This window comes from Aquarana catesbeiana, linkage group LG06 (assembly GCF_042186555.1).
Source record: "Aquarana catesbeiana isolate 2022-GZ linkage group LG06, ASM4218655v1, whole genome shotgun sequence".
In the NCBI taxonomy this organism is placed as follows: Eukaryota; Metazoa; Chordata; class Amphibia; order Anura; family Ranidae; genus Aquarana; species Aquarana catesbeiana.
The window spans coordinates 132,510,586-132,582,674 of record NC_133329.1 but is presented as its reverse complement, the minus strand read 5'-3'; the positions used below and the strand labels follow the sequence as shown (position 1 = coordinate 132,582,674).

At 43.6% G+C, this 72,089-nt stretch overlaps 1 protein-coding gene and 1 long non-coding RNA gene across 2 annotated transcripts; one reads left to right on the top strand and one right to left on the bottom strand.

The window, feature by feature from the left end:
• Positions 1-14,506: 14,506 nt before the first annotated feature.
• Positions 14,507-36,495, bottom strand: COX19 (cytochrome c oxidase assembly factor COX19). The gene is made up of 3 exons (XM_073636835.1): positions 36,319-36,495; positions 32,113-32,224; positions 14,507-15,090 (listed from the first exon to the last, which is right to left on the bottom strand). Exons 1-3 carry the CDS (start codon positions 36,398-36,400, stop codon positions 15,003-15,005), a joined length of 282 nt encoding a protein of 93 aa, XP_073492936.1. The 5' UTR covers positions 36,401-36,495; the 3' UTR covers positions 14,507-15,002.
• Positions 36,496-45,041: 8,546 nt separating this feature from the next.
• On the top strand, positions 45,042-51,259 carry LOC141147681 (uncharacterized). Its single transcript, XR_012245100.1, has 4 exons — positions 45,042-45,265; positions 45,661-45,747; positions 47,631-47,677; positions 50,113-51,259. It is a non-coding gene; the product is annotated as an uncharacterized lncRNA (long non-coding RNA).
• The last annotated feature ends 20,830 nt before the right edge of the window (positions 51,260-72,089 follow it).

Here is a 72,089-nt window from a genome sequence, read left to right as displayed (position 1 = left end):
ATCTATTTGTGGGGAAAAAATGATAAAAATTTCATTAGGGTGCAGTGTAACATGACCGTGCAATTGTCATTCAAAGTGCTACAGCGCTGAAAACTGAAAAATGGCCTGGGCAGGAAGGGGGTGAAAGTGCCCTGTATTGAGGTGGTTAATGAAAATGACTCAGAAGAAATCTCCCCACTCATTCTATGGGAAACACATAAATGCGTTATGCGAGGTATATTGATTAAAAAGGCGACGGAAATAAGTAAAAAAAAACAGAGTGTTTCAGGGTCAATTAAAATTGGTAGCAGAGTTAGAGACTAAACATAAAAAAATCACTTTCACAAACCGTAGCAGTAGATCTCAGGATACAGCGGGAAAAACTCTTCTTTGATGAAACAGGAGGTCAGCATACAGACAGCGAGAGCTAGAAATGTACACTATGTCCCACATATAGACTCTGACGGAGGGAATTGTTTCTTCTAATCTAATAAAATCGCAGAGGTTTTTCGAAAATATTACCAGTCATTATATAACTTACAGACGAATACCCCGTCAGACCAAACGGCACAAAAGCAACAATTAATTAGAGAGTACCTTGCCTCCTCAGGTTTACCATCAATCTCCGACGACGACTCGGAGGCACTAAATGCGCCGATATCAATTGACAAATATATGAAAGCAATCAGTATGTTAAAGCCACATAAAGCTCCCGGCCCAGATGGGTATACAGTAGTCTATTACAAGGTATTTGCTCCCATTTTAGGTCCAAGATTTACAAAAGAATTTAATTCCCTCCTAGAAGATCAACCCTTACCGACTGACACTCTTAGGGCACATATTGCAGTCATTCCTAAGGAGGGCAAAGACCTCACCCAATGTAAGAACTATAAATCGATCTCATTATTAAATGTCGATTTGAAAATTTTCAAAAGGATATTAGCTACAAGATTACAACCTCTCCTTCAGACTGTCATCCACCCTGATCAGGTAGGCTTTATGCCTACCAAAGAGGCTAAAGATAATACCACTAGGGCTTTAGATGTTATTCATCTGGCTCATTCTCGTAAAATACCACTATGTCTACTATCGTCTGACGCTGAGAAAGCCTTTGACAGGGTGGACTGGACATTTCTGAAGGAGACATTGACCCATATTGGAGTTGGGAAAGCATTTGGTAAATGGATAGAGGCTATATACTCTGTTCCATCTGCGGCGATAAGAATTAATGAGGTAACCTCCTCATACTTTAACATGAGCAACGGTACTAGACAGGGATGCCCTTTGTCCCCAATGATATTCATATTAACCCTCGAACCATTTCTGCGACATGTTTGACAAAATATCGATATACAGGGTTGCTCAATCGACAAAACTGAGCACAAAACTGTGGCGTATGCAGACGACATATTGTTTTTCATCACCTCACCAGAAACCATGTTACCAAACCTTGTAAATGAGTTTGATTGCTATAGCTTAAACTCTAATTTTAAAATTAATACTCAAAAATCAGAGATATTAAACATTACGTTGCCAACATCACGAGCACAGGCTCTTCAATCGTCGTTTTCCTTCCCCTGGGTAGCTTCATCTCTGACATATGTAGGAGTCAAATTGACTTCCTCAATAGACAAAGTCTTCCAAGCAAATTTTCCACCGTTAATATGGGAATTTTCATCTGATTTGGAAAGATGGAATAAAGGCCCCTATACATGGATGGGTAGGAATGCCATTCTTAAAATGAATATTCTTCCAAGGTTACTATACCTCCTTCAGACTCTGCCAATAGCTATCCCAGAGTCCTTTCTGAAATCAATACATAGTATATTTATTACATTTATTTGGGCAAAAAAGCATCCGCGTCTATCTTTCAATTTACTGGCTATGCCAAAGGCTAGAGGAGGTATGGCTTTTCCCGACCCGATAAGATACTACAAAGCAGTACACCTTGCTAGGGTACTTGCTTGGTGCAGAGACGAGGGACACAAAACCTGGATAGCGACTGAACAATCGTGTACGGAGATTCCTCTTCGATGTCTGCCATGGCTACAACTTAAAACTCTTAGAACTTTAAGACATCACCCCTTGATAGGGGCAACTTTAAAAGTAATCCAACAGAGCCACTTTTTCTCAAGATTTGACAGGGAAATCACTCGGCTCCATCCTGTGTTGGGAAATCCACTATTTCCCTCTGGCTACACAGACAGCCGTTTTAAGCAAATTATGCGCCATGGCAGATTTCGATTAGGGGATTTTCTTGAAGCATCAAGGTTAAAGACAAGGTCGGAAATGCAATCGCTGTTCTGTCTGCCACTGGATCCATGGCGGATGCAACAGCTTACACATTTCCTAACCTCCCTTAATAGGGTGGAAAGATCAGACCGCTTAAATACACCATTAGAAAATCTATGCCTTTTGGAAGAGCCTTCTGCACATGGAGTATCGGAGGTATATAAAATATTAATAGATCCCCCTGAAGACTTTGTCCCAAGATTTCTTTAGAAATGGGAAAGAGATCTAGACATTACACTCTCCAAAGAGCAAAGGAGCTATATTTTACACTTTGCTCATTACTCCTCAACTGCCAGCAAATACCAAGAGTTATGCTCCAAAATTCTTACAAGGTGGTATAAAGTTCCATCATTACTACAAAAAATGTATCCAGAGCGGACAAATAAATGCTGGCGATGTGGAGAATCAGGGGGTAATATGCTCCACATCTTTTGGTCATGTTGAAAGTTAGTAGATTTCTGGTCTAAAGTACGAGATACTGTAAGACAATTAACAGAGTATGACCCGGGGTCCAACCCAGCAAGATATCTTCTTCATCTTTCGGACCTCTCAAAGTGTACATATCGGAATTCTCTGGTGGCTCATCTTTTGAATGCGGCAAAGGCCTGTATCCCGTTTAATATCCCTAAATAATGCCATCGGGAAATTTTTGTATTTGGGGTTTTTGTTTTGTTTTTTCTCTTTCTTTTTCTGTCTTGTTTGATAAGTCATATGTGTCTACTAAAAACTGAATCACAATGTGCTAAGTTATACCCTGCAAATTGGAAGCAGCAATAAAGATATTTGTTTATATATATATGAAAAAGTATTTTTTTCTTTTTCTGTGTGCGAAAAAAAAAAAAAAAAAAAAAAAAGATCTTCCCGAAAGCCTCGTATAGACGATTGGATTGTTGGCAGAGCATCAGACTTTTGTCCGAGGGGCGTGTGCCTGGATTTTGTCTTGCATACTAACGGGACACAATTGTCGGCCAACAAACACGAACATAGTGACATACTAGACGTACTACGTGGAATTTCAGCTCTTGAACGCCACCCTTTGGGCACCTTCTGCTAATGTCATATTTGGTGAGCATTAATTCTGAGCATGCGTGTTTGTACTTTCAACTTTTGTGTGACGGACTTGTGTACACGATACGAAAATCTGACAACAGACCTCTGTCTCCCGTTTGTTGGTGGAAAGTTGGACAATTGTCTAAAGGAGCGTACTAACGGTCGGATTTTAGGCAGTCTTTCATCACACAATTCCCTGCCGAAAATCCGATCGTGTGTACGAGGCTTTACTTTCTGTCCAGGTGATGGAGGTTTTATCAGAAAGTGGTGAAAATTTTGCAGCAGTGACAGAGAAAGCAACAAAAAAATGATGGAGGCTCTAGCATAACCTTAGACCCCATACACACTATATAACTTTTGTTGTCAGATTTCCTTTAGATTTACCAAAACCATGTATTGCAAGGGCCTGCTTGATTGCATACAAATTGAAACTCTTAAGGTTTGACCTCATATTATATGGTTTTGGTAAATCTGAAGGAAAAAAATGTACAGAAAAATGTATAGTGTAAAGTGTTTTCTTAACTTTACTTCTTCTTTAGTACTAGAAATAATACACTAATAAAATACTTCAGTAAGGGGTATCATATAGTAGAATAAACAAGATGTCACATGACATGTACACAATACATAGTTTGGTATGTAAAGAGTATCAAGCCATTGTACAATTGTTAATCTGGGTCTAATGGTGGAAATAGTAGCACCAGCAGAAAAATTTGTACCCCCTAAAAAGTGTGTTTTATTTCTGTATGTGTTGCTGTTAAAGGGTTCTCTTCATTTCCTGTCTTATAAAATGATGTCAGCAGGACAGGAAGTCAAAGGATATCTCCCTAATGTGCACTGGATAGCAGTAAAAAAAAAAAAAAAAACAGGTGTGCAAACCCTTCCCTACTCCATGCAAAGCTAAGAAAAAAAGTTACACTTTAACTACTTCACCTCTCTGGACATACTACATCTATACATAGTCCCCCCCCCCATGTACATACAAATGCAATTGCGAGCATTGGGTACACACATGTACAAAAACTGCTATTAAAGTATGACCTATGTAGAATTTTGGGTATTGTGGGGTTTTTTTTACGGGTATGCTTAGTTTTGAGGCTTGACATATTTAGAATCTATTTACTCAACACAACCTCTTTTATATTTCACCAAAAAATGTGTATTATATTGTGTCTGTGTGCACTAAAATAATTTGAGTGCATTTTTACTGAAAATACAGATTTGATGAACAGTGGTGCAAATATCACATAAATGCCAAATGCCACTTTGTTTTACAGGGTCTCTGCTTTCAGAAAATATATAATGCTTTGGAGGTTATATGGAAATATCAGACCTAAAATGTGAATTTTAACATGCAGGGGAAAAAAAAGTTTCGGCAGCAAAAGGGTTCAATGCAAAGATTGTAAACAAATCATTTTTATTATCAAAAACTATCTTCACACTCAGCAAATTCTATGCTGAAACACCTACCTTCTGTGATAAGATCATGGCAGCTTCCAGTATGTAAAAACTGAGGTTGCAAAAGAAATGTGACCGAGAATAAAACCACTAATCATATTAAATTATACAAAAAGGAATCTTAGACGCAAGTTTTAAATACAAACTTTATTTTGTTCTAATAAGTCCAGACTGAATTATTATTTTTTTTAAATGCGATATTAACTAGTTACTTATTTCTTTTTAATGCCCTTTTAAATTGAAACTGTCCTTTACGTCGGCCATACATGGATTGAAATTTGGCAGGTTATACTTCATATACATATATCAGCAAGGTCTCTCCCAGGCAAAGTTTTTAAAGCAGACTGGGGTTTCAAAATGTGCTGTTCAAGTTCTTTTGAAGAAGCTCAAAGAAACGGGCAATGTTGAGGACCGTAGCCAAAAGCCAAAAAGCCATACCTCCAAAGTGGAAACAAGACTAAGCGACTCAACTATGCACAAAAACATAGGAAGAGGGTGCAGCCTGATGAGTCAACATTTTAAATATTTGGCTGTAGTGGGAGGCAGTTTGGTTTCTAAAGGGCTGGAAAAAGGTACAATAATGAGTGTCTGCAGGCAACACTGAAGCATGGTGGAGCTTCCTTGCAAGTTTCATTTCTGCAAAAGGAGTTGGAGTTTTGGTCAAGATCAATGGTGTCCTACGTGTCATTATTAAAGCTAGCAGACCCAACTTTGGGCCACCCTGACTGACCTTAACAATAGCTAATTATAACCCCCTTAGACAGAAGCACAGACTGCGAGCATTGCATACTCACGTTTTGAAGAAAGATACGACTACCTGGCGGCTGATGGTCCGGTGCGGGCCATGAAAGACCCTCATAAGCTCAAGGTGAGATCCTGACCTCTCCCCTCTACCCCACTCTCTCTGTCCCCCCATCTCCCCTCTACGATCACTCTCTACCCCCCTCCCTTTCTTTCTCCCCTTTACCCCTTCAATAGTTATATACCGCTAAAGGGTTATACCGTTAGAAGGCCCGATAACAGGCGCCCTAAGAATACCAAGATAGTTTTGCACAGCAAAGGTTTACTGCTTGCATAAAAGTCACCTAATGGAAAATGATAATGTTGTGCCTCCCCGCTGGGGGTCCGGGAGGGCCCGGGTTTGGGCAAAGCACTGGAAGAGGTTAGCAGGCCTTGGTTGCCCCCCTCTTTTGGTGCGGAGCTTGGACTGGGGCGCCCCCAGGCCAACTAGGGGTTATTTCCCCCCCCCCCCCAGGCGGCCAGGGTCGACACAGAGCAAGCAGCTGGCCTGCAGAAGGACAGCATGCCCAGTCGGCCGCTGTATAAAAGTTGGTGGCCGAAACCTTGAACCTGCCACAGTTAGACAGATGAGAGGAGCACTGGGTCATGCACCCTATATATATATAATAACCTTCTTAATGTCATAACTACCTGTTTTCACATGCTCCTTTTTTCTATTGTTACAAATGAAAAGATAAAATGTTTGTCACTGTTAAAAAAAAAAGATCAATGGTGTCCTCAATTCTGAGAAATACAGGCAAATACTTATCCATCATGCCATTCCATCAGAGAGGCATGTGATTGGCCCCAAATATTTTTTGCAGCAGGACAACGGCCCCAAACATAAAGCCAATGTCATTAAGAACTATCTTCAATGTAAAGAAGAACACAGAATCCTGAAAGTGATGGTCTGGCCCCCACAGAACCCTGATCTCAACATCAAGTCTGTCTGGGATTACATGAAGAGACAGAAGCATTTGAGGCAGCCTACATCCACAGATGATCTGGGATTAGTTCTCCAGGATGTTTGGAACAACGTACCTGCCAAGTTCCTTCAAAAATTGTGTGCAAGTGTAACTAGAAGAATTTATGCTGATTTGAAGGCTAAGGGCGGTCACACCAAATATTGATTTGATATGGATTTCTTTTTTGTTCATTTACTTTCCATTTTGTTCATTGATAAAAAAAAAATCAACTTTTATTTCTGAAAGCATTCTTAATTTACAACATTGTTTTACACCTCCCTAAAACTTCTGCACTGTAATGCCCTGTACACACGGTCGGATTTTCCAATGGAAAATGTGTGATAGGACCTTGTTGTCGGAAATTCTGACCGTGTGTGGGCTCCATCACACATTTTCCATAGGAATTTCCGACACACAAAGTTTGACAGCAGGCTATAAAATTTTCCATCAACAAAATCCGTTGTCGGAAATTCCGATCGTGTGTACACAAATCCGCCGCACTAAGTGCCACGCATGCTCAGAATAAATTAAGAAACGAAAGCTATTGGCTACTGCCCCGTTTATAGTCCCGACGTACGGGTTTTACATCACCGCGTTCAGAACGATCGGATTTCCGACAACTTTGTGTGACCGTGTGTATGCAAGTTTGAGCCAACATCCGTCGGAAAAAATCCATGGATTTTGTTGTCGGAATGTCCGATCAATGTCCGACCGTGTGTACAGGGCATAAGATTATACATGCTATTACTGCTAGAAGGGTTGCACCGATATCGGCGCAGAGTACTCATGAAAATTCTCCGATACCCGAAACCAATACCTCTGCTATGCAATTTGAGCTTATATAAAATAAATAAGTTGGTTCAAATCACACTGCAAAAAGAAAAAAAAAAAAAAAAAAAAAATCGCACCGCTCCTGTGTGAACCCAGGCTTGTCATAGTTGTTCCAGCCTAGGTTTACACAGGAGCGGTGCGGGAAATCACATGCAATACGGGCAGGAATCGCACCACATTCCTTTTCCAATCGAATGTGATTCTTTGCAGTGCGATTTGAGGCCAATCATTGTACAGTGATTTTTTCATCTTTCCATCGATTAAATTTTCTGCCCTTGTTCTTTCAACTTTGGATAGTAAAACATATTTTTTCTCCCACTAAATACCTAATACCTGGCCATTAGCCTAGGCTTATGACCTCATGCACAGTTCTCTAACTCTCGTGAGAGTTTGCCAGGAAGGGGGGGGTGGTGAGTCGAGTCATAAGAGGGCCAGTGAAAGCTGGAGAGCTGGAGGTGTCTCTCTGTGTAAATCCAGTAAGTGAACAGGCAGCAGCTTCAGCTGCCCACAGTAAAAATGGTTGCAACCAGACTCAGTGGAGGGAAATTTCTGCAGCATATTTGGCAAGTACAGAATCACAGTATATATAAAATAATATGCAAAGTGGTTGGCGGAAAGCTTCAGAATGGCAAAGATGTTTTTATTACAAATTATGTGAGCAGACTGCAGTTCCTTTTTAAACAAAAATATCTGTACTCGTACTCTGTAAAAAACTGGTATCAGGGGGAGCAAGTTGGGAAGGCTCTGTCTCTAATAATCAAGGCAAATGGCCCCCTAGGCACAATAGCAGCAATCAAGGGGGGGGGGACGGAGTAATGAAAAAAACCACTCCCGATATACTGTGTGAATTTAGGGCATACTTTGAGAAGCTGTACAGCTCTCATAGAGTAAACGTGGAGGCCGAAATGCAGGTTTTTTTTTGAGGGGTTAAGGATAACCCCATTAACAAGTGAAGATAGGGAAATGCTGGATGCTCCACTGACCCTTGCAGAATTGCAGAGGGCAGTGGGAGATATGGCAGGCCAGAAGTCACCGGGTCCCGACGGCCTGCCCATAGAAATATTTAAAAAAATATGGGGAGGTATTATTGCCCCTACTCTTGGAGGTGTTTAACGGAGCCAGGGAGGACGGGGTCTTGCCTCCGTCCATGTCAGAAGCTATAATAATAACCCTATTGAAAGAAGGGAAGAACCCAATTGATATGACCTCATATAGGCCTATCTCGCTCTTATGTTCGGACGTGAAGATTCTGGCAAAAGTAATGGCCGCGAGGCTGAATAAGATAATTTCCAAAATAATACATATGGATCAGACTGGGTTTATCCCGAATAGATCTACGAGTACGAACATAAGACGAGTGTACCTGAATATGCAAATACCGGTGGAAAATAGTGGGGGGAGAGCGGCTCTTTCATTGGACGCGGCCAGAGCCTTCGATTCCCTGGAATGGCACTACCTGTGGAGGGTACTAGCGGAATACCAGTTTGGCCCTGGGTTTGTCCAATGGTTAAGGCTGTTATACAGTGGCCCGAGGGCCAGGGTTAAGATCAATGGCCAGTGCTCAGAGGGGTTCCAGCTGAGCAGGGGTACGAGACAGGGGTCCCCTCTGTCCCCCCTGCTCTTTGCCCTGGCAGTTGAACCTTTGGCGATAGCCCTGAGGGCGGCGCAAGGGGTGCAGGGATTCAAAAGAAGGAAGGGGACGGACAAGGTAGCTATGTATGCAGATGACATTCTGCTGTTCTTGGCAGATACGCAGAATTAATTAAAAACAGCCATAGGGATAGTTGAGGAATTTGGCGTTTTCTCTGGGTTGTTGATTAACTGGGAGAAATCAGTAATCCTACCCATAGATCCGCTGAATGAACCCCTTCCTGGTCAAGTATCCCAGGTTAAAATAGTCAGCCAAATGAAATATCTAGGCATTAATATAACCAATGATCCAGGACAGTATATATCCGGTAACTTAGTCCCACTTATGAAAAAAATGAAACAGAAGTGTCAGGTGTGGGGTCGCTTGCCCCTCTCGGTCGTCGGACGCTGCAACCTGATCAAGATGGTCTGGCTGCCCCAACTTTTATATGTTTTGCAGAACTCCCCTGTGTGGATTCCTAAACACTGGTTTAAAAAAATAGACAGTGTGTTTAGAGAACTTATTTGGAAAGGTGGGATGGCCAGGATCAGTTTGCGGACATTGCGACAGCCAGAGGCGAAGGGCGGCCTGGCAGTACCGGATCCGTATGGATACTTTCTGGCCTCCCAACTGCAGCAAATGGGAGGCAGTAATAGACCATGGGAGGAAGGAGTGGGCGGTAGCGTCTTGTGGAACGACATCGGCCATGACACCATCGCAGAGGCATTAGAGGCAGACTCATTTAGTACTAAATGCCCCACTACCCAACTGATGGTTAAGGCTTGGGTACAAGCTAAAAGAACTCTGGGATATACTGGCTTTGCGGATTTTTCCTCACTCTGGGATAATAATAATCTCAATGAGCTTAAAAAAATGGGACACTTTGTGGAATGGGACCGCCAGGGTATCCATTGCCTGGCACAGGTACATAGAGAGGGGAGGTTAAAATCTTTCAAGGAGTTGGTAGAAGAGTATGCAATTTCTAATAGATCTTGTTACAGGTATTTGCAACTCAGGCATGCCCTAGAGGCACAATTTGGGAAGGATGCGCCAGTGTGGTGCGAAATGACCTCTTTGAGAAAGCTTATTGATGTACATACTACGAAGGGGTTGATTTCTGAAATGTATGGATGCCTGAAGGCTTCAGCCCAGGGGGGTATGGTGGAAAACAAAAGTAGGATCAAATGGGAGGGAGATGTGGGGGCACTGTCCGATGATCAATGGAAGCAGGTTCTGTCGCTGGGGCCCAGGGTCACTCTCTCTCCTTCACAGGTGATGTCCCATTTTTATCTTTCCTATAGGGCATATTACACACCATTGAAATTATTTAAGTGGGGTAAGAGGCCCGACCCAAAGTGCCAAAGGTGTGGGGGAGGGTATGGAGACCTGATCCACATGTTTTGGCGATGCCCCAAACTATATATATATTGGAAAGGGGTCGTGGAAAGGATAAATCTGGTGTTTGGGACATCATTGAGAGTAAAGGCGAGGGAGTGCCTGTTGGGATTAATGGGGGATAAGGTGGCCTCAAGGGATATACAGACAGCAAGGATTAGATGCCTGTTTCAGGGTAAAAAGCTTATCGCACAGTATTGGCAGAGAAAGGAAGCACCGACGGTTTCAGAATGGGTGAATGCAGTTAGAGAGGTGATCTGCAGAGAGAAATATATATATACACAAGAAGAGGGGTAACTTTAAGAAATTCGAAAAAATATGGAAACCATGGCTCGATCTGGAAAGAGTTGGCTTAATAGGAGGGGTGGGTTGTGGATGACTTGGGGAGGGGGGGGTTGATTGAATGAACAATAAAATGTATGGCAAAGTGTATGATGGGAAGTGGATGGGGGGGGGGGGAAGGAAGAAAACTATTCTCGAAGCCTATAGCATAAGGGCGGTTTGAACTGACGCACATTAGAATGATAATATAGGGATAGGTATTTATGTGTTTTTATTTATGATAACATTCCTTGTTCCCTTATTATATGTTTGTTGTAATGGAAAATCTTTTTTTTTTCAAATAAGGAGAATTTAAGGAAAAAGAAAAAAAAAAAACTGGTATCGATGTCACCCTAATTGCTAGCAGTTATAGCCGCTAGAAATACACAGTGTTCTCCCAGTGGGGATGGTTCCCCCCATAATTGCAGGAAAGAAAATCGCTCCATTTAGGGCTGGCTTAAGACAATGTCCTAATCCAATTTACTGATAGTACATAGTACAAATAGGGTTATGGCAAACAAAGCCCCTTCATAAACTAAGTAGGGTCTTTCAATGCTGCAATTATCAGAAAAGAGCATGGTAAGCAGTAATCTTTAAATATTTTTTATGCTACATGAATGAAAAATTGTAACAAACGTAAAGTAGGCGTTATCCCAGTTTGGCCGCAAAAAAAGGCAAAATCCACTATAACCACTTGACGACCAGCCGCCGTCATACTGCGGCAGGTCGGCTCATTCCCGCAGTTCACCATAGCTATATGTTGGCCCTTTGAACAGCTATAGCAGGCCCGCGCTTGCTGCACAGCGGGGGCAATGATGCGCGTGGCTAGGGGCTGCGATGTCTGCCGGTGACGCGTGATCGCTCCACAGAGATCCCCGTTCTCTCAGAGGATTAAAGAGAGCTCGTCTGTTCCTAGTGATTAGGAACAGCGATCTCTCTCCTCCTCCAGTCTGTACACTCCCCCCACAGTTAGAAACACCTCCCAGGGAACACATGAAATACCTCCCAGGGAGCACATCAAACCCCTTCTCTGCCAGTGACATTTATACAGTAATCAGTGCATTTTTATAGCACTGATTGTTGTATGTCAATGGTCCCCAAAAAAAGTGTCAAAAGTGTCCAATCTGTCTGCCACAATGTTGCAGTCCATCTAAAAATTAAAAAAAAACAAGGTGGAGCACAGACTCCAATTATGAGACCTCTCAATCAAAGCTATTGCCCATGGAACTTTTGAGAATCTGTACTAAACACTAATGAATAAACAATTACGTGAAAATCAAATTTTCAATCACATACAAAAATTCCATGAAACATAACAGGGCATAGTAGATGAATATACCATGTATAGATATCCAGTTGATATCCTAGCACTCGACGCGTTTCGTGAAAGGTTTACTTCTTTAGGAGATGATGTTTCATAGGATATCCAGCAAAAAAACAACTCTATGAAAGTCAAAATCTCTGTCCAGTGATGTCCACAAGTGTCTCAGCCATCCGAGACTCTTCCTCCTGATTGGCTGAGACACAGCAGCACCGCCATTGGCTCGCGCTGCTGTCAAAGTCTGTCAGCCAATCAGGAGAGAGGGGGTGGGGCCATGTATATTTCAATGACAGGTCACCGGAGCCCGCAGCTATCGATGGTTATCTGCACAGCCAGGGATTACCTGCGGCGATCAGTGCTGGATGTACACAAAATGTGCATTGAAGTGTACAAGGCTCAGCAGCCTCAGCTAGCCACTCATAGGTGGAAAAAAGCTGCCATTCACATGGGGCAAGTCGTCGATGTGAATGTAGCTTTAACTACATGACCTCCAGAAGTTTTACCCCCCTTAAATGACAAGCCCATTTTTTGGGATACGGCACTGCATTAATTTAACTGACAATTGTGCGGTCGTGCGACACTGTACTCAAATAAATGTTTTTTTTTTTTTTACACACAAATATGCTTTTTTTGTGGTATTTTATCATCACTGCATTTATTTTTTGCGCTATAAACAAGAAAACAAAACACCGACAATTTTGAGAAAAAAATAAATAATATTTTTTACTTTCTGCTATAAAACCTATCCAATAAAATTGTTTTTAAAAAAATTGAATTTCTTGATAAACGGATTCTGCTACATGTCTTTGGTAAATAAAAAAAAAATCACAATCAGTGTATATTGATTGGTTTGCGCAAAAGTTATAACATCTACAATCTATGGGATATATACAGGAATTTTTATTTCTTTTTTATACTGGTAATGGCAGTGATCAGTGACAATCGGACACTTTGTGGAAACCAGTGACACTAATACAGAGATCAGTGCTAAAAATATGCACTGTCACTGTACTAACGACACTGGCTGGGAAGGTATTAAACATCTAGGGCAATCAAAGGGTTAAATGTGTGCCTAGCCAGTGTTTGTGTGTACTTTCAGTAGGGGTAGTAATATTTTATTCCCTGCTTTGCGGGCAAAGAAAATCTATTACTTCCCAGATGACAGGCAGAGCCCTGTCCTGTGTAAATTCATGATGATTGCTGGCTGTCGGTGGTAATCTATTGATCGGCACCAGGTGACCGACATCTGCTGTATTCAATCACAGCACGGCCGGGTCACATACTAGGTACATGATGTGGTGCAGCTGAGCCACCTTATATCTAGGATATACGGTCGGCAAGTGGGTACAAGGCTACTCTATCCAAAATCCATAAACAGATTTATGTAAAAGGTTTTAAAAATCAGGTGAGATAGAGGGATGATTTAATTCCACAGAAGAAAACCCACGAGCTCTCATTGTGATGCCTTCATCGGCAGCGTACACAAAGCAATAGATGGCATCAAAGTGACATTAATGTCCGATATCTCTGAACAGGTTGTAAAGCGCTTATGGCGAATAGAATAAGTCTGGCCAAACATTATAGAATTTTCTTATTCAATTTCCTTTAGATTTACCTTCAACTATGTAGTACAAGGGCCTGACTGATTGCATACAAATGATAAGCATTTCGGTTTTACCTCATATTATATGGTTTTGGTAAATATAAAAAGGAACATTGTACAAGAAAACTATAATGTATTGCTGGCTTTGGTACCAAAACTGGACCAGCTGCACATGGTGATCAATCAGCTTCTAGCCTCAGCTCGTTCAGCTAAGCTAGAAGCTGACTGGTTGCCATGCACAGCCACTCCAGATGCTGTCTTGCTCCAGTCTTCTCTCCAACGTGTAATAAGTCCACTTTAGGGGAACAATGCAAAGAGGAAAGTGCAATTAAACCACCTGTATTGTCTGGCATCAGTAAAGAGAATTTTATTTGGCTGGTAGGGAATACTCAACTTTTCGTTCTTTAGTTGAGTTAGGCTAATAATGTAATCTTGTGTTTTGCTTTGGAGAGAAATGGTTCAGGAACCACACCCGATTTTAGTTACCAGGGACAATGCCACCAGCCAAAACGATCAACATTCTTTTAGGTGGATGATGTTGATCTAAAGCTTTTGTCACCATAGCGTTGAGAAGATATCAATTACCAGAAACAATGCCACCAGACAAAATAGTCAACATTCTTTTAGGTGGAAATGTTGATGTGGTATAGAAGTTATTTCCGCAATACCGATTAGAAGAACACTGTGGAGTTGGCTTCTCATTATTCCTCGAATCCTCAATATAAAGGAATGAACTACAGAAATTACTGGACCAAAGTGTAATTTTGCTGAGAAACAAATCAAATTCCTTGAATAATTGTAAAGATGCCATTCAATTGGGTGCAGCCCATAGGTCAACCCTTAAAATCAGTTATGTATACCTTTAGTACTTTACAACTGTATATCATATTAGATTTTAAATTTATTTCTGCTTGGTCCATATGCACAACCAAGTTGCTGACATTACATGTAGGAAACAAATTATTCTGCGATTTAATAGATACAAATTGTGATTTGTAAAGTACTTTAGATCACATTTGTAGACCTCGTTTATTAAACAAAAAATGTCTAAAGAACAATCCGTGTTGCCTCCTAGTAATGGTTCAAACCTGCACTGCAAAATGAATGACTTAAAGAGGAAAACTATGGAAAGGCTGATTGGTTGCTCTGGAGGAACAAAGAAAGTTCTTAGTAGACACACACTAATAAATAAGACTCAGTAGATCTTGAGTAGGGAAGACATAGCTCCAAGACTTTCAGACAAAACATATACAGAAAAGGGAATCTGTCTGAAGCATATGTCACACGCAGTAAATCAGTCCTGTACAGAAAAAAGTTCCAGTGCCTCCAAGTATAGGAATTATTTCCCTTCAAGTTCTTATGTACAGTGCACTGATCTTACAACTTGTTTTGCTCTTGTGTCGTTTCTTCATCAACTAGGTCCTTAAATCCAAGCTTTTCCAGGGGTTCCTTGGCCATTAGTTGTCTGCAAAAAAAAAAAAAAAAAGCATAGTGTGAAACTCATGGAATATATATACTATATGACTAAAGGTATTGAGACAACTGCCTTTACGCACAAATAATGGCACCCTAGTCTTAGTCTTTAGGGTACAACATTGAGTTGGCCCACTCTTTGCAGCTATAGCAGCTTCAACGCTTTTGGGAAGGCTGCACACAAGGTTTAGAAGTGTGTCTATGGGAATGTTTGACCATCCTTCCAGAAGCGTATTTGTGAGGTCAGGCACTGATGTGGACGACAAAAAACAGAAAAGAGAGGGCGCACCGGCCTAGTGCATTATCTTTAAAAAGGTTTATTAAAACAGAAAACGTAAAAGTACTACTCACAAGGGTAGATAAAAATCACGCATAATAGTCAAATGATGGTAGCAGTCTCCAGACCTATGGACAAGATCTACTCTTGTGAGTAGTACTTTTACGTTTTCTGTTTTAATAAACCTTTTTAAAGATAATGCACTAGGCCGGTGCGCCCTCTCTTTTCTGTTTTTTGTCTGTATGTTAGGATTTCCCTATCCTTGAGTGCAGCAAGGCTGAAAGCTACCATCCATCGAGAACTTTGAACTGTCGGGCTTATACATTTATGCGCAAGAGTTTTTGTTTTGTACTGATGTGAACGAGAAGGCCTGGCTCGCAGTCTCCTCTCTAATTTATCCCAAAGGTGTTCTATCGTTCTATCTATCGTTCTATCTAGCTCTCTTGATGAGAGCCTATGACAGCTCCTTAGTCGTATGTAGCACCCTCTATCTAGTGTAGGTGCTAGTGAGATTTTTTTTGTAGTGCAGGTAAATTTAAGCAGGCCTAGGTAGAAGCTAGGCCTGTTTGTTTTGATATGTGGGCTGGGAGCGGCTTAGAGTAGGCTGGTGACTCATAGCTAGCTTCATCTCTTGGTTACCTCCAATCTGCTTCTAAGGAGCCCTAACCAATCAACAACCTGGATTGGCAGGCCTCCTTAGGGACAGGGGCTCGGAGCTGGACAGGAACCTCACACAACCCCACACAACCCAAGGGGTGTCCTGAACAGGAGTGGACAGTGGGGAATACTGCCGGGCAAGTCTCCAGGAGGGATCCATCAGGTCTCGGAGAGTGGCAGGTACAGTCAGGAGAGCTGGGAGCGGCATGCCGGAGAGGACCAGAAGTGTGAGTCAGAGATGGATGTAGAGCCAGCGGGAGAGACTGTGATGTTACTGGCAGTCAGGAGGGCTGTCAGAGCCTGCAAAGGGCTGACTGGGATCTGTAGTTCAGCAAAGAGGGCAGCTAGCACCAGGACTGTTTTTTTTTTTGCTACACTATAGGGGCCCGCGGTCCGTGGCCTGTAATAAGGAACTTTGCTAAGAGCTGGCTAAAACCAGAGTTAGGCCTAAACCATGTGCTAGCTGCGCCTGAAGAATTGTGCTGGAGGGAGAGATAGTCTGCAGAAAGTGTTGCGTAGGAGGAGAGTATCTAACTTATCCCAAACCATGCAAGAATTTCTTTCCTGGGCATCCCATGAATCCCTTAACCCCATCCAAGTTCTAATCCCACAATAAAATACAAAAACAAAACTGATGGACTTGTTCATTGTTTTTGACTGTCTGGAAGTGAATGCAGGGCTGGGCAGGGTGATAGGTGGGCCACAATCACTCATCAGTCTCTACGGGGCTACCACTACACATATTAAGCCCTTCTGCGCTGGATGATTACTGGGGCAGAGGTTGAGGGGCCAGGAGGGAGGAGAGTTTCTACTAACAGAAAATAAATCACTATAAGGGATGTGTCCTAATGACTATTAGGCATGTCCCTTGTGCTGGCTTTTCTGTTTTTTACGTTAGCCATTGCCTGAGTGTGCTGATCGGGGTGTTCTAGCGGGGGGCCGCCACCTATCAGAACACAATAGTTCAGTGGGGGGGGGATTGTTTCGCACATCGTCTCCGACCAGAGCCGACAGTTTTTTTTCGTTCAACCCAAAAAAACTAATAGTGTGTACCAAACTGCAGACAACTTTCAGGTCTCTAAAGCCCATACAAGACAAGGAATTGGTCGCACACTGGAACTCCAAATTATCTCGATGTCATCTTTATTGTCAAAAAAGGGTCAGACAGATCTAAAGCCCATAACCTGGACTCACATCTCTGCGTTTCTGCCTGATGCAGTTTCATTGAAATCAATGGAAATGCATAAGCACATATGTCAAAGCATGCATGAAATCGCGCATCGACATGCAATGCATTGATACATGTTGACATCCATTTTGATGTGTTTCTATTGGTTTAAACGATAAACGCATCAAGATTAAAAATGCAGAGGTGGGAATAGGCATTAAGACAAGGCAGTGAGAGCAAGAGGAAACAAGCAAGTGTACTTTCCCCATGTAATAGAGTACAGCAGCTCAGGAATATAATTTTTTCACAAGGGATGCAAATAATATCTTGATTAGGCAGTTAAACAAGAAATTCTTGTATGTTTGCTATATGAAAGAGCATCTATTGTTAAAGCCCAACCCTGGGAAATTTGAAAATGATCCCTTGCAGTGGAGCCGGGCCTGCACTGAAAGGGTTAATTGCTCATTTAGGTCTAGATGACATAGAACAGAATATTTACATATCCAATCTGTACTGCTAGACCGATCCCTGCTGCGCCTTTTCCCCCCACCCTAAAAGGTGCTGATTTCATCAAGGCCTATGCTAGATCCATAGCCGTGCAATGGATCTGATGCCAAGGGACAGTCCACTAACGGAGCACCGTCCGGTGGGGGAGAGGAGGAATTAGTCAAAATTAGACAAAATGAGCAGTTAAAGTAGAATTCCATGGTACATCTAATAACTATTAAAAATGCTAATCCCTCCTCCTAACGCCTATTCCGACTAACCTGTGTAAGAAAGATCAGTATACTTGCCTATTTTCAGGCTGCTCCGGTCACGTGAACTCCAGTGCCAACCAGTGCTGACTGCGGGGGAAAGGAGACAGCACTCAACAATGGCTAGTAATGCCTGCTAGCAGTGATGTCAAGCATAGGCTTACCATATTTATTGGCATATAACATGCACTTTTTTCCCCTTAAAATCAGGGGAAAATCGTGAGTGTGTGTTATACGCCGATCCCCCACTGATTGTGAGCGGAGCGAACGCCGGCCGCCGATATGCATACATAGCCGAGTGTACTCGGCTAGGCCCGGCTAGCTCCGCTCACAGTCACGCCCAGGCCTGCCCTATGATGGACATAACACAGGGAACTGGGCGTGACTGCGAGTGGAGCTAGCCGAGTACACTCGGCTATGTATGTATATCAGCTCTTCTCGGCTCCGCTCACAGTCACACCCAGTCCCGCGAGCGGAGCCGAGATACACAGGACCGGCTCTATGTATCTCGGCGGTGGCGGCATATTTAAACTGCAAATGATCTGCAAATGATCTGACAAGGCTGCAGATGGACAATGGCAGAGCTGCAGATGGACACTGACAAAGCTGCATTGATGGGCATTTAAACGTAAGTTTTTTTCCTTAAAATTCCTTCCTAAACTTGGGATGTGTGTTATACGCCGATAAATACGGTACTTTGTGGCATCCATTGTTGGTGCTCCCTCCTCTCCCCTGCAGCGGCCGCTGGATCACATGACTGGATAGGAGCAACCTTAAAATAAAAGTCTGAAAATCTCTCCTACACAGGATAGTCAGAATACTTGTTGGGGGAGGGGGGACATTTTAAATAGCAGCTAGGTTTTGCATGGAATTGTACTTTAACCTTTGCAGTGCTAATGCAGCCCCACTGCAAGGGATACTTCTCAAGGTTTCCAGGGTTGTGCTTTAAGATTCCTGTAGACAATAGACGAGAGTCTTGAGATTAAAAAAAAAAAAAAAAAGAAGAGGAGCTCCAGCCTCCCAAAACAAAAAATAGAATTTTTTAAAACAGCTTACCTGTAAAATCCTTTTCTTTCGAAGGACATCACGGGACACAGAGCCACAGTAATTACTGATGGGTTATATAGGTATCACTGGTGATTGGACACTGGCACACCCCATCAGGAAGTTCAACCCCCTATATAATCCCTCCCCTTGCAGGGATACCTCAGTTTTGTAGCCAAGCAATATAGTGTATTAGAAGAGGGGCGGGACCTCTGTGTCCCGTGATGTCCTTCGAAAGAAAAGGATTTTACAGGTAAGCCGTTTTAAAAAATCCTATTTTCTTTCTCGAACATCACGGGACACAGAGCCTCAGTAATTACTGATGGGATGTCCCAGAGCAATGCTACCTGAGGGGGGGGAACCACGACCAAGTAGGGTGCAATCAGACCTGAGGACCCTGTACCGCTGCCTGCAGCACACTACGCCCAAAGGCGATATTCTCATGCCTTCTCACATCCACCTGATAGAATCTGGTGAATGTATGAACTGAAGACCAGGTTGCGGCCTTGCAGATTTGAGCCATAGAGGCCCGGTGATGCACTGCCCAAGAAGCACCAATAGCCCTTGTGGAATGTGCCCTGATCTGAAACGGAGGAATCTTCTGTTTCAAACCGTAAGCTTGAATGATCAACTGTCGAATCCATTTAGAAATGGTAGCTTTTGACGCTGCCTGTCCTCTATTGGGACCCTCTGGCAGCACAAACAAAACATCTGTCTTGCGGATCTGAGTAGTTGCCCCTAGATAGGCCTTAACTGCTCTTACTACATCCAACGAATGTAGAGATCTCTCTTCCGGAGAACAGGGATCTGGAAAAAAGGAAGGTAGAACAATGTCTTGGTTTAAATGAAAATCAGAAACCACCTTCGGTAAAAAAACTAGGATGAGGGCGTAGTACCACTCTATCCTTGTGTATAATCAAATAAGGCTCCTTACAGGAAAGAGCTGCTAATTCTGATACTCTTCTAGCAGAAGAGATGGCCACCAGAAAAATTTATTTCCTTGTCAACAAGACCAAAGGAATCTGACTTATTGGTTCAAAAGGCTGTTTCTGTAACACAGCCAGGACCAAATTCAAGTCCCAGGGGTTTAGGGGCGCTTTAACCGGAGGATTAAGACACTTCCACCCCTGCATAAAGTTTTGGACCAAAGAATGCGAAGCAAGTGGCCGCTGAAATAATACTGATAAAGCAGAAACCTGGCCCTTGATGGTACTCAAGGCCAGCTTCATCTCTAATCCCATCTGTAGATAATCAAGGATTCTACCTATGACATATTTCCTGGGATGCCAACCTCTGGATTCACACCAGGTTATATAAGCCTTCCAGACTCTATGATAAATCATCCTGGAAGCTGGCTTCCTTGCATTAATCAAGGTAGATATGACAGGACCTGAGAGCCCACGACTCTTCAGAACGTGGGTCTCAATAGCCAAACCGTCAAATTTAGCGTTTGTAAGGCAGGATGGAACACTGGACCTTGAGATAACAGGTCTGGGCGTACCGGTAGGGTCCACGGGGAACCCACCGTCATCCTTACTATTTCTGCATACCAAGTCCTTCTGGGCCAAGCGGGGGCCACCAGAAGTACCGACTTCCTTTCCTGCCTGATCCTGCGAAGGAGTCGTGGTAGTAGCAGAATAGGCGGGAATGCGTAAATCAGTGAGAACCGATGCCACGGAATCACCAACGCATCCGTCCCGCATGCAAGAGGATCTTTTGTCCTTGCCACAAATCTGTCTTTTTGCTGAATCGGGATGCAAAGAGATCTACATCTGGAACCCCCCATCTTTGGCATATGGCCCAAAAGACGTCGGGATGCAGAGACCATTCCCCTGGAAGTAACTGCTGGCGACTTAGATAGTCCGCCTGCCAATTTTCTATTCCCGGGATGAAAACTGCCGACATGCATGGCACATGCATCTCTGCCCAGACAAAGATCTGGTTCACCTCTTTTTGAGCAGCTCGGCTCCGGGTGCCTCCCTGATGATTGACATAAGCCACTGCTGTGGCATTGTCGGACTGGATCCTGACCGGACAACCCTGTAGCCTGATAGTCCAGGCTTTTAGAGCTAGATGTATCGCCCGGATCTCCAGAATGTTGATGGGTAAGGTCCTCTCTGTCTTGGACCATACCCCTTGGACCGCAGCCTGTTCCAGAACTGCTCCCCAACCTGACAGACTGGCATCTGTTGTTACCACCGTCCAGGTAACCGGTAGAAAGGATTTCCCCTTCTGCAGGTTTTCGGGTATGAGCCACCAATTGAGGCTCTGATGCACCGCATGCGACAGGTGCATCGGAAAGTCTAATGCCTGAACCTTCTTGTTCCAGGTCGACAGAATACTGTGTTGCAGCATTCTTGAGTGAAACTGAGCATAGGGAACTGCTTCGAATGAAGACACCATCTTCCCTAGTAGCCTCATACAAAGGCGGACTGAGGGACCCTTCTTGGTCCTTACTGTCAGAATCAGCTCTCTCAAAGCAGTGATCTTTGCCTGGGGTAGAAATATTTTCTCCTGGCTTGTATCTATAATCAGACCTAAATACTCCAGTCTTCTTACTGGTTTTAGGAAAGACTTTTCTAAGTTGAGGATCCAACCCAGGTGTTCTAGATACCTGACCGTGGTCCTCAAGTTTCCCTTCAAAGAGGCTACCGACCGGTCTATCAAGAGCAGGTCGTCTAGGTATGCTATGACAGCTATACCCTGAGCCCTTAATCTGGCCAGAGGAGGAGCCAAGATCTTTGTGAACACTCGAGGTGCAGTGGCTATCCCGAAAGGCAGAGCCACAAACTGGAAATGGCGCCCTCCTACCTCGAAGCGCAGAAACTTCTGATGAGCAGGAAAAATGGGCACATGCAGATATGCATCTCTGATGTCTATTGATGCCAGAAATTCTCCTCCCTGCAGGGTGGGAACTACTGTTCGAATTGATTCCATGCGGAAGGATTGAATCCTTAGGAATCGGTTCAGATCCCTTAAGTCCAGAATGGGCCTGACATCCCCATTTGGCTTTTGGACCATAAAAAGGTTGGAATAGAAGCCCAATCCCTGGTCCTTTGCGGGAACTATCATAATGACCTCCTGCGACAAAAGTCGCTCTAACGCTAGAAGGAGCGACTGCTTCTTCTCTGGGTCTCTGGGAACATTTGATCTGAGGAACCGAGGAGAGGGGAATTCCTGAAACTCCAGCTTGTACCCTAAGGTTACCGTGGAGATTACCCATCTGTCCTGGAAGTCCTCCTGCCAGAACTCTGAGAACTGTCGCAGTCTTCCCCCCACTCGAGTGAGCGGGGGCGCCCCCTCATGCAGAGGTCTTAATGTTTTGCCTAGTAGGCTTCTTTCCCCAGGACTTCTTTTGTCCCTGGGGTTGACTCTTGTCTCTGGACCCCGATGGAGGCGGCCGTCGAGACTGCCTGGAGGCTGAAGCCCCCGGCGCTGGGGAAAGAGTCCGTTTGAAAGAGGGACGCTTACTCTTCTTCTTGACAGGTAAGAGAGTGCTTTTCCCACAAGAGATTCTCTTGATATAGTTATCCAAGTCCTCTCCAAACAACCTTGCACCACGAAATGGAAACCCAGCCAGTAGCTTCTTACATGGTGCTTCGGCTGACCAATTTTTCAACCACAGGATTCTACGTATATGCACCAACCCCAGTGAAAGACGGGAGGTTTGCACGATAGAATCTCTAATGGCGTCAACCACAAAGCATAAGGCCGCTGGAAGGTTAGCAAACCCCTGGGCCTGCTGTTCAGGTAATACTTTGATGACCTGCTTAACATGGTCTCTTAAGTATTGACAGACTCCAATCGCTGCTACTGCAGGTTGGGCCACTGATCCTGCTAAGGAGAAAACATCCTTCAATAGGGATTCCATCCTTTTATCCCTGAGCATCTGAGCATTGTCTACAGGACAAGTCAGGCTATTATTTACGGAGGAAATGGCGGCATCAATAGCCGGTATTCCCCACAGTTTAATAAACTTTTCTTCCATCGGATAAAGTGTTGAAAACTTTCTCGGCGGAAAAAAACGTTTGTCTGGGTGATCCCACTCAGAATAAATAAGCTTTTCAAGTAAAGTATGAACAGGAAAAGCATGTGCTGCTTGGAAAGGTTTCAGTGACCCCAAAGCAGAAGAGGATTCTTTAGCAGTTTCAGGTATGGGCAACTTAAATGTGGAGCGGACCAATCCAGTGAGGATCTGCACTAAGACTTTCTCCTCTTGGAAAGTCGCAGAGGGTCCCTCTCCACCTGAATCCTCCGAAGAGGAATCATCCATCCCATCCCGATCCTCTGAAAGGGATTCATCTCCTTTATCCCAGAGCTCCTCTGTCTGAGGGTCTTGGGGAACAGAGGAAAGCCTAGTGCGTTTTCTTCCACTGAGTGAAGACGTAATCACGGCCATTAATCTTTCCTCTAGACCATTAATGGTTGAGGAAAAAACCTCTTGTGTAATATATACAGGGGCTGAAGTGCCAGAAGCAGGTGTAGCCCCTGACCCCGATGGCTCTCCCTGGCTAGCCGTCCCTGGCCCATCTTTAGGGTAGGAGGATGCTGCCGACAGGGGGCCCTCAGAACCTGAACGAGATCCCCTAGTGTCTCTGGTTCCTGGGGTGCTTGAACCTCTTCTACCCATAGTGCAAAGCAACAAGGTGTGAGGTATACAAATGAACACTGCCCGCTGAGCGATGTAGTCTGGCTAAAAGCCTTGCTACCCAATGCTCAGTCTGGTGTTACTTCAGTAAATGCTGCCTAGGAGAATGCCTGTGTCCCACCTTACATGCGACCGTCAGCTCTGTGTCTCTCAGAAGGCTGAGTGCACCTGTACAGAGTGCCTTTAATAGCCTGCAGCTGGCCTGAGTGGGAGTCTAAGCACTCTGTGCTGACATCCCGCCCCCTCCTCTACCGCCCCCCCCCCCCGAGTTTTGAAAAAAACGAGCGTTTCCCGCACTGCCGGCTCTCCTGTCATGTCTCTGGAGTAAGGCTTTGGATGGTAGGGGGGGGGGGGGGGGGGGGAGGGAGGGAGGCTGGTAACAAGATCTGCCTGAACGGCTATCTTGAGAGATGGCGGCCATTAGGCCGCAGAGCCCGGGTGGTATAACCACTTTCTAGACCCCTGTGGCCCCTCTCTAGCCTGGGGGGGAACATTCAAACATGAGAAATCCCCCTTTCCACCTTACCTGCTTGCAGCCTGCTTGAGACGCTGGGACATAAACAGCGATTACAACACCTGAGACAGAGTCAGCATGTGTAGGTTTGTGCTCTTGGCAGCCCCCGGTGGTCACAATAGGCATAGCATGCATTTACCTTAAAGGAGAAAAGCCACTAGAACTCAAAAATTCTGTGGAATCTCCTCTTACCTGATCCAGCCGCAGGGTGCTGTTTACACAGACCCAATCTTCACCTCTCACGGTGGGCTCCGTTTGAAAAAACCGTCAGAGACTGGGGCCCCCATCAGTAGGGGGATCCAACAGTTCTGGGACCGTAAAGCACCTCGCCAGAAATTAGGAAGTTTAAAGCCATTTTCTGATCTGCGGGGTCCAGCTCTCTAAAAAGAGAAGCATTACGGGTAAAACCTCGTTTCTTCGGACACGAGGCCCGTGTACCATTCAATTCGGCCATGAAAAGACACTTTGAATGGATCCGGTTCGCCTGGCTTGCCCCAGTATAGGATCTTAGGATATTCCCTTTGGAGCTCAGCACAGGACATCTTTACACGTCCATCACCTAAGACACTGGCGTAAAAACTGAGGTATCCCTGCAAGGGGGAGGGATTATATAGGGGGTTGAACTTCCTGATAGGGTGTGCCAGTGTCCAATCACCAGTGATACCTATATAACCCATCAGTAATTACTGTGGCTCTGTGTCCCGTGATGTTCGAGAAAGAAAAAACGTCAAAGTCAGCAGCAATAAATAGCGTAGCTGCGGACTTAGATTATAAGGACACTTACCTGTCCAGGGATCCAGTGATGTCGGCACCTGAGCAGATTCTTCAATCAGCTTCAGGTGCTGGCATTGTAAAGAATGGAAACCGGTAGTGAAGCTTTCCGGCTTCATAACCCGTTTGCTACTGCACATGCGTGGAACGCACTGCACTTTGTGAATGATCCTGCAGTCTTCTGGGACCTGTGTATGTTCCAGAAGGCTGTTTTTTCAGTTTAATTTTTTTTAGATAGTAGAGCTTTCTTTAGGTGGTATTTATTCATCCCTGGGTTGGTTTCATTTTTTGCTAAAAAAAAAAAATAATAATATGACAGAAAATTTTGTAAAATAAGTAATTTTTCTCCTTCACAGGTGTGGGCTGATGAGGCTGCACTAATGAGGTGGCACTAATATGCAGCACTGATGGGCACTGATAGATGGCTTCATTGCTGGGCACTGATAGATGGCTTCATTGCTGGGCACTGTTGGAACTTCACTAATAATCAATGCCCCAATTATCTGTGCAGATCTCCCCTGTGCGGAAATGCCACCGATTTTCTCTCCTCACACCCTGTCAGCGTGAGGAGAGAAATGCAGATAAAACTGGCATTTCCTTGTTTACATGTGATCAGCTGTGATTTGACACAGCTGATCACATGCGTAAAGAGCCTCGTCATTGGCTCTTTACCGGGATCTGTGATGCGCCGTGTCTCAAGGACAGAGAACAGCACCGATCGCTGCGTGTCCCTGCGGGCACGCATATGCCGCTACAGTGGGAGGACATCATATGATGTCCTCCCAGAGCGAGAGAGCCGCCGCCTGCCAGTCATTTGACAATACGGTGGGCGGGAGGCAGTTAGACTACCTATCAAAAATCTTAATGCTCATATAGCCAATGACTTTAAAATCCTTCAGTGGCTGTCAGAATACCTCTATTTAGAGAAGGACACAGCAAAGGTTTGCATCTTAGCAGGAACCATGCTGCCATGCAATTTGCTCCATAGTCACCTCCATTCAAAACATATACAAATGAAGGTTCACAGACAGCCGTCAAAATCAGGACAGTGCTCGGATTGTGAAGACAGCATAATTTTTTTTTTTTTTAAGAATATATATATTTTTTAATAATAACAACAACAACAACAACAATAATAATATTCCCTCCTCTGCTCATCACTACTCCCCTACACTTTTAAGTTCAGATACATGAGAAAATAAAATACTTGGATGCAGAACCTGTGCTCAAAAATTCCATGGGATCTGGTCTCATGATCAATTTCCTTGGCATATTTGATTCTGTGGTCAGATCATAAGATCTCTAGCCCAGGTAAAGATGGCAGGCCTTCTTGTACTTTTTACAGGGTTAAAGTGTATGTAAGCTCTAACAATATATTTCTCCTGTTTGATGCCATATGGTCTTCTAAATACATTATACCCTTGAAAGCGCTGTATTACACTTGTTCAACAAGTGTAAAAAGAACTATAGCTGTTCAGCCAGAAATTTTGTGAGCTGATAACTTCTTGTACTTCCTGCCTCTGGATTATTATCAGTTAGAATTGTTCCCTGCTATCTCTGTGGACTACAAACCACCTCCCTCTGTTATGGAGAAGAGGGGGGGGGGGGGGTTTATGCAGTTTTAACATAGGTTATGTAGTCCTAACACTCCATGTTCCAGGGTGACAAGGCTGCTCAGTATGGTTGTCCCCCCTAGGACCCGGAAGTGTGTCAATGACAGGATTACCAGGTAAAAATAAAGGAACCAAGTGCTAAAATCATAATAGGATTTTTATTACAGCTTACCTGTAAAATACTTTTCTTGGAGTACATCATGGGACACAGAGCCTTAAGTAATTACTTAATGGGTTATAGGCCACCTTCAGGTGTTGACACTGGTAAACCCAATCAAAAGGAAGTTTACTCCCCTATATAACCCCTCCTCCTTCCAGAAGCACATCGGTTTTTGTAGCAAAGCAATATACTTGTATCCCAAAAGAGGGGCGGGACCTCTGTGTCCCATGATGCACTCCAAGAAAAGGATTTTACAGCTGTAATAAAAATCCTATTTTCTTTATCGTACATCATGGGACACAGAGCTTTAAGTAATTACTTAATGGGATGTCCCATAGAAATGCCACATGAGGGGTGGGAGAAAACAACCCGCAGGGTACACCCAGACTTGAGGATCTATACTGCTGCTTGCAGCACACTGCGCGCCCAAAGGCGATATCCTCATACCTCCTTACATCCACCTGATAAAATTTTGAGAATGTATGCACTGAAGACCAAGTTGCGGCCTTACAGATCTGAACCATGGAGGCCTGATGACACACTGCCCAAGAAGCACTAACCGACCTGGTAGAATTCGTCTTAACTTAAAACATGGGAATCTTACCCCTTGAATCATAAGTTTGAATTATCACCTACCGAATCCACTTAGCGACAGTGGATTTTGACGCTGCCTGTCCTTTCTTAGGACCCTCCGGCAGAATAATTAAGACATAAGTTTTACGAATCTGGGCAGTTTTCTTTAAATAGATTTTCACTGCTCTCACCACATCAAGACAATGTAGTGACTTTTCTTCCCTGCAACATGGTTTTGGAAAACACGATAGCAGGACAATATCTTGATTCAGGTGAAAACCTGAAATTACTTTTGGCAAAAAGCCTGGATGAGGGCGTAACACCACTCTGTCCTCATGAAAAATCAAATATGGCTCTTTACAAGAAACAGCAGCCAATTCTGAAACCCTCCTTGCTGAGGATATAGCAACCAAAAATACCAACTTCCTTGTCAGAAGGACTAGGAATCTGTTATCTTGGTTCAAATGGCTGTTTTTGTAACACAGACAAAACTAAGTTTTAAGTCCCAAGGGTTCAAGGGAGGTTTGACGGGCAGATTAAGCCGCGTCACCCCTTGTATAAAGCCCCGGACTAAGAATGAGTAGCAAGTGGTCTTTGAAATAAGACTGATAGAGCTGAGACTTGGCCTTTAATAGTACTTAAGGCCAATTTCATTTCTACCCCTAATTGTAGAAAGGCAAGAATTCTGCCTTTGATATATCTCCGAGGGTGCCAACCCTTGGATTCACACCAGGAAACATAAGCCTTCCAGACTCTTTAATATATAGTTCTGGAAGCTGGCTTCCTAGCATTAATCAGGGTAGAGATAACTGACCCGGAAAGCCCACATTTCTTTAGAATGTGGGTTTCAATAGCCACGCCATTAAATTTAGAGACCGTAAGGAAGGATGGAATATCGGTCCCTGAGAGAGCAGATCTGGACGTAATTGGAAGGACCATGGGCCCTCCACTGACCATCTTTACGATTGTTGCGTACCATGACCTTCTGGGCCATGCTGGTGCCACCAGAATTATCGTCTTTCTTTCCAGCTTGATCCCGCAAAGAATTTGAGGCAGCAACTGAATAGGAGGGAATGTATAGATCAGTAAAAACTGATCCCATGGGGTCACTAACGCATCCGTTCCGCATGCGAATGGATCCCTTGTTCTGGTCACAAAGTTGACCGACTTCATGTTGAACCTGGATGCTAGAAGATCCATGTCCGGAGTCCGCCATCTTTGACAAACAGCCCGAAGTATGTTGGGGTGAAGAGACCATTCCCCTGGGAATAACTGCTGGTGACTTAAGTAGTCCACCTGCCAATTCTCTACTCCCGGAATGAAGATTGCAGAAAGGCATGGAACATTCCTTTCTGCCCAAGTTAGAATATGGTTCACCTCTCTCTGTGCTGAGAGACTTTTGGTGCCCCCTTGGTGATTGATATAGGCCACAGCTGTGGCATTGTCGGATTGAATCCTGACAGGACAAGCCAGTAACCTGAAAGTCCAGGCCTTTAGAGCCAGGCATACTGCCCGAATCTCTAGGATATTGATGGGCAAGATTCTTTCGGTTCTTGACCACTGTCCCTGGACAGCTGTCTTTTCTAGTATTGCTTCCCCAGCCTGAGAGGCTGGCATCCATCGTTACCACTTTCCAGATGACTGGTCTGAAGGATTTTCCTTTCAGCAGATTCTGGGTTAATAACCACCAAGTGAGGCTTTGGGCCACTCTTGGGGACAGCTGCATTGGTAAGTCTAAAGCTTGAATTGTTTTGTTCCAAGCAGATAGGATACTGTTTTGCAACAGTCTTGAATGGAACTGGGCATAGGGAACTGCTTCGAATGAAGCTACTATGGTTCCTAGCAACCTCATGCAGAGGCGAATGGAGGGATTGCCATTTGACCTGAGCCTCTGCACCAGCTCTCCTATGGAATTGATTTTTGCTTGAAGCAAGAACACCCTTTCCAGGGCTGTGTCTATGATCAGACCCAAGTACTCCAGCCTTTTTAGCGGTATTAAGGAAGATTACTCTAGGTTGAGAATCCAACCCAAACTTTTTAGATAGTTGGTTGTAGTGCATACACTTTGCTCCAAACGAGTCACTGATTGATCTAAAAGTAATAGGTTGTCTAGGTACACTACGACTGTTATGCCCTGTGCCCTTGACATGGCTAGAGGTGGGGCCAGCACTTTGGTGAACACCCGAGGTGCTGTGGGTAGCCCGAAGGGCAGGGCTACAAATTGGAAATGCTGCTGTCCTAACTCGAACCGCAGAAACTTTTGATGAGCAGGAAATATAGGGACATTCAGATATGCATCCCTGATGTCGATTGACGCCAGAAGTTCTCTGCCTAGAAGGATATAAATTACCGACCTGATTGTCTCCATGCGAAAGGAGCGGATCTTCAGGAATTGATTTAATTTTCCTAGATCTAGAAAAGGTCTGACATCTCCATTTGGTTTTGGTACCATGAAAAGATTTGAATAAAACCCCAGACCTTGCTCCTTTGTGGGTATCTGTATGATCACCCCTTAAGATATTAATCGGTCTAATGCCTGAAACCAAGACTGTTTTTTTTCTGGATCTTTGGGAACACTTGACCTCAGGAAGCGAGATGGTGGAAAGTCCCGAAATTCCAGCTTGTACCCCAGCGTTACTGTGGAGATGACCCATCTGTCCTGAATTTCCTTTTTCCAGACTTCTGAAAATTGCAGTTTGCCTCTTCATGACAAGGCTTTAGGATTCTGTTTTGCAGATTTCCTACCCCAGGGCTTCTTTTGAGCCTGGGTCTGACCCTGAGGTGTTCCTCTAGAGTCTGACGGCGAAGACCGTCGCCACTGCCTAGAGGCGGAAGCCCCTGTCGCAGGGGAAAGAGCCCATTTAAATGAAGGGCATTTATATTTTCTTTTGACTGTTAAAAAGTACTTTTCCCAGCAGAAATTGCCTTGATATATTTATCCAAGTCTTCTCCGAACAGTCACTCCCCATGAAAGGGAAACCCAGTTAGGAGGTTTTTACATGGTGTTTCAGCTGACCAATTTTTCAACCACAGGATTTTGCGCATATGTACAAGCATAAGCGTAAGGCGGGATGCCTGGTGAATAGAGTCTTTAGTGGCATCTACGGCAAAACATAATGCCTTAGGTAGTTCAGCCAAATCCAGAGCTTGTTGTGTAGGAAGCTCTCTAAGGGCCTATTTAAATTGGTCCTTTAGGGATTGGTGGACGCCTATTGCGGCGACTGCAGGCTGAGTGACGGCACCTGCTATGGAAAAAGCAGATTTTAGCAGGGATTCCAACTTCTTATCTGTTGGATCCTTAAGCTTCTGTGCATTGTCTACAGGACAAGTTAAGGTATTATTCACGTTGGAAATCGCAGCGTCAATTGCTGGTACTTTCCATCTTTTGGAGAATTTCTCCTCCAGAGGATAGAGAATTGAAAATCTCTTAGGAAGGAGAAAATGTTTATCTGGTTTATCCCATTCCACAAAAATAAGCTGTTCAAGTAATGCATGTGCAGGAAACGCATGCAAAGGATGGGAAGGTTTTAAAGAACCTAAAAGGAAGAAGCCTTAGAAGTTTTCATGAGACTCTGTTAGAGGTAGCATGAAAGTGGAACGAACCATTTCTGTAAGAGATTGTATGAGCAATTTTTCAGATTTGAGAATCTGATAAATGTTAATCTACCGTTGGTTCCCCTGCAGAAGAATCATCGGTTTGTTTCCCTTCCTGATCGATTGAGGGTAAAACCTCATCGTGTGCCCACTGTTCCCCTTGCAAAGCTGATGCGGGGGAGGGGTACCTAGTACGCTTCCTATCCATTTGAATGGAGGATGCGCTTTAAAGCCGCTAATTTTTCTTCCAGACCCTGAAGGGAGGAGGAAAGGGCATCTTTAGTCACGTATACAGGTGCTGAGATGTGAGAGGCAGCTGCACCATCAATTTGCTCCAATGGCTCACCCTGAGTTGCCATAATTGGTAGGGGGGTGCAGCGCTACTGTCCCCCTGACCCTCTGTGGTCCCATCAGAGGAAGAAAAAAAAAAAAAAGACTTTTTGCAGATTTTGGACCTCGCAAAATCTCCTTCCACACGCTGTGCAGCCAGACACAGAACTGAGCAAACAGTGAGACAACAGAGTAAGGTATGTGCATAGACTCCATCTAGTAGAGATTTTAAGGCATGACAACAGCTTTTCCTTAAATAAAAGAAAATGCATAGAGGTTTTTAATATTCAAGTTTTGTTCCCTTACCTTGTCCTCGCCGCAGGATTTTGCTGAATTAACAGAGAATCCAATTTTCACCCATCACGGCGGGTTACGTTTAGCAAACCTTCAAGGACTGGGTCCGTAAAAACCAGGTCCAACTGCCTTGGGCCTTGTATAAGCACCCCATCAGGAAGCTTGAGGTAATGTAATAAGACCTAAGCTCTGGGGTCCAGCCCTACAAAGAGAGGCATTACAGGCAAAACCCCGTGCTTCGGATACGTGGTCCCAGGTACCATCCACTTTAGGCCTCAGTGGCACTTCTGGATGGATCTAGCTTCTTTTTATGGAGGTTATTTAAAACCAGCATGGATCCCTCCTGGAGCTCCTCAGAGCACATCTTCACTCGTGAACAACACCTTAGACACTGGCGAAAAAACCGATGTGCTCCTGGAAGGAGGAGGGGTTATATAGGGGGAGTAAACTTCTTTGACTGGGTTTACCAATGTCAACACCTGAAGGTGGCCTATAACCAATTAAGTAATTACTTAAGGCTCTGTGTCCCACGATGCACGATAAAGAAATGCTGCTTTTGGGTTTAGATATGGTTTATAGATGTGAATGTTCTCATTCGAACTTGGTGTACACAAACCTTTCCATTCTGCATTCCAAATATTCCTTTGAATCTTCTCTGCACAGATTACTCTGAAAGGAGTTTTCCCGTAAACACTTCATGAACTTTTCTTTAAAAGGTTTACATTCACCTGTAGGAAAAAAGTAGACGTGATGAAAATAAATGAATTACACAAGTACAAAAAAAACATTGGATAAAACAAAATCATTCCCTTTTAGCAGACCACTGAAATCTGCACCCAGTCTGAAAGGGCAAAGGGTTAGGCTAGCGCCAGACAAGAGCTGCTTATGCCTGGGATTTATTTTTCTACATATTTTTTTCTTAGAAGCTGTAAGATAACTTCCATTGAAGAAAGGCGCTCTATGGATGGAGGTGGCAAAGTTTTCATTCATCCACCTGTTCTCCATTCATAGAGCACATTTCATTGATGGAAGCAATAGTACAGCTTCGATGAATAGAGAAGGGGGCTGGAAACAGCAGGCATAGTTAGCAATCTTGACCAGTGCCTATAACAGGTCCAGCGGCTGTATTAGCCTCCAACAGCACCATAAAATTGCTGCTGTGGGGGCATGAGAATTGGCAGAGGATAGAGGATTTCAGCTAAGACAGCCAGTACAAGGAACACATCTCAATAAAGAAATAAATAATTGTAAATGTTCCACTTTTTTTTTTTTTTATTAAAACAAGCACTGTATACACATACCTGCTCTGTGCAATGGTTTTGCACAGGACAGCTCCGATATTCCTTTTCTTGGGGCCACCCGCTGGCACTCCTGGGCCCACCACCTGGCAGAGTGCCCGATAGCAAGCTGCTTGCTATGGGGGCACTCATACAAGCTCACTCCTGAGCCCCACTCTATCCCCTCATTGGCTGAGAATGACAGCAACAGTGGCTTCCACTGCTGTCTCTGAGCCAATGAGAAGGGAGAGAACGGAGAGAGATGCTGCTCTCGTAAACATCGCTGGATAGAGATTGGGCTCAGGTAAGTATTTAGTGGGGCTGGCGGAGAATTGCATGCGGAAGGTTTTTTACCTTAACGCTGAAAATGCATTAAGGTTAAAAAAAAAAAAAAAAAAAAAAGCCTTTAGAACCACCTAAATGTGGGTACTGTATCTTATACTGATTAAAATTTTTTCTTTAAAAAATAACCGAACTTAGGCTTTAATGACATTCCTTTAATATGACCGCTGATAATTGATATTTGCACCAGTAGACTATTGCACACATCTCTGATTTTTTTTTTTGTCAGTCACTATTATCTTCCTAGTTAGTCTAGTTCTAGTACAGAGCTGCTCAACCTGTGGCCCGTGGAGTCCTCGAATGTAGCTCATGACCTCAAACCAGGGAAGCACATGCCCATGCTCTGGGATAATGGCTTGGCCACCCCAAACCGCAATCAACGAGTTGCCTACACACCATCTCAGAGCATCAAAGCGCATAGCGACGGCGCTGGCAGTGGAGTAAGCAGGTGGCCATGGAGGGAGCAGGGGCCGCATAAGCCGATATGTCCTCTCTAGCGCCAGCTCCTGTCCCAGGTGGAATCATACGGAGTACACTTCACCCGAGAACATCTAGCAGCCTGGAGAGCGATGGCAGCAGAAGCTGGAAGAGGAAATTGTCAGTGTAGTAAACATCACATACACTGCGCTTTTGTAATGGGCATATTAGCACTTACAAATAAGAGGGTTGTTAGGGTGGCACATCAATGTAAAAGCAGCTTATTGGAGGCTCAGGACAGTAAGGACTCATTTACATTTGAGGTTTGGGAGGTGGGAACACCCCATAGTTCATTGTGGCATCAGACCGGTTACCAAAATGCTTAAGTGGCCCTCACTCTTCAAAAGGTTCAGCACCCCTGGTCTGGAATGGCTGTTCTTTGTAATGCACTAAGGGCGCTTTCACACAGACAAACTCTGCTTTGCTCAGCGGGGGATTGATCCGCTAATTCCTGCTGAGCAGGCTGATGATAGGTCTGTCATCGCTCATTGTGCTGAGACGGACCTGAGAGAGCCCCGCTCTCCTCTATGGAGAGACCGGAAGAAAACAGATCACCTGTCTGTTTTCATGTGATCTGCCAGATGGATGGAAAATAGGGTCACCATCCGTCTGGATTTCACGGACAGGAGCTAGCTGAAGACAACTGAACATGTGCAGGTCACCTCATGCAATAACCCATAGCAGCCAATCACAATCCATCATCTGTTGGTCCACCTTTCCTACTAAAAGGTAAACTTTCTTTTGATGTAGTGTATTGACTCAGATAAAAGTGGGTACCCTTAAACTCTAGTGTTGGTCATGGGACAACCTGTAGTTGTTGCAAAGCTTGAAGCAGGAGCACAAAGCCCTTCCTGACCTGTGATCCTTTGGAGCAGTGGCAGGAAGTGCTGTGACCCCAGCAGAATGAATTAGAATTTGTTGGTGTAAGTTACTGCACCTACAGATACCCTATAATGACACTTACCTGAACTGCTAATTCCACGGCACACCAGGCACCTTCAAGGGCCTGCTTTGGCTGTGCCTTAGGTAGCTCGGTAAGCTGCAATATATTACATTTTTGGTTTTGGGTTTAATACCGTTTTAAATTATATACGTATTGGTGACACTACCCTTTGCAGGTTTTCACACTACACAGTCTGCGTACAGCTTAGAGCAGTATTAAACCCAAAAATGTAATATATTGCAGCTTACTAATTAATAGATGTGGTGGCTGCATTTGTTTTCTTTTCTAGGCTTTTTCCCCCTCTGTTTTCCCTGGTGATCTGGCCAGTAACACACCTCCTATATTAGAATGGCCCCCACTCTGGATGAAGGAGCACAGCAGAGAAAAAGAATACAAATGCAGCCATTACATCTAGAAAATGGTAAGCTGCAATATAATACCGTATTTCTTGGCGTATAAGACAACCCCATAATTTTACAGTTTAAGAGTTTTTGCCTGTACTTACCATATAAGACAACCCCCCTTCCGAGGCTTCTGACACTTCATATTTCTTTGTTCTTGCTGGAGCTGGAGGCATATCTTTCTTCCTTCTTGCTGGAGCCAACCACAGCGAGCGATGTATTCTAATAATGAATACAAAGCCTTCTTGGATTGGCAGAGGCTGTAATATCATCAGCCCGCGCCTCTCTGACTCTCAAAGCCAATCTGAGCAGGCTACTCTATGTAGCCTGCTCAAATTGGCAGAGGTTGTTACTCCAATCCGAGCAGGCTCTATATGCATTTGAATACATCGCTCACCGGTAAGGATGAGCTCCGGCGTGTTGGCACATCCCACGTGCAGAGCCCGCCAGGAAGTCAGCACGGCGCTAATCACAGGCAGTGAGACATTTTCCCGATGTGCGGCTGCAGAGATCGGGAAATGTCTCACTGCCTGTGATTAGCGCAGCGCCGTGCCGACTTCCTGGCGGGTTCTGCACGTGGGATGTGCCAACACGCCGGAGCTCATCCTTACTCACCGGGATTGGCTCAACGGTATATACTGTATGTAGCCGAAGCTACATACAGTATTACCACACATCCAGCAGGCATCCGATGAGCTGACTCGGCGTATAAGACGACCCCTGCTCTTTGGCCATTTTTTTTAAGTGTAAAAAGTCATCTTATATGCCGGAAAATGCGGTAAATGTTTGCTGTTTAATGCAACTTTAAGCCATCCATACATATGTTTACGTACATATTTTAATAAGTCGCTATGCAAACGCCAACTTTCCGTCCTGATGACTATTTGCAAAACCACATGCGTGCCCCGCCTACTTTGGCAATGCCCTTCTTTGTAATTGGTTGCTAGTGCATGGGAATAACACTATTGGAAATAGAGAAAGGGTGGGGGATAGCACATTAAATCAGGTAAATAAAGGTCTGCTTTGCCATGCTTATGTTTCTTTAAAATATATTCTTTTCCCATAGATTTACTTAAACGGTATGATGAGACAAGGCATAAAAAAATAAAAGTTTACAGTCATGTCATTGTAAAATAAAATGGATACAAATATAACCAGAAAATATTGCTGCACCCACTGTTATAAAGTACATGGAGAAAAACCATATACTATCAGATGATCCATACTGACCATACTACACCCCATAATCATCCACACAGGGGCGCTATTTCACAGATCTGCAATTACTTTTCATCTCACTATCCTTTTCAATGCTAAATAGAAATGTCAGATTTTACAAAGTGACAGCCTGGCTACTCCCAATCCCTTCTCCTGCTGCTCACCAAAGTGATCCAGAGGAAAAGATCCCTTGTCTGGAGGTCGAGGCTTGAACGTTTTTGTCCCAAAGTTCATAGCAGTCGACATGTTGATAACACCGCTCGTGATTCGCTTCCTGTAACCTCTTCCACCAAGCTCCTAAAGGACATGCGTGCCCCTAGCTAACAGGACTGGGACAGCTTCGTTACACTTAATACGCATGCGTGCCCACTTCTAAATTGTCAGCAGCAGCTTCGTAATACTGCGTAATTCTGGCAGCACACGGCTTCGAAGAGCTCAGTGCGCATGCGTACGTCATGACCGCTCATCAGGTGCTATGTCTTTGTGTATACAGTGCATAAAGGGAGCAAACTGCTGATTTGAACAACAGTTTAACCACTTCAGCTCCAGAAGGTTTCACCCCCTTCATGACCAGGCCATTTTTTGCGATACGACACTGCTTTGTTTTAACAGACAATTGCACATTCATGCAAAGCTGTAACCAAAAAAATGTATGTCCTTTTTTTCCCACAAGTAGAGTTTTCTTTTGGTGGTATTTGATTACCTCTGCGGTTTTTATTTTTTGCGCTATAAATTAAAAAAAACTGACAATTTTGAAAAAAAAAAAACAATATTTTTTTTACTTTCTGCTATAATACATATCCAATAAAAAATGTTTTAAAACAAATGTCTTCAGAAATGTAGGCCAATATGTATTCTGTTACACATTTTTGGTAAAAAAAAATCCCAATAAGCGTATATTGATTGGTTTGCAGAAAAGTTATAATGTCTACAAACTATGGAATATTTTTATGGCATTTGTATTTTTACTAGTAATGGCGGTGGACAATTTGGACACTAAGTGACACTTTTTGGGGATCAGTGACACTAATGAAGTGATCAGTGCAAAAAAAAAAAAAAAAAAAAAGCACTCTCACTGTACTAATGACACTGTCTGGGGAGGGGTTAAAGGTTTAAGTGTGCTCCTAGGGATTGCTTTCTAAGACCCCCATACACACTATTAGATTTTCTGCAGATTTTTGTCTTCAGATTTATCAAAACCATGTAGCGCAAGGGCCTGCCTGATTGCATACAAATTGAAACTCTTAAGGTTTGACCTCATATTACAGTATATGGTTTTGGTAAATCTGAAGACAAAACTCTGCAGAAAATCTAATAGTGTGAATGGGGCCTAACTGTGTGGGGGATGGCTTAAAGCTGAGGTCCACCCTAAAATTAAAAATTACATTAACATTCTGCAAAAAAAAAAAAAATATATATATATATATATATATATATATATATTTTACTTACCAGAAATGCCTGTTCCTAATCTGCCTCTTCCTATTCCACGGCGCTGCTCCTTCACTTCCTCCTCTTCGGTGAGCTGCCCCGTTGTCTTCTGGGACATGTGTGTGTCCCACAAAACCACGGGGCCATTCACAAAGAGCCACGTGGCTCGCGCATGCGCAGTAGGAAGGCTCCACTACCTGTTTCCCTTAGGATGGCGGCACCGGCACCCGATCCGATGGACGGATCGGCCACGGGGGGCCGACATCGCAGGCTCGCTGGACAGGTAAGTGCCCTTATTAAAAGTCAGCAGCTACAGTGTTTGTAGTTGCTGACTTGTTTTTTTTTTTTTTTTAAACGGCCGGACCTCCGCTTTAACTGGTGGAGAACACAGATCCGTGTTCTTGCTTAGCAGAAGCACAAGATCTCCATTTTCCTCTCTGACAGAACGGCGGTCTGCCTTGTTTACATAGGTAGACAGAAGTTCTGCCTCTCCTGTCATCGATTGTCAGGTCCCGGCGGACATTGCGTGTGCACATACGCCCCAGACCCGGGAAAAGAGACAATGTACAGGTACATTGTTTCGCGTAGCTGGGCCGCCCTGCCGCAGTAGTTAAATATGATTGCCAACTATACAGTGCAAACATAAGAATGGAGAGCAAATAGGGTAGTAAACTGTCACCATGTCATGCAATTTGGAATGTGGCGGAAGATGCTCTGGTGGCGGGGTGAAGCAGTGCAGTGTAAACTTTTCTGAACCATAGAGGAGCCAGGAAAAGGTAAAGCAGGGAGAAGATCAGCTTGGAAGGAGTTAAAGAGGTTGTAAAGTCCCAGGTACTAAAGTTAGGGTTATGTCCGAGAGACTCTTGCTTGTAGCACAGGAGAACTGCGGTATATGTGTGTCATGTATATAGTTTTATTTAACCACACCCCTCTTTTAGCCCCTCCCACTGTTAGTGCAAATAGGCCACACCCAACTAGTTGCCATGGCACGCATAGCATGCCGCATTATTATTTTGCCCATAGTTATCATGGGTGCCTAGGCACTCCTAGTTATACTTCTGGATAGAATGACAATATATTAGTGTGTCTGGCTCTAATTTATAAACTCTGGAGGAATTGGTGCCATTTTTAAGTGTCATTTTTTTAACCACTTGAAGACCAGGCCTTTCTGGCACTTTTTGTTTACATATAAGAGTCAGTATTCTTTGCTAGAAAATATCTTAGAATCCCCAAACATTATTATTTTTTAAGCAGAGGCTCTAGAGAATAAATTGGTGGGTTTTGCATTTTTTTTATGTCACATGGTATTTGCACCACGTTCTTCAGATGCAATATTTTTGGAAAAAATTCACTTTTTAACATTTTTTGTTGAAAAAGTCTTATTTGAACACATTCAAACATAAATGTTCCATAAACACCCACAAAAGAATGCAAAGTTGTAATGTACAAAAACAAATAGTCAATTACAGCATCCAACTCCACAGAACTTTTGGACGTAAGCTCACCGAAGAGAACATACAACCCCACCTAGTGGCTGCAAACGGAAATGACAGTACCAATAGAGCTCAATTATGGCATATTCCAAAGTCAGATAGTAGTAATCAACATTGTTACCCCAACACTTCATATTCCTGGTATGTGCCTGCTTTACCATGTACTTGTGTGAGAAAATATCCTGTTCTCTTTGTATTGCTTCATTTGAGAACACCGATAGGTCGTTCTCTTGCTATGCTGGGAACTAAGCCTGTTCTCCTCCAATGATCAGACTTCTCCTGACATACCCCCTCTACACAGCCATTCACTGGCAAGCTCAGTGTACTGCTTCTTCTCCTCCCCCAGCTCTTATGCAGCTGAGAACAGAGGGAATGCGATCACTTATAAAACAGGGAAAAATGTATTTAAAATGTTTCTTTTTAAAACTATAGAAAAATGTTTTGCCTTTCATTTCTATTTCAAATTGAATGGGTTGTTTTACAAGGTGATCATTTACAATCACTTTAAATAATCAAAGGTATTCTACCCCAATATCTTATCAATAATCAGGTCTACTCGAGCCAATCCTGGTAAATCAAATCAACCTCCCCAAACCCTCTCAAATTTAGCAGGGCATCCAGTGCTGGTAATTAACCCCATTATATCTTAAAGTAGTACCCATGTGTTCTCAGTTTTTTTTAATTTAATGCACAAAAGCACAATACAATACCATTTTTTTTGGTAAAATATAAAAGATGATATTAAGCCAAGTAAATAGATACCAAACTTGTCACACTTTAAAATTGTGCATGTCCGTGCAACCACGCAAATAACGTAAATTTTACTATCCATAGGCTTCGCTTTAAAAGCCTTTATAGGTTACCACTTTAGAGTTACAGAGGAGGTCTGGTGCTAGAATTACTGCCCATGATCTAATAATCTGATGATCGCTGTTTGCGTACGGGACAGGCACATGTGTTTGCCTTTGCGTGCAAGCCAGGGGGCGGGGGCACTTTGATTTTTTATATTACTTTTTTAAAAACATTTTTTACACTGTCACTGTGATCACTTTCATTGCTGCCACAAGGAATGTAAACATGGCTTGTGACAGCAATAGGCATGTGACAAGTACTCTTTATGGAGAGATCTGGGGTCTATAAGATCCCAAATCCCTCCTCTGCCCTTAAAAGTATTTGATCACACCAAGATCTGTGAGATCAAGTGCTTTCTGTTTTTTAAAAATGGCGCCATTTACATCCATAACATCCATACACTTGGGTTCAACAAAGCAGTGAAAAGTGCGAAGGGTGAAGTACAACCTATAGCGACTATAGCCAAGCATAGCAGCTACTTACATTTCAGTTATTACAGTCAAGATGCTACACTACAGATATGATACTTATTCTGATTGGTTGCTACAATTTACTGCACTATGCACATCATTACTGTATAGATCTTTGTGATACTTCACTGAATACGCTTTGCTGGGTCTACTGAGAAACTTTCATTCCTTTAGCAAGCAATCAACATCTTTCTTCTGGCTTTTGTTAGCATTTCCTATTTTAAAGTGGATCTTCACTCTCTTAATCAACATTGACTGTTTTTAATCCTTATGCTGTTACCATTAGTAAATAGATAGGAAAGTATATACAATAATATTTACTTGCTTTATGGCATACAGTAGCTCACACCAGCGCAGTCAGTTTCTAGGGCATTTCAGTTTCGGAAAAAAAAGTAAAACATGGCATGCTGCTATAGCAATAACTCTCGGTGGAGCTGCTGGTTTAAGTGGGCTTGTTACCTTCACTCTCGACACCCCTACTTCACCGGCACCGGGTCTAGGGTTCTGTCGAGTTTACCTCTGGACGATAAAAGCACCACCACTTGAATAAGTTTTCAATGCTTTATTGAACCAAGTAACGAAGGAAGTAGCAGGAAAGAGGCAGGAGGGAAGCTACAGGGAAGCTCAAATACCTTTCTTTAGGATTCTTGAGAACGTCCTTTAAAGTTGAATATTGTAATTGGATGCAATCCCCTTGTGGGACACAATCTTTGCTCGCCTGGATAGGCCTCTCTCACTTGCCTAGCAGCCAGTACGTAGCACGAACAAAAGTCTCTGCCACAGACTTGCTTGAAATAAATCCGTACAATCCTCTGCCACAGGATGTATTAAACTTTGCGGTGAATGTCAGACACAGTACTTGGACCTCTAAGCCAACCCGGCAGTACTATGCTGTAGAACTACTTTAGGATACGTCCTCCAACCGAGTCACCAGGCCCCTCTCCAGACCAGCACTGCATGATCCTTCCATGACGGGTCCTCCCCTGGGATCTCCTCGGTTGTCCAGCTTCTTCACTCTGGATAGACAGCTCAGGACCATTCCTAGACTACTGTGGTAAGCCCCAGACATGCTTCTGGGCCCACCCACGCGCCGCGGGCCTCCGGAACGGAGGACCACGAGGTAGCACTCTAACGCAAACCTGTCGGCCAGGAGGGCCAGCAGGTGGCTGTAAAACGAACCTCAAAACATGGCGTCCGTCCCATAAATACCCTCTCCCAGAATGCAACTCGGAGGACCACCTCCACCGAGTTGTCTCCGGGACAGAAGAGCATCCATACACTTCGACACGTTGCCTTTCCAACACTAGCCAGTGGTAACAGCGACACCCACCGGCTCAGTGTGGAACCACACGCAACGTCAGCCAAGCTAGAACAGAGGCAAATCTAACTCCCCTAACGAGCAATTTACTAAATTTACCTATCAGTTGGTAGATCATAAATCTACCAGCGCTACACTGCATTTTTTCTGCACTGGATTATACTGGAACATGGCAAAAGGCATCAAAAATGCACCGGAATGCACTGGAACGCATCAAAAACGCACCAGACCCCAGTACAGTGGGGGGGGGGGGGGGAAGAGGAAAAAAAAAAAGGATCTGGAATGCATACAAATGCATCAAAACCACACTGGAATGCGTTCAAAACGCATATGCAGAAACGCACCAGGAACAAATCTGGAGTATGTTTTTGTGGTGTGAACCAGGTCTTACTCACCCCTCTGAACAATTGACATATACATAGAAGTTATTTGATTCATTACAATAACTTTTGGGCCAGTTCACACCACATGCAGTCCACTGAGTTTTTTTCTGCATCATAAATGCATAGAAAGTAGGTTACACGGTTTCCAAAGGCATAGTTCACACCAGTGCAGATAGTTCCAGTTCCAGAAAAAAAATAGAACATGCTGCATTTTTCCTGAAATGGACCATACTTGAACACAGTAAGGGCTAGTTCACACCACAAAAACGTCCTTCAGATCCATTCTGGATGCGTTTCTGCATGCCTGTTTTTGATGCATTTACAGGTGCATTCCAGATGCTTTTTTCTTTTCTCTTTTTTTTCACTTTACTTTGTGTCCAGTGTGTTTTTGATGCGTGTAGGTGCATTCCGGCGCATTTTTGATGCATTTTACCATGTTCCAGTACAGTTCTACTTTTTTTTTCTGAAAACCAGAACACAGTGGAACTGCAAGCACTGGTATGAACTATGCCTTTGAAAACCATGTAACCTACTTTCTATTTTGGATGAAGAAAAAAAAAAGTACTCGAACGCTTGTGGTGTGAACTAGCCCTGAAATGCATCAAAAAAGTATCAAAAATGCACCGGGCCCTAGTACAGTGAAAAAAAAACAGGAAAAAAGAATATAAAGCACCTGGAATGCATCAGAAATGCATCAAAAATGCACTGAAATGCGTTACAAACACTCATGCAGAAACACATCTGGAGTGCGTTTTTGTGGTGTGAACAAGCCCTAAAAACTGTTTGAGGGGGGGTTGTGATTTTCATTTTTTACCACTAGATGGAGCTCTATCCATATTGTTTGTACATCAATAACTGAATCTGGTCTTTTAATGTAGGTAGCAATGCAAAGAGAGTTTATTAAATAACAATTAGAACATCACATTTTTGACTGTCATTTCTTTCCTTATAAATAATAGTAGCATTTTAAATTTGTATCTGTAAAGTAAATCTGTCATGAAAAAATCATGAAGAATGCTACTGCTGACTTGCATACACGGCTAGTGGCTTGTTCAAAGTATTAAAGTGGACCTTCACCCTCTCAATGCAGTGGGCATCATTGCTCCCCTCCTCTGCAATCTAAATTGTACGTTTTTTTCATACTTTGTTTACTTTTTATGTTTTTTTTTGCCTGCTTCCTGGCCACCATGGTTATAATGACGTCTCCAGTGCTCTGAAGCCTCCTGAGATTGGTACATTACATATCTCAGGATGCTTCACTTTCCATACCACAGTGGGCAGAGTGGGGTGGGCCTGGCTCAAGCAATTAGGGAACCAAAAAGAGGCTCCTGGCACCAGGCAGGATAAGGTATGTGATATCAGGCCAACGGATCACAGAAGGATAGCACTGGATCCACTGGGCAGGTGAGTATGTGAATTACTGTAAGGACAACTCTGGATAATAGGTAAGGATTGGGGGAGGGTAGGGCTTGACTGGGCTCAAGCCCATGGGCCCCGCTCAATAGGGGGCCCCGCGGGCCCCAGCTGAGTGTACTCGGCTATACTCGGCTAGTTCCACTCACAGTCACGCCTAGTCCCGCCCTATGATGGATGTAACACAGGGACTGGGCGTGATTGTGAGCGGAGCTAGCTGAACCTAGCCGAGTACACTAGGCTATGTATGTCGGCGCTCGTCTCCGCTCACAGTCACGCCCAGGCCCACCATTGGACCTGTGTTATGTCTATCATAGGGCGGGACTGCGAGAGGAGCCGAGAAAAGCCACCAGGAGCCGAGATACACAGGACCAGCTTTGTGCATCTCGCACCATATTTAAACTGCAGTGACACTGACAAGTCACTGCAGTTTAACTGCAGCCTGGGCAAGGCTGCAAATGACACGGACAAGGCTGCAGATGGACACTGATAAGGCTGCAGATGGAGGTTGCAAGGCTGCAAATGACACTGATAAGGCTGCAAGGCTGCAAATGACACTGATAAGGCTGCAAGGCTGCAAATGACACTGACAAGGCTGCAAACAACACTGACAAGGCTGCAAGGCTGCAAATGACACTGATAAGGCTGCAAAGCTGCAAATGACACTGATAAGGCTGCAAGGCTGCAAATGACACTGACAAGGCTGCAAACGACACTGACCAAGGCTGCAAGGCTGCAAATGACACTGATAAGGCTGCAAGGCTGCAAATGACACTGACAAGGCTGCAATGTCACTGGGCAAGGCTGCAAATGACACTGGACAAGCATGCAGATGGACGCTATGCAAGGCTGCATTGATGAGCATTTAAATGTAAGTTTTTTTCATTAAATAGTTTTTTTCCTTAAAATTCCTTAAACTCTTACCTTGAGGTTTGCTGATTGGTTATTGGCAGTTATGTACTGCCTCGTTTACTACCATTGAGAAAACCTGTCTGCATTAGACAGTGATGTAATGGCGGACAAACGGTATCAGAGTGGCGCGCTTAAAAGAAAACTAAAGGTTTAAAGTAATGTATAGAAGGTAGGGCCCAAAAGTGACTCAAGCCCAGGGCCCCCACCACCCTAAGTCCTGCCCTGCACCTAGCACACAGACAAAAACCTATATGCCTGGGAATAATGGCACCACTGGCTATAACGATTATGGGCCCACTCAAACTTTAGCGCTTTGTTGTGTTAAGGCATTTTATTAATTTTAAATGGACTGCCAAGGCACCACTATGCAGACAAAAATGGACATGACATAATTTTTTCAATGCAACACATGTAGTAGATAGGTAGTGCTGCCAGGTATTGTTGACCCTTTAAGATGGGATTGTGTGTGCTGCTGCTATTCCTCTTTCTCTCCTCTCTCCACAGTAAAAGGAGAAGGATTCCTATTGGCTGCAGCTGAAGCCCTGGGAGGTCTGACTATTAAGGCTGGGAGCTGCAAGGACTTATGGGGGATGTAGTCCCAAGGAAGGCATAGCCCAGCAAGGGAAAGACTGAATGGGACTAAACGTCCCAGGAGAGGAAGTTGCCTAGCAACGGGAGGGAACTGGGAAAACATATACTGGAAGGACAGTTTCACATTGAGAATGAGCTGCATTCTGGGTTTGCTGTCAATATGTCATAAACTGTCTACAGTCGAATCCAGTGACTCTGTACTGGATGCCCCAAGAGATGAAGGAATTTTCATGATGAACTCCAAAGTGGTAAGAGGCCTTTGGCCACCATCTTTGTCACATTCCTGCTTAAAGGGACAGTATTACCCCTTTCTGGGTCCCCCAGGCATTTGTTCTGAGGAGTGTTTCCCATTATTGCTGGGATTACAAAACTCTGTTTACAGGGCTCCAATGTAGACTCTGGGCCCCCAACGCCGGCCACTGACAGCCATTTACCACTGGCCAATGGGAAAGTGAATAAGGAGCAAATGTGTCTTATAGCCCCTGTGTATACCGCCCATATTTAGGACATCCATTATCTGTGAGACTAATGTTATTATGTTTGTAAACTGCATCTTTGGTGTAACTGTTTATTGCCACTGTTTATGGTACTGTTGTCCTACTCTGCTGGGCATGTTACCAAAATAAAAAAAACATTCTTTCAGCCTCAGTGTGTCAGCAAGTGCATTACTGCCTAGAGGGTCGCTAACACCAGGAACAGGGGAACCCAAACATCTGTGGCTCCTTCAGTGGTAAGTGCTACATTAGGGTTTTTATAATCTCTTAAATTGGCTCTTTCTATTCCCTATGCTATTTAACTAATGGTACCTGTTTATAGAGGCTGTTGTAAGTTTTTAATTGCTCCTTCTCTCATGCTACTGCTTTCTAATAATCCCTAGATAGCTAGAGAACTGTAGCAATCCTCCTGCATAAGAAATGACTTCAGAATATAGTATGAAGTCTGCCCAAAAACAATTACATGGTGCCTCTTTTTCCTAATTGCTGGAATGAATTTTTTTCCTATTAGTTGTACTGTCAACATTGGTCACCCTCCTTTCCTATAATGACAGAAGCTTTTCATATTATAGTTCCAGAATATAAAAATGGCAAATTTACCCATTCTGATCTATATACTGTGTATATGTAACCAATCCTGCTTTATGAGGGGAGGCCATTTGATAGCTGATCAGGAACTTTCCTAAATTCTTTACACTGCCTCTACACCTAATGCCACGTACACACGTTTAGAACGTGATGACGTACGACGGGACTAGAAAAAGGAAGTTCAATAGCCAGTAGCCAATAGCTGCCTTTGCGTCATTTTTGGTCTGTCGAAATAGCATACAGATGAGCGGTTTTCCTGATAGGAACTGATTCCGTCGTAAAGATTTGAAATATGTTCTATTTCTAGGTCCGTCAGAATTTTAGAAAAAAAAGTCCGATGAAGAGCACACACGATCGGAATGTTCGACGGAATGATTCCATCGGACCTTTTCTGCCGGAAAGTCCGGTCGTGTGTACGCGGCATAAGGGTCTTGGGCTTTGAACGTGGGACCCCCTTTTAATAATACCCTGACCCAGGCAGTTCATTTACTTTTAACTTACAGTAATAAGGGTCTAGTCCTTTAGTAACTTTCAAATATTTATTGAGACTTGATGAGGAGAGAAAAAAAGGGATACCTAAAAATCTGTTTCTAGCATTCCAATTCTCTGACTGCAACTTCAGAACAGAGCTTTCTCAGGCACACAACTAACTTCTATAGGAGTATTAATAATTGCTGGATGTTGGATAATCAATGGCACCACATCCCTATATTGAAAATAGTTTGATAGGAAAGATATAATGGGATTTTTAGGGTGCCACGAACAAATCAAAACCAATAAATAAAAATATCAAATTTATTTATACATAGATAAAATCATCAGGATATCATCATACAATAACCATATAGTAAATAAACAGCAGTAATTTCTTGCTCTACATGTTTCGCCATACGATGGCTTCCTCGGTAGATAAGTACTGCATGTACGGTCACTACAAGTTGAGAACAATATATTAGAGACATACAAAGACATAACTTCTATAGGAAGTAAGCCTTCCAGGTCCTGAGCTTTAGCCCAGAGGCCTCCAGGTACACAGATCCTTTCCTTGAAGGGGTGGACAAAAGGATCATAGATGTTTGATCAGATGTTTTGTTAGAGCATAGTCCAATTTCTAATGACTATTAACTGGGCATTAGCCAGCTAACAAGACAAGCAGAACTCACCTTTGTCACAGCACTCTGTAGCCTACTTAACAAATTCTGACAGAAAAGGTAACACAGGGACGTCCTAAACATGGCCTTTGAAAAACAGCAAAAGATTTTAAGCAGTTTTTGGGCTATCTTGCATGCATAGGGTTTTAAAGATCTACCTAAATCTTAAAGCAGATCTTCACCTAAAATGGGAAGTTGGTTGCATTGCACAGCTGCTCCAGATTCTGGCTGCTTCAGTTGTAATGAATCTCCACAGTGAATCAATCACCATGCTTAACTACTTAACCCCTAGGCCAAGTCTAACATTTCTCTCCTACATCTAAAAATCAGCATTTTTTTTTGTTTCGCAAATCATTTATTGGATTTTTATGTTTTTCCAGAACAGTGCAAGAAAATATAGCAGAATCATAAGGAACATGGTACAGAGGTGCAGGGCCGTCTTTAATTTTGATTGGGCCCTGGGCAAACATTTTCTTGGGGCCCCCCCTCCATTCTGAGACATACAAAAAATAGCAGGTAGACTCAAAATCAGTTTACTGCAGCAGATCACACAGCGATTGCAATTGTTTGCCAGAGGTTACAGCCTATCTTTACTGCTCAATGGCTGGTTTCTAGAGGTTACAACACATAATTTCTGCTTGCCGATTGGTTGCTAGAGGTTAATGTACATTATTAGCGCTCACTAATTGGTTGCTAGGGGTTACAGCACATCATTAGCACTTACTGATTGGTTGCTAGAGATTAAAGCAGATCACTACTGTTTGCTGATTGGTTGCTAGAGGTTCATGCACATCATTACCTCTCACTGAGCAGTGGAGCAATCCCAAATAATTGAGCAAGTAAAGGGGCACATTAATACACATACTACAGGAGAGGTTCAGAGACTGCGGACATACTGCAGAAGACAATCAGAGACTGCGGACATACTGCAGGAGACAATCAGAGACTGCGGACATACTGCAGGAGATTACCAGAGACTGCGGACATACTGCAGGAGACAATCAGAGACTGCGGACATACTGCAGGAGACAATCAGAGACTGCGGACATACTGCAGGAGACAATCAGAGACTGCGGACATACTGCAGGAGACAATCAGAGACTGCGGACATACTGCAGGAGACAATCAGAGACTGCGGACATACTGCAGGAGACAATCAGAGACTGCGGAAATACTGCAGGAGACAATCAGAGACTGCGGACATACTGCAGGAGACAATCAGAGACTGCGGACATACTGCAGGAGACAATCAGAGACTGCGGACATACTGCAGGAGACAATCAGAGACTGCGGAAATACTGCAGGAGACAATCAGAGACTGCGGACATACTGCAGGAGACAATCAGAGACTGCGGACATACTGCAGGAGACAATCAGAGACTGCGGACATACTGCAGGAGACAATCAGAGACTGCGGACATACTGCAGGAGACAATCAGAGACTGCGGACATACTGCAGGAGACAATCAGAGACTGCGGAAATACTGCAGGAGACAATCAGAGACTGCGGACATACTGCAGGAGACAATCAGAGACTGCGGACATACTGCAGGAGACAATCAGAGACTGCGGACATACTGCAGGAGACAATCAGAGACTGCGGAAATACTGCAGGAGACAATCAGAGACTGCGGACATACTGCAGGAGACAATCAGAGACTGCGGACATACTGCAGGAGACAATCAGAGACTGCGGACATACTGCAGGAGACAATCAGAGACTGCGGAAATACTGCAGGAGACAATCAGAGACTGCGGACATACTGCAGGAGACAATCAGAGACTGCGGACATACTGCAGGAGACAATCAGAGGCTGCGGACATACTGCAGGAGACAATCAGAGACTGCGGAAATACTGCAGGAGACACTCAGAGACTGCGGACATACTGCAGGAGACAATCAGAGACTGCGGACATACTGCAGGAGACACTCAGAGACTGCGGACATACTGCAGGAGACAATCAGAGACTGCGGACATACTGCAGGAGACAATCAGAGACTGCGGAAATACTGCAGGAGACAATCAGAGACTGCGGACATACTGCAGGAGATTACCAGAGACTGCGGACATACTGCAGGAGACAATCAGAGACTGCAGACATTATACAGGAGATGGTCAGAGAACTTTCAGCAATGCACAGCTTTACAGTTAAATAACACAGCTCAGGGTTTAAACAGTCAGGCATTCTATGGTTGTAAGGACATACCTGGCCAGCCAAACTTACTACATACATTCAGGACTGTGGGCGGGGCTTCCACTCTCTGCTCTCACTAAAGCAGCTGGGAGCTCCACTGATGCTTTGTTGGGTGGGCCCTGGGCCCACATCACCCGTGAATGGTCGCCCCGATGACAGCTTTGCAGAGCGCACAGAGGACACGGGAGGATGTATTCCGCACTAGCCAGCTGAGAGGGGCGGGGCCGGGAGCTCCACTGACGCTCTGACCCCGCCCACGTGCAGCCTGTGTACTGGGAATAGAGCGCCTGTAGTGAGAGCCAGTGATCGGAGTGGGAGTGTCATTGGAGCTCCCGGCCCCGCCCCCGGACCTCTGTATTCACCAGGCAGTATAGAGGGGGCGGGGCCGGAAGCTCCACTGACAGTCGCACTCCGATCACTGGCTCTCACTACAGAAGCTCTTTTCCGAGTACACAGGCTGCACGTGGGCGGGGTCAGAGCGTCAGTGGAGCTCCCGGCCCCGCCCCCTCTCAGCTGGCTAGCGAGGAATACATCCTCCCATGTCCTCTGTGTGCTCTGCAAAGCTGTGATCGGGGCCCCAATTCACGTCTGGCGCGGGCCCCCCAACAAAGATTGGGCCCGGGGCAAGTGCCCCGTTTGCCCTGCGCTAAAGACGGCCCTGCAGAGGTGCAGTCTTTAAAAGGGCTCCACCATAGTACAGAAATACAAACCATTTGCATAAACCAGACATTATGAACCATGAGGAGACAAAAATGGATGGTTCCGACAAGGAGTTCTCCATGCCATCCATCGTGGGCACCTCTACAGAGTTAGAGGGGAGGAGAAGCATCAAATTTTTCATGAAGAAGTGCTGAGATGAAAAGGAGGAGCAAGAAAAAGCGAGGAGGTGCAGAAGAGGAAAATCCGAGAAGATCTAAAAAGAGGAAGGAGAATGGGGACTTCTGTCTGGGATGGGATGGGAGAGGCAGGGTCGGGAAGGAGCCCATATGGGCCATCGGCTGGGGTGCTTAGGAGCAATGATGAAATTTGTCAGACCAAGAGCAAAGTTCAGTCTATATTCAAGTGAGCGTTATATGATATCCAGGGTCCCAAACCTTTAGAAATTTGGCATGGTAATCTTTAGGATGGATGTGAGCTAAAATTTGCATTTTTTTTGCTAGAAAATTATTTTGAACCCCCAAATTATATTATATTTTTTTTAATCAGAGGTCCTAGAAAATAAAATGGTGGGTGTTGCAATTTTTTTTGTCACACGGTATTTGCGCAGCGGTTTTCAAACCCGATTGGTTTTTTTTTTGGAATAAATACACTTTATTAAACTTTAATGTACAAAAACACAATATAAAACCCAATTGTTTGGTAGGATTTTAAATGATGTTATGCTGACATCACATAGTGCCTTGAAAAAGTATTCATACCCCTTGAAATTTTCCACATTTTGTCATGTTACAAGCAAAAACGTAAATTTTTATTTTTTTTTCAAATATAAATTTTATTGTTTTCAGCAAAAAGGGAAATGCCAATAATAACAGAAGATGTTCACAGGTAAGTACATTTGAAAGAAGCCCGTAACCCATCCGATGTATGCAGCATGAAACATCGATAACAATAAGACTTCTGGTGGGATATTCAGCATCCGTAGTTAACATTTACTATTGAGATCTGAGTTTATTGGATAGGGAATATCACCACATCTCCGTATTCATAGTTCTAGTTGCATAGTCCAATCCCTGATTACAAATAAATCGGAAAAAACACAGAGACTAAGAAGGGGGAACATAGAGGTTCCTGAAAGAGTGGAAAGGGGAGAATAAAAAGGTCAATGGGAAGAGGGGGAAGGGAAGGGGGGGGATGCTGACCCGGGTGTAATGTATATGTTGTCTTCAGGCCTGTTGTGGTTTGCTATTCAAGTGGCAAGCATAGACACTCCTTCGTCAGAGAAAATAAACATATTCCTAAGCATCCATGCCTTATGCCGCGTACACACGGTCGGACTTTTCGTCTACAAAAGTCCAACGGACGCTGACGGACTAAAGCTGGCTGGTAATCCGATCGTGTGTGGGCTTCTCCGGACTTTCAACGGACTTTTTTAGCCTCAAATCCGACGGACTTTAGATTTGAAACATGCTTCAAATCTTTACGTCGTAACTACGACGGACCCCGAAGTCCGCTCGTCTGTATGCTAGTCCGACGGACAAAAAAACGACGCATGCTCATAAGCAAAAACTAAACGGAAGCACTCGGTCTAGTAAAACTAGTGTTCGTATTGTAGGTAGCACATTCATCACGCTGCAAAATCTGTGATCGTTGAATGCAGCGCATTTTATTTCTTCTTTACGAATGCTCTAAAGAACGAAGGTGTTTTGCTGTTCATAATCAGAGTTCTCCCAAACTGATTTCTGGATTCTTTTTCTCTTTGATCTCATGAATGATATAGTATGCTTTTTAAAAACAATGTTTCCATACTAATAATACTTTTTCCCTTTTTTTTCTTTTTTTTTTTTTTTTTAGGTTTGTAAAGTTACCACAAAGAACCCATTATTCAATTTTTTTTTTCTAGTGATTATTTTTTAGTTTTTAGATAAAGTTAACCCAAAGCACCGTTTTTGGTTATGTAGATTTTTTTATTAACATTAGTAATGTATTTTTGGTGTGTTTTTTTCAAACTCAATGAGATTGTTGTCCCTTGTTAATTTAACATTGTGTGTAAAATCAATGATTTAAAAGAAAACACATAAAAGTCTTTTGCTAAACTCAAAAAAGATCCATTTATTCATGGTCAAAATAAAATAAAGAGGAAGTCAACGCTGGCAAAAGTCGGTGTACAAGAAAATTGGGATCTTGCGGAGTCCATATAAGAGGGAGCACAATCTGGTCCAAGAATCCCAGAGATCAACAGCACCAGCAGATGATCTAGATGTCCCCAGACTGTGGTCCTACAACAGCCTGCGTCTTCTGTCAGACCAGACTGAACCCAGGTCATCACTTTCTTCTCTTCCCTGCAGCCTTTCCTCCACGCTGCCCTGCAGCCTTCCCTGTAGCCTTCTTTTGAGGCTGTGGCTCTGGTGTTTCAGTTGTGGCAGGAGGAGGAGGAGGAGGAGGAGGAGGAGGGGGGGCTGCCTCATGTAGTTGGGTGTTTCGTGTTAGCGTGCCCTGCAGCCCCTTATGGATTGTTTCCCCAAATAGGCGCTCACAAATGAGGCGCTGCTCCCAATCCATCTGAAGAAGCCTGCTGGCTAAGTAGCAGCCATAGGATTCTTCCACTTCGGGGGGGCTCCTTAAAAAACGGGTGGCCTCTTGCATGAGGCGCAGGGATGCGTCCTGTGTGACCATCCCCTTCCTGGCCCTTTTTTTGGGAAGGTGGAGGGGAGGCACTTGGGATTCGGTCAGGCTCCTACTGGGCCCAGCCACCTCACTTGGCCCAGCCACCTCACTTGGCCCAGCCACCTCACTGGGAGCAGCCACCTCACTGGGAGCAGCCACCTCCTGCCTGACACTGGGCCCAGCCTCCTCCAGGATGATGGTGAATCCGGCCTCCTCCAGGCTGTCCATGGGCCCGGTCTCCTCCTGCCTGCCACTTTCCCCACATTCCTCCTGGATGGACTCATCCTGTGTATAAAAAAAGGACAATAGTTTGAGTATATTTTTTTGGGTTCATCAATGACACACAGTTTGCTTCTCATGAATAGCAAATTCAATGTGAATACATCTCTTTAATAAAAGAGTCTAATCAGACACCCTAATTATTTCAAGCAGGTGCCAAACATATTTAGCCACTACTGTCAATTGATATGTATACACAATTTTGAGTGCAAAATTATTTTAGACAATTATAACATCCAGTTAACATCATTAATATTAGTACAGTAAATATTTGTTAAAATAATTTACCTGACTCCAGATGGTCATATCCGGTTCATCCAGGATGGAAGACCCAGCTTGCTCCTCATCAGCCTCTGCTGGGGTGGAGGGAAGGGTGGAGGGAAGGGTGGAGGGAAGGGTTGAAAGTGATGGCCTGGCTTCATTCTGGTCATCAAGAAAACGGAGTTGATTGTAGTACCACAGCCTGGGTACATAAACATCATCTGCTGATGCTCCTGATCTCCTTGATTCCTGGATCTTCTTATGCTCCCTCTTATACATGTTCCTCAAGACCCCAATTTTCTTGAGCAATGTCTCCATTGTTGCTTCCGGGATGGTCGCCTGGACAAAGGACAGAAGTCTCTCCAGCGTTGACTTCCTCACATGCTTTGCATAATACTGAGGGTGTTTCACCTCCCACAAATTCCTCATCTCTCGATATTTAGAAATAAAAGCTGTAAGGAACTCTGGATCCTTAAATAGGGGATTCATTATATCTGGAAAAGATAAAGTCACAAGACAAAAAACACTTATTATAGGTTTCTGCTAACCCCTCATCATCTTCTCCCTATGTAGGCCTCATCAATCTATCAAGCCATATAGGCCGCTTGCTACAAAGTCATGACCATAAAACCCAAAAAAAAATATATTTAAAATTACCTTCGTTTTGTAACGTCCTGGTCCACTATCACCTACGCACAGAACGTACGTACGACACGTGCGCAAGGGCCCTCTTTATACACTACGCATGTGTGAAACTCCGCCTGCGTCGCCCGCCCCCGACGTTCGAAATTAACTCATGTTCTCCGCCCCCTAATTCGACGCACAGAACGTACGTACGACACGTGCGCAAGGCCCCTCTTTATACACTACGCATGTGTGAAACTCCGCCTGCGTCGCCCGCCCCTGACGTTCGATTTTAACTCATGTTCTCCGCCCCCTAATTCGACGCACAGAACGTACGTACAACACGTGCGCAAGGCCCCTCTTTATACACTACACATGTGTGAAACTCCGCCTGCGTCGCCCGCCCCTGACGTTCGAAATTAACTCATGTTCTCCGCCCCCTAATTCGACGCACAGAACGTACGTACGACACGTGCGCAAGGCCCCTCTTTATACACTACGCATGTGTGAAACTCCGCCTGCGTCGCCCGCCCCTGACGTTCGATTTTAACTCACGTTCTCCGCCCATTTTTTGTTACGGCACGTAGTGGGGTAAATAATGGCGGAGACACCTGATATGTTGACGACCTCAGGTAGTGGAGACAGCCCGGAGGCCGGAACGTCAAGATCTGTGAGGCCTAGATTTAAGGCCTCTAATGTGAGTTTTAAAGAGATGGTGGAGATGGTGGCCATTCTTCACAAAGAAGACTATGATGGGAAGTATGGGCCGTACGCACGGCCAAATTTGCGCAAGGCCAAAATAATGGCGAAGGTCGTGGACACTTTGCAGGCATCTTTTGGGGTCCAGCGCTCCAGAGATCAACTTAGAAAAAGATGGTCTGACCTGAAACTCAGGGAGCCGGATCAATACAGACGTATCCGGAAAGTTCTTAAAAAAAGTAAGTACTTGTCGTGTTTTTCTCTTGTGTTTATTACCTTGTATATTGCTCCATGTGCTTTTCCTTCCTATACGATTTTTTGGTTCATCGTTTTAAACGATCTTTTACTAAACCTCGTTACATATCTATAGATAGATCTATCTATCTATCTATCTATATATATAGAGATAGAGATAGAGATAGAGATAGAGATAGAGATAGAGATAGAGATAGAGATAGAGATATATATATATATATATATATATATATATATATTATATATTATATATTATATATATATTATATATAGATAGAGAGAGAGAGAGAGAGAGAGAGAGAGAGAGAGAGAGAGAGAGAGAGAAATATATAGAGAGAGAGAGAAATATAGAGATAGGTAGATAGATAGATATAGAAATGTAAAACATTCTTTTTGAATATTTTAAGTTATCTTTTTTTTTTTCTTTACATTTAGTTAGATATTTAGAGATTTTGTTCCAGATATAGAGAGAGAGAGAGAGAGAGATCAAAAGATTATTAACTATATTTTGAGATATTGATATCTAGATATCTATCTATACGATATGTCTTTATAATTTTAAATATTGAGGTAAAATAGGAACTCTACACAAACCACTTCACTACAAATGTTGGAAAATTACTATGTACTAAAATATCTGTGTGCTAAGTAGATTAATAATTTTTTGTTTCACATAGGGGAAAAATCACTCAGCCAACAAGAAGACAGTCCACCCCAAGCCAAACATGATTGGGAAATCAGCCCAAGCCCCACTGAGGATGTGGAGGAAGGAGAGGTGGGCGACATGGGCACCCCACCAGGTGAGTGTCTGACACACCAGCTTACGGTAATCTATGCATGGCTGCCTTTTGTTTAATGTAATTTTTCTACTCTATTTTAGGGGATCTGGTTGTGCTTGATTCAAGCAACAGTGCCACCCCCGAGGATGTGGAGGAATTATGCTACATGGGCACCCCACCAGGTCAGTGTCTGAGACAACAGCTTTATTATGGTAAGGTAAACTATGTATGTGTGCATATTTCTAAATACATTTTTTGGTTTCATTCCACTTTAGGTACAAGAAGTGACTATTTCACCTCAGAAAGTGCCCAACGGCTAATTGGTCAAATAATGGCCTGGAATAAGGACATCGATGAAATGCGTAATCGGCTGGATCGTATGCAGCAGAAAATGAAGGACATGATTGATGTTTTGGGTCGAATCTAAATGCTCTTTTTGAAACCCCAAAACATCAATCATGTCCTTCATTTCCTGTTTTGCTGACCCCATTCTGGGCCTTCTCTTTATTTTTTTGGCTGAACAGAAATGGCTGTTTAACCTAATTTAAAAAAGGAGGGCTGTTTCTCGAAAATACCTAAAAAATCCACAAAAAAATAAAACTTGATTTTCTCAAAAACCAAAAAAAAAAAAAAAACTTGATTTTAAAAAAACCAAAAAAATAAAAAAACTTGATTTTAAAAAACCCAAAAAACAAAAAAAAACTTGATTTAAAAAAAAAAAAAAAAAAAAAAAAAATTTGATTTTCTCAAAAACCCAAAAAAAAAATAAAACTTGATTTAAAAAAACCAAAAAAAATAAAAAAAATGATTTTAAAAAACCAAAAAAAATACTAAACTTGATTTTAAAAAAACAAAAAAAATAAAAAACTTGATTTTAAAAAAAACAAAAAAAAACAAAAAACTTGATTTTAAAACCAAAAAAAAAAAAAAACTTGATTTTAAAACCAAAAAAAAAAAAAAAATTTGATTTTCTCAAAAACCCCCAAAAAAAATTAAACTTGATTTAAAAAAACCCAAAAAAAAAAGAAAAAAACTTGATTTTAAAAAAACCAAAAAAAATACAAAACTTGATTTTTAAAAACAAAAAAAAAAAAAAAAAAAAGCCTGTTTGCGAAAATCAAAAAGCCAAAAATATTTTTTTGTGGATTAGGGAGAAATATTTAAATATAATTATATTTTGCTAAATTATTAAGAGATCATTATATTTTTGTCTATGAACATTTTATACTAAATGCAGATCTGAATGCATAACTACCATTAATAAAAACATCTCCTTATAGGAATTAAATAAATGTGTGGTTTGTTATTTCAATGCTCAGTATCAGTTTGGTTATAATTGTAAAAAAGTTGTTTACAGTGGCAATGGAGCTTATTTAGACATTTAAAATGAAAATACAGTTGGCACTACAACTGCTCGACCATAACCTAGGAGACAGCCCAAAAGAAAGGCAAGCAATAAATATAATTCAAGATTTCATCAATTTTTTTTTATTGTAAAAAATTAAATATCCTGGCCCATTGCAATGGCCCCCCTACCCATAAAATAATTAACATATTGCTGTCTAACTTGACGGGCACTTTGGGGGGCCAAGCCAGTACGGACAGTATCCAGGCCCGTAAGGTTGGCATCTATAAGTCCGGCCTCAGGCCCAACTGTGCCTATATAATTCTGAGAATGTTTGTTTAAAAAGTTGTGCAGAATGCAGCACGATAAAATTATAAAATTAAGTTTGTATTCCGCCAAATTAATGGCTGTTTGAAACAGGCGGAACTGGCTGGCCAGAATTCCAAACGCATTCTCAACCACTCTTCTAGCTCTGGCCAGCCGGAAATTAAAAACCCTCCTCTCCGGGGTGAGGGTTCTTTGGGGGAATGGCCTCATGAGGTGGTTGCTCAGAGCGAAGGCTTCATCGGCAATGAAGACAAAGGGGAGTCCTTCCAAATTATCCGCATCAGGTGGCAATCCCAGGCCACCACTCTGGAGACGCTGGCAGAACTCCGTCTGGGCAAATACTCCTCCATCCGACATCCGGCCATTCTTCCCCACGTCCACATATAAAAATTCATAGTGTGCCGACACCACCGCCATTAAAACAATACTGTGGAACCCTTTATAATTGAAATAGTATGACCCCGAATGGGGTGGTGGCACGATGTGGACATGTTTCCCATCTATAGCCCCTCCACAATTGGGAAAGTCCCAACGGCTGGCAAAATGGGATGCCACAGTCTGCCATTCCTGTGGCGTTGAAGGAAACTGGGGAATCAAACAAGAAAACCAAAATCAATTAATTTGTAAGCTAACATTGCAAGAAAATTAGACAATTAAAAACATTAGTCCCCAGCATCAGTATAACATTAAATAATTTAATTCTTCTGGAATAACTAATATGGAAAGGCACACTTATCAGATTGCTCACCCCCTCTGATGGAACATTGATTACATTTTAGGGGGTTGTGAAATCCCTAAAAAAGATTACTTTTATGACACGCAGGAATTTAGGGACTAAAAAGGCTACAAGACTGCAGTTGTCGCACTCTGCAGGTGCAGTTGCTAACCAGCTTACAGTAAATGAGGTAATGTAAAAAGGCATTCATGTTGCAAGGAGTACACAATCACATGCAAGGGCAATTAATGAAAACACTTTGAGGCTTGCATATGATTTGATGATGGAAATCAGCAGAGCTTCTGCTCATTTACTAAAGCACTGGAACAAATGCACTTGTAGAGTGCACATGCATTTAGCAAAGTGCAACATATATTTGCTTTAGACAAATCAACACCACAGAACATTCAAGCAAATTTTTACGAGGGTGTGGGGGGGGGGGGGTTGTGAAATCTAGCTAATTGCTAATTAGCAGCACACTATTTGGAGTGAGTTTAGGTGGGGGGGGGGGGGGGGTTGTGAAATCTAGCTAATTGCTAATTATAAGCACACTAAATACACTCAAACAAAATACATTCAAAATGAGTAGACTAGGTGGATATGTTCCCATCACTGCATGCTGGGGAGGTTATTGAAGGAAAATATACATGCATGACAAAAAATAACAGGAAAAAAATCCAGCATGTGTGAGGATAAAAAGGGGACATTCACACTATATTGCAATGATGGTAAGTAGTGTTTGAAGCAAGAAATACATTACATTATCAAAGATTACATAAAAGAACATGTGATGCTAATAAAAGAAAAATATCTTACCTTAATATAGTCCTTCTGCAGGACCTGTATGATGGCAGAACAGGTCTCTGGGATAATGATCCCCAGAGCCTGGGGGGAGATGCCTGTCGAGAACTTAAGGTCCTGCAGGCTTCTCCCTGTGGCCAAATACCGCAAGGTAGCGACCAGCCTCTGCTCCGGAGTGATGGCTTGCCTCATGCAGGTATCCTGCCTGCTGATATAGGGGGTCAGCAAAGCCAACAAACGGTCAAAAACGGGGTCCGTCATCCGGAGAAAGTTCCTGAAATCCTCAGGATTATTCTCACAGATCTCACGGAGCAAAGGCATGTGACAGAACTGGTCACGCTGAAGCAACCAATTCTTGGTCCATGAACTCCTCCTCGCCCTGTTCATGGACTGGTCTTGGGCTGAAGAATAAACTACAGCACCAAACACATACAATGCACGAGCTCGACGACGAGTACGTACAGGTAACATGGTTTCAAAACGGTCGGCTGGTCAGAACGCACTTAACAGAACGCACTGAAGAACAGCAAGGCCTGTGAAGAACGACCTGAAAATCAGGAACGAGCGGCCAATAAAACAAAGATTTCTCAATGCCAACTGACCAAACGCACTGAAAAGCAGATACAAACCTCACAAGCACAGACTGAACAACAGTTAAAACGAACTGAAAAATACGAGTCTCACAAGCGCGAATCGTCTCTCACCAAACTTCTACTAACACGAGATAAACACGAGATTAGCAGAAGGAGCCCAAAGGGTGTCGTACGGGCTATTGAACTTCCGTTTTATAGTCTCGTCGGACTTGGTGTACGTCACCGCGTACTAGGCTGTCGTACTTTTGTGTGGTCGTGTGTAGGCAAGTCCGTTCGTAAGAAAGTCTGCCGCAAGTCCGCCGAAGGTACGCCGGAAGTATGTCGGACAGGCTGTCGGACTTTTGTAGGTGAAAAGTCCGACCGTGTGTACGCGGCATTAGAGTGTTTCTCTTGTTTATTCTGTGCTGTGAGGACTAAGTCCTCCAATCTCCTGACCTCCTCCACTCTGCGTAGCCACAACCCTACAGTCAGGGGTGAGCTTTTCTTCCACATAAGGGGAATGCAGGATTTAGCTGCATTCAGTAGGTGTCGTACTATCGATTTTTTTTGTAGCTCCGTGCCGGAATTGTAGTGTCATGGAGCAGGATGAAAGCTGGATCGTCACTTATCGTGTAATCTGTGAATTTTTGAGTGACCGTCTGGACTGGCGTCCAGAAATGTTGTAGCAGAGGGCAAGACCAGAAGATATGGAAGAGCGTCCCTTTATCTATCTGACATCTCCAGCATATGTCTGTAGTGACCGGGAAATATTTGTGCAGCATCTGAGGTGTGTAGTACCATCTGGTCAGGATCTTATAGTTAAGTTCCTGTATCTTTGTGCAAATGGATGTTTTTAAGAAGAATCTGATTATAGTTTGTTTTTGGGCATCAGTGAACGAGCGTTGGAGGTCTCCCATTTCTGTAGGTCAGGTTTTTCAGAAGGGGTGTTGAGCATATCGTAGGTTTTAGGTAGTATTTGGGGTAAAACTCCCTCGTCCCTGCAGTAGTCCTCAAAAGTTGTCAGGTCGCGGTTAAATTGTGCCGGGTTGGCGATCGAGTGTAAGAAGTGGTGTAGTTGCATTGCTTTCCAGAACGGCAGTCGGAATTGACCACTTTCAGTAGTTAGGGATAGAACGGAAGGCCAATGATGGTCTTCTAAGAAATGTGAGGCACGGTCCCTACCAGTTGAGGGGAAAATAATACTGGGAGTATGCTATAGGCCCCCTAACCTGAGGGAGGAAGTGGAGACAGATCTCCTATCACAATTTGGATTAGCAGCAAGGATGGAAAGTGTTATCATAATGGGGGATTTTAATTATCCAGACATAGACTGGGCGGAGGGTACCGCGCATTCATTTAAGGCTCGCCAGTTCCTTAATGTCTTGCAGGACAATTTTATGGGTCAGATGGTAGACACACCAACTAGAAATAAAACATTACTGGATCTACTGATTACCAACAATACAGACCTGATCACGGATGTGGAAATACGGGACAATTTAGGTAACAGCGATCACAGGTCAATTAGTTTCAGTATAAATCACACAATTAGGAAACATAAAGGGAATACAAAGAAACTGAATTTCAAAAGAGCCAACTTCCCTAAACTACAAACCTTGCTAAAAGGCATAAATTGGGATAAAATATTAGGAACAAAGAATACGGAGGAGAGATGGGTTTGCTTTAAGAGCATATTAAATAAGGGCATTAGCCAATGTATCCCATTGGGTAATAAATTTAAAAGAGCGAACAAAAGTCCTGGATGGCTTAACGCTAATGTAAAAATGCATATAAAAGCAAAGAAGAAGGCCTTCAAAAAATACAAGGTTGAGGGATCATCCTCAGCATTCAGACTTTATAAAGAATGCAACAAGAAATGTAAGGGTGCAATTAGGACAGCTAAGATAGAACATGAAAGACACATAGTGGAGGAGAGCAAAAAAAATCCCAAGAAATTCTTTAAGTATGTAAACAGTAAAAAAGGGAGGACAGACCATATTGGCCCCATAAAGAATGAGGAAGGACATCTGGTTACAAAGGATGGGGAGATGGCGAAGGTATTGAATTTATTCTTCTCCTCAGTCTTCACGACTGAATCGGGGGGCTTCAGTAACCAAAACTGCAGTGTTTATCCTCATGACACAACACAGGAAGCACCTCCATGGTTAACAGAGGACAGAATTAAAATTAGACTTGAGAAACTTAACATTAATAAATCACCGGGACCAGATGGCTTGCATCCGAGGGTACTTAGGGAACTCAGTCAAGTGATTGCCAGACCGTTGTTCCTAATTTTTACAGATAGTCTACTGACTGGAATGGTACCAGCTGATTGGAGAAAAGCCAATGTTGCACCAATATTTAAAAAGGGCCCGAAATACATCCCTGGGAATTACAGACCAGTTAGCCTAACATCAATAGTATGTAAACTCTTGGAGGGGATGATAAGGGACTATATACAAGATTTTAGTAATAAGAACGGTATCATTAGCAGTAATCAGCATGGATTCATGAAGAATCATTCTTGCCAAACCAATCTATTAACCTTCTATGAGGAGGTGAGTTGCCATCTAGATAAAGGAAGGCCCGTAGACGTGGTGTATCTGGATTTTGCAAAAGCATTTGACACAGTTCCCCATAAACGTTTACTGTACAAAATAAGGTCCGTTGGCATGGACCATAGGGTGAGTACATGGATTGAAAACTGGCTACAAGGGCGAGTTCAGAGGGTGGTGATAAATGGGGAGTACTCAGAATTGTCAGGGGTGGGTAGTGGGGTTCCCCAGGGTTCTGTGCTGGTACCAATCCTATTTAATTTGTTCATAAACGACCTGGACGATGGGATAAACAGTTCAATCTCTGTATTTGCAGATAATACTAAGCTAAGCAGGGCAATAACTTCTCCGCAGGATGTGGAAACCTTGCAAAAAGATCTGAACAAATTAATGGGGTGGGCAACTACATGGCAAATGAGGTTCAATGTAGAAAAATGTAAAATAATGCATTTGGGTGGCAAAAATATGAATGCAATCTATACACTGGGGGGAGAACCTCTGGGGGAATCTAGGATGGAAAAGGACCTGGGGGTCCTAGTAGATGATAGGCTCAGCAATGGCATGCAATGCCAAGCTGCTGCTACAAAGCAAACAGAATATTGGCATGCATTAAAAAGGGGATCAGCTCCAGAGATAAAACGATAATTCTCCCAATCTACAAGACTCTGGTCCGGCCGCACCTGGAGTATGCTGTCCAGTTCTGGGCACCAGTCCTCAGGAAGGATGTACTGGAAATGGAGCGAGTACAAAGAAGGGCAACAAAGCTAATAAAGGGTCTGGAGGATCTTAGTTATGAGGAAAGGTTGAGAGCACTGAACTTATTCTCTCTGGAGAAGAGACGCTTGAGAGGGGATATGATTTTAATATACAAATACCGTACTGGTGACCCCACAATATGGATAAAACTTTTTTGCAGAAGAGAGTTTAACAAGACTCGCGGCCACTCAATAAAATGAGAAGAAAAGAGGTTTAACCTTAAACTACGTAGAGGGTTCTTTACTGTAAGAGCGGCAAGGATGTGGAATTCCCTTCCACAGGCGGTGGACTCAGCGGGGAGCATTGATAGCTTCAAGAAACTATTAGATAAGCACCTGAATGACCGCAACATACAGGGATATATAATGTAATACTGACACATAATCACACACATAGGTTGGACTTGATGGACTTGTGTCTTTTTTCAACCTCACCTACTATGTAACTATGTAACTATGTAACTATGTAAGTGTCTCATACTTCGATTGTTCCAGTCCAGGGGGGGAAGCAGGATTACCCAATATCGGGTAGAGAGGAGAGTCTCTAGTGGAAAGGAAGGTTGTGAATATTGTAGATGCGCCTACCTGGAGGGTCGTGCCTATTACAGGGTGTGATGTCAATGCTGAGGGCAACTGGTCAAAGCACCAAACCGCTCCCTTCAGTGGTACCTTTGACAGGGCTTGTTCTAAGTGGGTCCACAGTTTGTTTGTGCCGTGCCGATTCCAGTCTAATATTCTACCCAGGTGAACTGCCAGCTAATAATTCCTTAGATCTAGGAGGGCCAGTCCTCCATAATGTTTAGGTAGCGTTAAATAACGCCTGTGTAACCTAGGTTTTAAATTTGCCCAAATTAATTTGACAAAGAGGGAATGTACTTGTTTAAAATATTGAGGCGTGATCTTGACTGATAGTGCTTGAAATAGATATAAGAATTTCGGGAGTATGGACATTTTAAGGAGATCACATCTGCCAAACCAGGAGTGGAGTCCTCTATTCTATTCCTCCAGCAGCAATCAGGTCTTGGTCAATAGGGGTGGGAAGTTAAGGTCGAAGGTGTGTTGCAAGTCATTTGGGATCAAGATTCCCAAATATTTGAGAGAACCGTCTGACCATTTAAATCTGGACTGGGATTTTAGGGAACTCAGTCTACTTGGTGTTATATTAATCCCCATTGCGGCTGATTTATCAAAATTCATTTTTAGGTTGGAGAGATTCCCATACCTATCAAATTCTCTGAGGAGATTTGGCAATGACACCACTGGATTGGTTAGGAAAAACATAAGATCATCCACATAAGCCGAGATCTTGTATTGGGCATGACCTACTGTCACTCCCGATATGTCTGCGTTTGAACGTATGGTGCATAAAAAGTGTTCTAGGGCTAAGGCAAAAAGGAGGGGCGAGAGCGGGCATCCCTGTCTGGTGCCATTTGTTATAGGGAATGAATCTGAGAGGATTCCATTGGCCTTGACCTGTGCTGTTGGTGTGGAATAGATACTAAAAATCCATTGTAGCATTTTATGCCCCCGACCAATCTGTTTAAGGACTGAGGACATAAATGCCCAATTGATCAAACACCTTCTCCGCGTCCGTGCTGAGGAAGACGCATGGGGTTTTAGTTGTGGTAGCTACATGTATGAGATTAGGCACTTTGGTAGTGTTATCCCTCGCCTCTCGGGCAGGGGTAAACCCCACCTGATCCAAGTGAACTAGGTCTGGCATAAATTGGGTTAATCTATTGGCCAATATCTTCATGAAAAGCTTAAGATCTATATTCAGAAGGGATATAGGTCTATAGCTGCTATATGCCGGCGGGTCTTTACCTTCTTTCGGGATGAGGGAATTGTGTGCCCTCAAGGTGTCTCTAGGGAAAAGGACCCCCTCACCAAGGCCATTAAACATCCTCACCATATGGGGGCCCAGAAGTGGCAGGAGGGATTGGTAGTACTGTAGGGTAAACTCGCCGGGACCCAGAGCTTTGGCAGGTTTCATTCCTCCTAACGCTCGTTGCAGATCCTCCATTGTAATGGGGTCGTCCAAGTCTGTGCCTATTTCTGCCAATAGTTGGGGGATTTGGGATGATGGAAGGTAGTCTTTTATCATCGTTTCATTAGGGGGCTGTACTGGGAGGTTATAGAGGGAAGAGTAGTAGTCCCTAAATTCTTGCGCTATCTGGGTTGGTGTGGTCCTTTTTTGTCCCGAGGGAGCTATGATTTGGGGAATATACGTGTTAAGTCTATGATTTCTAACTGCTTTAGCTAGCAGTTTCCCTCATTTATTTCCAGATTTGTAGGAGAGTTTTTGGCAGACTTATAGTGCCGCTTTGGCTCTGTAGTGCAGCAGATCTACCGTTTGCTTCCTAAGGGACATCAGTTCGGCTTCTAATGAGGCAATGTGTTTGTTTGTGCTTTGATTCTACTTTGTGTATCTTATGGAGGAGTTGGAGCAGTAATTGTTCTCTTCCTCTTTTAATGCATGCGCCATGTTTAATTAGCACCCCTCTTGTTACAGTCTTATGAGCCTTCCATAAGATACCTGGGTCGCATTAGTCCGTATTGTTAGTTTGAAAGTAATGCTTCAGCTCATTCATGACATCAGTCATAACTATCGGTGTCTGCAATAGACTTTCATTTAATCTCCAGAATTTAGATCTGGTGGTCAGGGTTGGAGACAGATTATAACGCATGGTGATAGGCCCATGGTCCGACCATGTGATATTGCCTATCTTAGAGTTGTGGACCGCTTCTAGCTGACTGTGTGGGATAAAGAAATAATCTATTCTCAAGTACACTTTGTGTGGCGATGAGTAAAAAGTGTAATCTCGTTCCCCAGAGTAATGCAGTCTCCAGACATCTATCAGTTGTTCGTTGTGGAGGTCCCAAGTTATGCGTTTATGGGTGCTTGAGCGTATGGAGGAGTTGCCTGAAGAGGTGTCAAACGAAGGGGCTAGAGGTACGTTAATGTCACCACCCAGAATCAACTGACCCTCCCTGAATTCCATAAGTAGATAGGCGTCTTGTTGATCGTTAGGAGCATATACAGTAGCCAATGTCACCTTCGTGCCCCCGATTAATCCTTTAATAAACACATAGCGGCCCTCAGTGTCTATCAATGTGTCACTACATGTCCAGGGTACTACCCCTGAAAGCAGTATAGACACTCCTTTGGATTTAGCTGCTATATTAGTTGCGTGGTAAAAGAACGGTAAGTATCGGTTTCGAAGGCATGGAACGCTGCCGGTCCTGAAGTGTGTTTCCTGAATAAATGCTACATCTGCGTGAGCCCTTTTAAGATCATTCAACAGCATTTTCGGGTACGTTTAGACCGTTCTCATTCAGCGAGAAGATATTAATAGTATTCATTGTCACCCATTCTTAAGAGGGTCTAGGGGAGGTAAACTTGGTGGGAGGAAAGGGGAGGAGAGGGAGTAAGGTGGGGTTAGAGTGGATAGATAACAGTGGGAACGTAGAAGAGAGAGAGGTGAATGTAAGATCCATCCAATAAGGAGGATAATGGACAGTGCAAACTTTCTGTCTGTTTAATAAGTGCAAATAAATCTGTTTGCAAAGAAGCACACCCTCGTTCTCACCAGGGGAGATGCTTCGACCTAATGGGGAAGAGGTTAGAGTAGACCGTGAGAGGCTCTCCCGATCCAACCTAGTCCCCCCAGCTTGGTAACATGAATTAGACATCTACTCTATAACATAAAAGTATGAAACAATAAGGAAAACAAAAAAGGGGATCATTACACTCATAAACATAAGAACATAAACTTCCGTAATGTGCATGCCCCTACAGTTCTATTAGCATTGAAAAAGGCGGTGATATTGTTGTCCACCAATATAATTTCCTGCTTCTCAGTATCCTCATCCCTGGATGCCTAGGGACTGCAGCAAAGGGTGTCCCCCGGCAGTCAATATGATGAAAAGGGAGGTATGAATGGGCCTCAGACTCGCCTGTTCCGCTGTTGTGTGTAGATGGTCCTAACAGACCAAGGCTCGTCATATCAACATGTCCTGCGCTCCCCCCTCTAGTGGCCTCCCTGGTTCCATATAGGGATATCAGCGTTCTCAGTATTAAGACCTATTTTCACCTGTTAAGGTCAACTATCAATCCTGGTGTCTAGCTGGCCTCAGGGGGGTTAAATAATAGCAATGGATGTTCACCCACATGTTACAGTACAGTATACCAATAGACTTAATCAAACATAAAAATAACAAATCATAATAACAAAAGGGAGAATATAACATTTAGGCATAATGACCTGACCAGTGGATCAGTGCATAGTCTCCGCCCTTCCAATGTATGCTGGGCTTTCTGGTTCAGCTGGTGCCTGTTGTCCGTGTTCCGAAGTCCCCCGGGTGGCTACAGTGATGTCCGCCCCTCCGCTCCGGAAGAGGTCATTCAGCTCCTGCAGTAGAGGGTGATGGTAAGGGCGGGAGGAAAAAAAAACTGAGAAAAACAAACGAGCCCCTCCAACAGTACTTGCAATGAAAAAGGGAGAGAAACCCCCTCCCCCCTCACCCCTCCCCCTCATGCAGCGCCTTCCAGATACATTCTAGGGAGAATCCCAAATCTGGGCAGGTTTAGTTATGCAGTGATGCAGTCAATGTGTGTTCAGGTCTCTTCCTGCGTGTAATACCCTCCCCTCTCGGGCTTCCCTGCACGGCGTCGTAGTCTCCAGCCGGCCAGTTGTGCAGGACGCTGGGGCCTGAAGTAGCACAAACAAACCCAGGATATGGGAAGGTGTCCTGGGAGAAAAAAAACCCACCCACGGGGAACGGGGAGAAAAATACAAAGGGGGGAAGGAGGGGTAGCAGGGGGGATAAGCTCCTAATAGCTCACCGCACCGCTGGTACAGGTCAAGATTCTCTTGTCGCTTCTGCAGAGGTGTAGCGGGATCTGTGCCGGCTCCTCTGTGGTCTAGGTGAATGGTCTTTGCTCATGCTGGACGATCCAGACTGGGGGGTGAAGTGCTGCAGTATCTGGAGCCAGTCAGGCACCTCGATGGGGTCGGTTTCCATGACTGCAAACAAGGCAGGGAGATCAGAGGGGGTCCGGAGAGTGAAGGATTGTTGGGCTTTCTTAAATGTCACGGATATGGGGAAACCTCACCTGTAAGTGAGCCCAGCGTGTCTAGCAACTTCCAGCACTGGTTTCAGCAGGGCTCTCCGCTGTAGTGTCGCCCTGGATAAGTCAGGCATGATCCAGAGGACCGCCCCATCAAATTCAATGTCTCCCTTCTCCCATGCCTTTCGTAGGATCAGCTCCTTGTGGGCATACTGGTGGATCCGACGTATGATGGCCTGTCCGGGTCTGCCGAGCGGGGGGGCCCAGAGCTCGATTAATCTGGCCAAAGGATAAGTTGGGTGGGAACTGGGAAGATTTCTCCCGCTAGGTCCCTGAAGATTGCAAGGGTGGACACCGCCAGGTCCTCCGTCTCAGTGGCTTCTGGTAAACCCCTCAGACGTAGGTTATTACGCCTGCTGCAGGCCTCAATTTCCTCTAATTGGAGTTGCTGTGTGAGGACTGTAGTTGCCTGGATCATTTGCAATACCTCATCCGCCGTCATCCGTCGTTCAAGTGCGGCCACTGAGGACTCACCAGACCCCATTCGGTCTGAAAGCGTTTGTACTTCCTGCCGTACCACCTCTATCTCTTTGCGGTGGGTTGCCTCCAGTCTGCTTACTATTGCCTCTATATCTGACCTCGTTGGGAGGGCCTGCAGCAGTGCCCTCAATTTGACGTCGGCTCTCAGGGGTGTGTGAGGAGATTGCGCATGTTTTTGAGAGTCCGGTCGGAACACCGCCGGAGTGGTAAAGTCCATGTCTGGAGCAACTGAGAGTGGTAGTGAGGTAGTTGGGTCCTGCGGCTGCCACTCGTTATGAGGGCCAGGCATTGTGGCATCAGCCATCTTTGTGGCGGGAGAGGCCCCGTGAGCGTTTGAGAGAAATTTCTGTATTTCTCCGCTCGTGCTTGGTTTGGGAGATGTTTTCTTCTGGTGTTTTCCCCTCTGCTTCCCAGCGGAGCACATGCCGGGGAAAACTGGTAGATAATAGCTGGATTAAAGCTGGTTAAGGACGGGTCAGACCGGGAGCTCCTCAGGCACACGTTCTTACTCAGTCATGTCCAGACCACGCCCCCCCAAAAACGTACATTTATTTTATGGGATTTTATGTGATAGACTAACACAAAGTGCCACATAATTGAAGTGGAAGCAAAATGATAAATGGTTTTCAACATATCTGAAAAGTGTGGCGTGCATTTGTATTCAGCCCCCCCATATTTACTCTGATACCCCTAACTAAAATCTAGTAGAACCAATTACCTTCTGAAGTCACCTAATTAGTAAATAGAGCCCACCTGTGTGTAATTTAATCTCAGTATAAATACAGCTGTTCTGTGAAGCCTTCGGAGGTTTGTTAGAGAACCTTAGTGAACAAACAGCATCATGAAGGCCAAGGAACACACCAGACAGATCAGGGATAAAGTTGTGGAGAAGTTTAAAACAGGGTTAGGTTATAAAAAAAAATATCCCAGGCTTTGAACATCTCATCCGAAAATGGAAAGAGTATAGCACAACTGCAAACCTGCAAACACAATAGAAATCTCTCCTGCGCTCAGGTGTCTAGTTCCTCAATGTGTGGTGTGACCAAATTCATTCAGTAGTATCTGCCGTCTTGCAGCCCTCCTCAGAATAATGGGTATTCACAGGCTAAAGAAAAAAGAAGAAAGGAGGGCGCACCGACCTAGTGCATTACCACTGGTAAAGCTTTATTAAAGTGTAAAACAGCAAAATATATACTCACAAACGAGCAAAGATAATTACAGGTGCGCAGTTCTGAACATCAACAAACCAGGACCTGACGTCAAGTGGATATATCGATGGCTGACGCGTTTCAGGGGAGAACTCCTTTTCTCAGAGCCTAAGCGGGTGATGGCTGCTCACATGCAAGGTCTCCTCTATATATGTGTGCGTCTGTGCATCCCAGTCACCACCAGCACCCGCCCACATAAAACCACGCCCACCTACACAGGTCATGCCCACCTGCATAGAGGGGCCCTCCCCAACTATACCCAGTTGCTGGAATGTGGTGCCATGGGTTATAGGGCCAGTGACCCCAGTGTATGGATTGATGAATAATCATAATCCTAGTGGGCTAATAAGGAATAAATGGGGAGGCTGTTTAGCCTACCATTCGGAGGTGGTCAGGTATATGATCTACCTGTACCACCCCCACATCTACCGCATACTTGGGGATAATGGGGTGAGCCATACCAGATAGAGTGGCGCCTTCAGAAGCCGTTCTTCGCCGGTGGAACGCACGCCGCTCCGATAACCAGGAAGTGCAGGTGTGTTTGCGCTGTGGATGCATGCGCATCTTGAATGAATGAGCACGCCCACTCTGGATGTCTCTCAGGAGTCACCCCCCCTGGAGGCCCAGTTGGAAAATGAATAAATTAAAATATAAAAACTTGAATAGAATGATTGGAATGGGGGAAAGGCAGATCAAAACTGCAGGTGCTGATAATGTGGAGTAACCGAGACGCACAGAACCACACAGGAAACAGAACAACTGAGCCCAACATCAGTCTATATTGGCCATTTAAGTGTCCCCAGATGCAAAATGTATATATGTATATATAGAACAAAATTGTAAAGGATGTAAACATACATATAAAATTAGATGGAATGAATGGGACTTTCAGCCCTATATCAATCTCCATAGGGAAAATATTACTTCTGAGATGCCTCGTAGATACATATAAAAAAGAAGAAAGGGCATATACATAAATGAAAACATATACGTCCATAAATATATATGTATATAGAAAGCATAAAACTTTATAGAAATGACATTTATTCAAGTTTTTATATTTTAATTCATTAATTTTCCAACTCTTATGCCCCGTACACACATCGGATTTTCCGACAGAAAATGTGCGATCGGAGCGTGTTGTCGGAAATTCCTACCGTGTGTGGGCTCCATCGGACTTTTTCCATCGGATTTTCCGACACACAAAGTTTTAGATCAGGCTATAAAATTTTCCGATGTGACAAATGAGAAAACTCAAGATATACCGCCCTTCCCGAGTCTCCACCACTGCGCTCAAATGCCAGGTGCAGGGGTGTTACCCCCCTAGACAACAAGTATAAATAAACGTATTATGCTAAGCTGCCACTTTAAAATAAAATAAAACTGAACTGATTAGTCTATTGTTCCCAAGAGCTCATGCGCGGCTCTTGCAAATCAATAAAAGTGGCGCTAAAGGCCAGTGTTTAAACTGCCAAGTGTGCAAAACAGTTCTATAGACTAAAGTGATCTAGTGCTGTAAATGCTACATAAACAATACAAAATTATTACATAAATGTGCAAATGAAATCGTGACAGTGCCTCTGAAAGTATACCATACACGAAGCAATATTAAATCGTGCACTGATATCAATAATAGAATATGAGTGGTTTAGTCCATAAAAAATCCATAGACAGGACACCGTGCAGGAAATGTGCAGTCTCTGGAAACAGTCCACCAATTCACTCAGTGATAGTGATTCCTCTCCCTTTGAACTCAACACTCACCAGCTCAATATGCCTCACACTCTCGTGTTTTGGCAATAAGGCATAAGTATAGTTGGTCAATAGAAGGCGGAAGATCCAGATTCCTTGATAAATCGAAGTGTCACCTCAATGTATAAAAGAACTCAAAATAGTGTGATACCGTAAAACATGTAAAATTTATTTATATATATATATATTTAATTTAATGTGAGTGCAATGATTGAAGGTTTTAATTAAATAAATTTTACATGTTTTACGGTATCACACTATTTTGAGTTCTTTTATACATTGAGGTGACACTTCGATTTATCAAGGAATCTGGATCTTCCGCCTTCTATTGACCAACTATACTTATGCCTTATTGCCAAAACACGAGAGTGTGAGGCATATTGAGCTGGTGAGTGTTGAGTTCAAAGGGAGAGGAATCACTATCACTGAGTGAATTGGTGGACTGTTTCCAGAGACTGCACATTTCCTGCACGGTGTCCTGTCTATGGATTTTTTATGGACTAAACCACTCATATTCTATTATTGATATCAGTGCACGATTTAATATTGCTTCGTGTATGGTATACTTTCAGAGGCACTGTCACGATTTCATTTGCACATTTATGTAATAATTTTGTATTGTTTATGTAGCATTTACAGCACTAGATCACTTTAGTCTATAGAACTGTTTTGCACACTTGGCAGTTTAAACACTGGCCTTTAGCGCCACTTTTATTGATTTGCAAGAGCCGCGCATGAGCTCTTGGGAACAATAGACTAATCAGTTCAGTATAAAATTTTC

Excerpts from the sequence above, each read along its gene's own strand:
- COX19 (XM_073636835.1), bottom strand. The coding sequence starts at position 36,400 with ATGTCGACTGCTATGAACTTTGGGACAAAAACGTTCAAGCCTCGACCT. Across the intron at positions 32,225-36,318 it reads TTTTCCTCTGGATCACTTTG|GTGAATGTAAACCTTTTAAA; the intron begins GTGAGCAGCAGG and ends TTTTTCCTACAG. Across the intron at positions 15,091-32,112 it reads TTGGAATGCAGAATGGAAAG|ACAACTAATGGCCAAGGAAC; the intron begins GTTTGTGTACAC and ends TTTTTTTTGCAG.